This window comes from Alnus glutinosa, chromosome 5 (assembly GCF_958979055.1).
Source record: "Alnus glutinosa chromosome 5, dhAlnGlut1.1, whole genome shotgun sequence".
NCBI lineage: Eukaryota > Viridiplantae > Streptophyta > Magnoliopsida > Fagales > Betulaceae > Alnus > Alnus glutinosa.
In genome coordinates, this window is record NC_084890.1 from 7,885,932 (window position 1) to 7,955,778 (window position 69,847).

The 69,847-nt window shown below is 35.4% G+C and overlaps 8 protein-coding genes and 1 non-coding gene across 12 annotated transcripts; 6 read left to right on the forward strand and 3 right to left on the reverse strand.

Moving 5' to 3' along the window:
- Positions 1-2,149: 2,149 nt before the first annotated feature.
- LOC133868724 (allantoinase) lies at positions 2,150-10,916 on the forward strand. The gene is made up of 16 exons (XM_062305704.1): positions 2,150-2,554; positions 2,795-2,888; positions 3,324-3,444; positions 4,005-4,078; positions 4,341-4,417; positions 4,626-4,662; positions 4,736-4,821; positions 5,818-5,877; positions 6,237-6,385; positions 6,925-7,051; positions 7,441-7,596; positions 7,683-7,793; positions 8,594-8,704; positions 9,094-9,192; positions 9,978-10,102; positions 10,403-10,916. The coding sequence occupies exons 1-16, from the start codon at positions 2,465-2,467 to the stop codon at positions 10,404-10,406; spliced, it is 1,521 nt and encodes a 506-aa protein (XP_062161688.1). The 5' UTR covers positions 2,150-2,464; the 3' UTR covers positions 10,407-10,916.
- A 1,054-nt stretch (positions 10,917-11,970) lies between these two features.
- On the forward strand, positions 11,971-18,061 carry LOC133868760 (uncharacterized). The gene is made up of 5 exons (XM_062305756.1): positions 11,971-12,583; positions 14,799-15,759; positions 15,844-16,368; positions 17,093-17,551; positions 17,670-18,061. Exons 1-5 carry the CDS (start codon positions 12,102-12,104, stop codon positions 17,979-17,981), a joined length of 2,739 nt encoding a protein of 912 aa, XP_062161740.1. The 5' UTR covers positions 11,971-12,101; the 3' UTR covers positions 17,982-18,061.
- Positions 18,062-23,000: 4,939 nt separating this feature from the next.
- On the forward strand, positions 23,001-30,862 carry LOC133867657 (putative nuclear RNA export factor SDE5). Of its 2 annotated transcripts, none has more exons than XM_062304410.1 (12): positions 23,001-23,264; positions 24,242-25,150; positions 25,256-25,281; positions 26,118-26,195; positions 27,276-27,349; positions 27,430-27,662; positions 28,335-28,417; positions 28,501-28,557; positions 28,836-28,903; positions 29,076-29,182; positions 29,266-29,336; positions 30,327-30,862. In XM_062304410.1, the coding sequence occupies exons 2-12, from the start codon at positions 24,253-24,255 to the stop codon at positions 30,441-30,443; spliced, it is 1,812 nt and encodes a 603-aa protein (XP_062160394.1). In that variant the 5' UTR covers positions 23,001-23,264; positions 24,242-24,252; the 3' UTR covers positions 30,444-30,862. The 2 variants fall into 2 exon arrangements, with proteins under 2 accessions (XP_062160394.1, XP_062160395.1); XM_062304411.1 differs by lacking the exon at positions 23,001-23,264 and adding an exon at positions 23,409-23,427.
- A 1,783-nt stretch (positions 30,863-32,645) lies between these two features.
- LOC133868390 (monothiol glutaredoxin-S17) lies at positions 32,646-36,489 on the forward strand. Its single transcript, XM_062305277.1, has 3 exons — positions 32,646-32,955; positions 33,077-33,151; positions 35,038-36,489. Exons 1-3 carry the CDS (start codon positions 32,785-32,787, stop codon positions 36,268-36,270), a joined length of 1,479 nt encoding a protein of 492 aa, XP_062161261.1. The 5' UTR covers positions 32,646-32,784; the 3' UTR covers positions 36,271-36,489.
- Positions 36,490-37,808: 1,319 nt separating this feature from the next.
- On the reverse strand, positions 37,809-40,104 carry LOC133868562 (pentatricopeptide repeat-containing protein At4g21705, mitochondrial). The gene is made up of 2 exons (XM_062305491.1): positions 39,766-40,104; positions 37,809-39,284 (listed from the first exon to the last, which is right to left on the reverse strand). Exons 1-2 carry the CDS (start codon positions 40,006-40,008, stop codon positions 38,046-38,048), a joined length of 1,482 nt encoding a protein of 493 aa, XP_062161475.1. The 5' UTR covers positions 40,009-40,104; the 3' UTR covers positions 37,809-38,045.
- A 1,839-nt stretch (positions 40,105-41,943) lies between these two features.
- Positions 41,944-44,198, reverse strand: LOC133868563 (heat stress transcription factor B-1-like). The gene is made up of 2 exons (XM_062305492.1): positions 43,694-44,198; positions 41,944-42,641 (listed from the first exon to the last, which is right to left on the reverse strand). Exons 1-2 carry the CDS (start codon positions 44,000-44,002, stop codon positions 42,303-42,305), a joined length of 648 nt encoding a protein of 215 aa, XP_062161476.1. The 5' UTR covers positions 44,003-44,198; the 3' UTR covers positions 41,944-42,302.
- A 5,400-nt stretch (positions 44,199-49,598) lies between these two features.
- Positions 49,599-50,009, forward strand: LOC133868914 (egg cell-secreted protein 1.4-like). Its single transcript, XM_062305911.1, has one exon. It carries the CDS (start codon positions 49,599-49,601, stop codon positions 50,007-50,009), a length of 411 nt encoding a protein of 136 aa, XP_062161895.1.
- Positions 50,010-50,695: 686 nt separating this feature from the next.
- TRNAV-UAC (transfer RNA valine (anticodon UAC)) lies at positions 50,696-50,768 on the forward strand. Its single transcript has one exon. It is a non-coding gene; the product is annotated as a tRNA-Val (tRNA).
- Positions 50,769-63,601: 12,833 nt separating this feature from the next.
- Positions 63,602-67,940, reverse strand: LOC133868473 (E3 ubiquitin-protein ligase RMA1H1-like). Of its 3 annotated transcripts, none has more exons than XM_062305375.1 (3): positions 67,782-67,939; positions 64,375-65,149; positions 63,602-64,189 (listed from the first exon to the last, which is right to left on the reverse strand). In XM_062305375.1, exon 2 carries the CDS (start codon positions 65,102-65,104, stop codon positions 64,382-64,384), a length of 723 nt encoding a protein of 240 aa, XP_062161359.1. In that variant the 5' UTR covers positions 65,105-65,149; positions 67,782-67,939; the 3' UTR covers positions 63,602-64,189; positions 64,375-64,381. The 3 variants fall into 3 exon arrangements, with proteins under 3 accessions (XP_062161359.1, XP_062161360.1, XP_062161358.1); XM_062305376.1 differs by lacking the exon at positions 63,602-64,189 and adding an exon at positions 67,494-67,638 and having other exon boundaries at positions 64,258-65,149; positions 67,782-67,940; XM_062305374.1 differs by lacking the exon at positions 63,602-64,189 and having other exon boundaries at positions 64,258-65,149.
- Positions 67,941-69,847: the final 1,907 nt, after the last annotated feature.

Consider the following 69,847-nt stretch of genomic DNA (forward strand, 5'->3'; position numbering starts at 1 on the left):
TGACCACACTCTGCAGAACCGGGATGAGTTGCTTCGAGAGTTGAAGAACCATCTGGTTCACTCCAATAATCGCATGAAGCAATACGCGGATGCCAAGCGCCGGGAAATGGAATACACAGTGGGTGATTGGGTATATTTAAAACTACAACCTTACCGCCAGCAAAGTGTCTTCCGTCGAGCACATCAGAAGCTGGCAAACAAATATTTCGGGCCTTTTCAGGTTACTGCAGCTGTTGGTCCGGTTGCATATCGCCTGGCGCTACCAATGGAGTCAAAGGTTCATAATGTGTTCCATGTCTCGCTCCTAAAGAAAAAAATTGGGAATGACACCTCTATATCTCCTACACTGCCTCCATTCTCGGAAGACACTGGGCCAATCATTGAACCCCTCCAGATCCTCGACTACCGCTGGGTCAAACGAGGTACCAAGTTTGTCACTGAAGCGTTGGTCCAATGGAAACATTTGGCTCTCGAGGATGCCACTTGGGAAGACCCTGATCAGCTTCAACAACAGTTTTCGTCCATCCACCTTGCGGACAAGGCTGTTCTTCCAGGGAGGGCGAATGATAGCACTCCACGACGGACCACTCGTACACCTCACCCCAACCCACGTTATATGGCACTGCATGAGGAGCTGCCAGCATGTGCGGGAACACCATCAGAAAGTGGCTAGAAAGCAGGGGAGACAGGGAAGGCAGTTACATGCAATCTTAGTAGAAGATTGCATGATTGTTAGTAGTGGGCAGTTATCTAGTAGTGGGCATGATCGATAGTAGTGGGCAGTTATCTACGGGAAGTTATTTGGCAGCAAGTTAGTGGTAGCTCTAGTATTTAAGAAAGGCGTAGCATATAGTTTGAATTATTGAATATTGTATTGGCTTATGTCACCGAGAGTTCCTATCACAGGACTCCCGAATACCCTTCTTTGCAGACTCATATATGGCGGGCCCACGAGCCCATGTTTCCTCATGAGCCAACGTGGGCTCATAGGCCCGTAGCTCCTGAGGGAGAAGAAGAAGATTATTTCTTTTCAGAAGATTTATTTATGTCTATCATCTCGAAGATCAATTTCTTTTCTTTTTTTATCTGTCTTGTTCTCTCTGGATCTGGATTTTTGATGGCGCAAGTTCTTTAGTTCAAATAGGGAGAATCTTGCTCAATTATTTCTATGTAGGCTTCACAGATCGAGGAAGGGAGGGGATGGCCAGTACTATTGAATAATGAAATTATTCCCAACACACCGTATTAGAATATTCATGTAGATTTTTTTTTAATATTTTTTTTTGATTCAGATTCCAATCCTTACCAATCATATAGCAATAAATTACTTACCAAAAACATTAATCATTTAAATGGGTTTGTTTTTTACGTAAAGTCCATGATTTAATATAAAGCATTATAGGACTGAGAAGAGTGCTGTCCGACTGTATATTTTGTCTTTGTTGTGTGCTCCTTTTCAACTTGGGTGGGTTTCGCTGATTGGCCCCTCAACGAATCTGCAAGGAATCCATGCGATCAGGCCTTGTTCCAATTATTATTTCACTTGGAAAAGGATTCTATTTTCTCAATTTATCACACAATTTATAATGTCTTTCGAATTTCAATCTTTTAATTTAGTTAATGCATCTTCCTTATATTCCTTCAACGAGCAAAAATGATAAAAATACTTTTTAGTCTTTATAATTTAAAAATTAGAAGAAAAATAAAAATGTAAAAGTTCGTCATCAGATGACTCACGACCACTCAATACCCACGGTCAAGTTGTGGGTATTTTTTTTCTTACCTTTTTTTTCGGGATTTTTTTTTTAATTTTTTAAAGTAATAATATTTAAGAAGCTGCTATATGATTACTATGACAATACAAATTAATTTTTTTTTTTCTTACATTAAAATATGAGTAATATTAAGAATCTTTTTATTCTCTTAAATTAAGATAGCTCTTAAAATTATTCTTGAATTTGAGATAAATCACTATTAAATTTTAATAGAATGGTGTTTTAAAGTTAATGCATATAATAATGTATATGATTTTATATTATTTTAAATTTTAAAAAATGTATCCATATTAATTTCATATTCACCATATAGTTTTTTTTTTAAAAAAAAATATATGAATAAATGAATGGAGAGTATTCTATTCCCGTGCCTAACATTTGACTTAAAGGAAAAAAATTTGCACGGGTCGGCGAATCGGGTTCCAACTTCCGGTGGAGGCTGAAAAGAACCAGACGGGGTTCGGATAACACCAACAAGGGCCACAAGGCCGTGAGGAGCCGAAGCCAAAGACTCATGTATGCAAATACATCATGGCCAGTGCTGTAGCCATTTCATTGGCAAGCGATCGACGTTAAGCATGTCCGTCCCCAGCGGGTGACGTAAATATTTGACTTTTGGAAATTCACCAACCTCGTCGAGGTCTCCTGTGTAGCATCAAACTGAGACTGTGTGTGTGGGAGAGAGAAAAATGGCGTCTATTCTGCTATGGAGGGTGTTGCCTCTGCTGACACTGCTCGCGTCTTTTTTGCTCTTTTTCTACGTCCAGAACTCTTCCAAGGTCTGGTTATATTGCTTTGTGAGAAAATGGAGTTGATTTTTGTTTTGTTGGTGTTGGGATTTGTTAATCTCAAATAAGCAAACCCATTTCACCCCAGAAAAAAATTGAAAACCGAAAAAAGTTGTAAACTTGTAATCGGGGATTTTTCATTTACTATTTTCAAAAAACAGAGAAGCTTATTTGAGTACTTTCATTATTCACGTGAATGCTATGCTGATTGAATTTGATATTTCATGTCAGTTGTATCACAAGGAGTGCAGCCTTCTTCCTTACCAGAGTTATTGGATAACCAGCAAGCGCATTGTGACACCACAAGGTGTCATTTCTGGTGCAGGTTTGTTTAGTACTTAATTGATCCCCCAAGATCTAGAAAAACAGAGGATTGTGGATTATAGAATATAAGAACCTTGTTCTAATCTACTTGTGTCCTTTACAATTATATTGTTAGCATTTGGGATTGTGATTTCACAAGCCGAAAGTCTGATTTTAAACCAAATCCCAGAAAATGTTTTGTTCGGAAAAATCCGTATTTTCAAATCGCAGGTAAAGGGAGGTATGTTTATAAAAACGTACTATTTAAAGGCTAAACTGCGATTTTACCAAACGCTTAATTCGTTTTAAATCACTATTTTTAAATGTGAAATCGCAAATCCAAATGGACCCTAATTAATTATTGTTATTGTAATGCTAAATGTTGAATCATTCTACAGAGATTGTTATTTTACAGCTTAACTAATGCATTTTTGTAACTAAATGCATAAATGGGCAGTTGAAATAAGGGAAGGGAAGATTGCATCCATTGTTAAAGAAGAGGATGAGCATGGCAATTCCAAGGTGGGACATATAGTTGATTATGGAGAGGCTGTAGTCATGCCTGGCCTGATTGACGTGTAAGCTGTGTAAAACCTCTCTCTTCCTGTTGGTCTATTTCCACATGGTGTACATATAATGTAGCATAATAAAAGGTTGCATAAATCTGGTGCCAAATTTTGTCTAGCGTCCTGCAAAATACACAACATATTGATTTACAAATTTCTGTCTCATGATATATGCCGTTTTGGTATCTTGTTGTCATTAATCTTTTGGCTCACAGAATGTGAGTTCCTGTGATTTTGATTATCTCAAAAAGCAAAACAGAGTTTATGCAATTGTTCTCCACCAATAAGCTATTACCTGCAAGAATGACTTGAACTCCTATGCAGTCTTTTTGGGAGTTATTCATCAAATACTTTAGTTAGGCAGTAATTAGCAGTGCATAAGAGGTGAGTTGATTTGATAAACTTAAAACAGTGTTATTCAGAAATTTATTACTTTAAATGTAATTAGGATGCTTCCAAAGAAAATTCCAGCCTTCATTTGGGGTATTGAAAAGATAACTTTATTTTTAAGAAGGATATAAGATATTCTTTTTTTTTTTAACTTCAAACAATTTTGATTTTGTTCATGGCAGGCATGCACATCTTGATGATCCTGGAAGAGCTGAATGGGAAGGATTTCCTTCGGGGACTAAGGCAGCTGCTGCAGGTATGACAATCTCCCTCATTTAAATTTGTGTTTCAAAGGTCCTGTGGTCATAAATTTTTTTTATTAAACTTTCTAATTGATTATTTCTGCTGATTTTACTAGCTTTCTAAAATAGACCTTTGAACATCTAATATCAAAATTTGATTTTCCTTTGTCTATTAGATGTCAAATAATTCTCATGCAGTACCAGAAGTTCTGACTCTTGTGTGTTAATCTCTTCTGTTCCACACCCAAATCATTTGGCGTCACTGTGTTTTTACAGGTGGTATAACAACATTAGTTGACATGCCTCTAAATAATTTTCCTTCAACCGTGTCTCAAGAGACTTTGAAACTCAAGGTATGGACAGATGAGCAGCAGTGCATTCCTTTGTTTTGGCCCTTATTTTTTTTTAATCATTTCACAGAGCTTTCTATATTGCAATAATGCATCCATTTCTTTTCATTTAAAATGAACTTATGCATTTTAATGGGGGTTGTAACTAGTTGCAGATAATTTCAACTAGCTACTGTTTTTTAATTTTGTCTTTAACGCTTCTGCTTGACAGATTGAAGCTGCAGAGGGGAGAATTTATGTTGATGTTGGTATGCTCCTGGAACTATTCCTTAGCCTAATGATAATTCCAGGACTAGTTTCTATTAACTATACCACCAACAGGTTTCTGGGGAGGTTTAGTTCCTGAAAATGCATTCAACTCAAGTGCTCTTGAGGGTCTCCTAAATGCTGGTGTTCTTGGTTTGAAGGTAACTATTTCCCAGGTGTCGTCAGTTGTCACTGATCATTCTTACATAACCTACATAGAACAGGATCACTGTTAGTTTATTGATGCACTTCATTGATACATTAACAACCCACAAACTTTAAAACTGTTTAGCATACATAAAAGATCACTTTCAGTTGTTCTGAGCCACGAAAAACGTGCAAACTATTGTGCTCAGTCTTTATTTTCCTCTCTATTTCAAGACATGCAAAAGGTTGGATAATGCTTTCTTAGATCACGAACTAGAGGAGAAGAATTGAGTTCTATTTTAATGATGTGATCTGAGATTCAAACCTTGACAGCCATCTCTGCCACCATGACCACGCTCCACCACCATCTTGGCACTTATGTTGTACAACCAGTGCTCCTTTTCATGGAATTTCAGGCATAAATGTAATTGCTAGAGCTTTATATGTTTCTTCCATGGCAGTTAATAACATGGTAAGCATCTCCTTCGCATGCTTACACATGAGAACTGTGTAAACAACTAAGACTACTCTGGTGATAATATTTCCCTATTGGAACAACAGAACCTCCAATTCCTCATCTCTTATGATTCTTAATTTTCCAATGTCAATGTAATACCCTTACATAAAATGACTTTTGTATAATATGGCTAGTTTGGGTGCTCATGAGGGATTGTCATACCTAAAGTTTGATTGTATTACTTCTCCCTTTCTTTAATCAGTTTGCTGACTTCTATATGAACTATAGCTTTGTGGGCCCAATATCAAACATAAGAAACATTTATTGATCTTTGGAATTTTCTATTTGGCGAAATTGTGGTAATATCTATCATGTAGGTTTCTAATTCCATTATCATCATTCAATTTTGATAATAATACAACTACTTATTTTATGATGAATATGACAGCATTAGTATGCATGTAGTCTCTAGACCATCATGACTCAAACTTTTCTTTGTCTGATAGGTGTAGTATTGGGGATCACCTTATGAAGTTTTCTATGTTTTTTGTAGTCTTTTATGTGTCCTTCGGGGATCAATGATTTTCCTATGACAAATGGCAGTCATATTAAGGTATGTTTCCTGTTATTTAGTCCAAATGTTCATATTAATAATCTATCTGTCTGACATATTTATTTCCAGTTACAGTTAATGACTTATTGGTTCATTATAGTGCTGCATATCCAAAAAAAATTATTTGTACCTTTTTTTCCCCTTCTCTTCCATTTAAACAATTTCATTTATGTTGCATGAGTAATGGTCTAGGTTGCCTTTATTGCGATCGAATTCATGCTTGCATATAATTCCTTTTTGCAGAAATGATTTCAGGGGTTGGATGATGTGATTTCTTTTACTAAATTGAGTCTCTATCTCTTGCGATACTTATGTATTTTAGTATACTTGCATAAGATACGCAATTATTTGTTCCTCAGGAGGGACTGTCTGTACTTGCAAAATACAGAAGACCATTACTTGTACATGCAGAGATTCAAAAAGAATCTGAAAGCCACCTGGAACTTAAAGATGGCAGCTATGATGCTCGTTCTTACTCAACCTATCTTCAGACTAGGCCACCTTCATGGTAAGATATTGCTTATGACTTTGTGAACAAATAAGCAAGCTATTCAGCTATTGCCTGATTTATCCTTGATCCTCAAGACAAACAGTTTTATGAAATAAAATACTTTCTGATTAAAGTACATATTGGTTTGGCCAATCACCCATTCAGACTTACCCTGTGATTTAGTTTACATGCATTCAGCATCAACCTGGCAGATAAATCTCGAGTATTGGTTGATATTGTTTATTTATCATGGATCATGTTAGAATATCCCAGCACACACCATATATGTATTAGTCATGATGATTCACAAATATAAACAATAGATACATATTTTCACAGCGGAACTCTAGTTTTGACCACCTTTTGAAATAGGAGAAATACTTTCTAAAATTTTTCATGCCCTTAAAACTGTGAAAAGTTGGTAACTGTATTTCCCCCCCTAGAAGTTATCAGAAAGTGGTTCCTCTAGCAATTCAGGAGAAAGTCTTCTGTAGTTGGCTTGATTCTATCAATGTCATTTTACATGATTTGCGATATTATTTTTTATTTCAAATCAGGGAGGAGGCAGCTATTAGGGAGCTTGTAACTGTGGCAAAGGAAACAAGGACTGGCGGCCCTGCTGAAGGAGCTCATCTTCACATAGTTCACTTGTCTGATTCAAGTTCTTCCTTAGATCTTATTAAGGTACTCTTTTATATGCATGTAGCTCCAGTGGGGCATAATGCTTTATAATAATGAAGATGCAAATTCTCATTGACCTTTTGCATATGCTTACCACTCATTGATGACCTCTCAATATAAATGTTTTTGGTGTAAATACATAATCTAGGCAATTAATTGGTATACAGTTTTGATATAGTGAAGACCGTTTATTCTTCTTATTGCAATACATTGTATGTTCAAAGTCTTTGGGACTGCCGTTCTCTTCCTCACCTCAACTTACTTCAGGGAATCCTTAATTTTATCCAAGGTTGGGGACATGATTTTTCTTAAAGCCATTCACCCCTGTCAATCCTTAACAAACTTTACTTTTCCCCTGAGAATGCTAGTTTCGTTTCTATGTTTTGTTACAGGAAGCAAAAAGTAGTGGTGATAGCATAACTGTTGAAACGTGCCCCCATTATTTGGCTTTCTCAGCAGAAGAGATTCGGGATGGAGATACTCGATTTAAGTGTGCTCCACCAATTCGTGATGCAGCCAATAAAGAAAAACTGTGGAAAGCTTTGTTGGTATTTTCTATTCCATGATGGTCTTATAGTCCATAGTTTTGCTATACGCCATCAATTGGTTCTACTTAGTTTACATCTATTTTTAGGAAGGACATATTGACATGTTGAGCTCTGATCATTCTCCGACGGTGCCAGAACTCAAGCTGCTTGATGATGGTAACTTTTTGAAGGCCTGGGGTGGCATATCATCTTTGCAGGTTGGTGTATTTATGTTTAGGATCAATGATGATTCATTATATTCCTTGGTTTCTAGTACTTTGAAACTTGATTGAAGAATATGATTAGTTGCCGTTATATATAGAATATTCTTAAAGATGTACTTGTCTTAGATGTTCAACAAGTTCATCATGCAACTGATTCAGTCCAGTATCTAGCTTGATTTGTTGGCCAAGGTTTCATGTTAGTGAGAATTGGACCTCATTGTCCTGCTCAATGTGCTTGCCTGCTTTTTACTGGCAAAAGCTACTACTTATAATTGAGGAACCTTGTCATTATTGATTATAAATTACATGCAAAACTCTCTGTCTGTATCATGGAATAAAATTTACTGGATTGAAATAAAGAATAACAACAAAATAAAAGAGATATGAGAATTAACTACTTAGATATACGTATGTGTAAATGTGTGTATATATGATTGTGTCATTGTGTGTGTGTGTGTCTTTCCCAGTAGCCATAGTATAATGTTTCACCTCTGGCATAAAGAGGGATTAGAAAAGACAACCTCACCTCTGAGGTGGTTGATTGGCTATCTCAAGAACTATAAATGAAAGACTTGATTCTCATGAAATATATGTGTGTGTGTGTATTCTCAAGCCAAACCAAGCATTGCACAGACTAATTCATTAGAATTGTGATGGTGAATATATGCGAATTAGTATAATCAAAAATGTATGCACCACGTTCTTGGTTCAATTTATTTGATAGTCTGCTCACATGTAGCTTTTTGCAATTGATTTGGAGAACTAACTGGCATTTCTTTTGCGAGCATCTACAGTTTGTTCTTCCTGTGACATGGTTATACGGGCAGAAATATGGGGTAACTTTAGAACAATTAGCTTTATGGTGGAGTGAAAGGCCTGCCAAACTTGCCGGACAAAAACTAAAGGTGATTAGGTTATTTGTTTCCTATCATGCACTCTGCTCCAGATTCAAACATGTAATCTAAATATTTAGAAATATCTGAAGTAAAACTGCTTTGTTCTTAGCCTTTGTCATGCAACATGAAAGATAAAAAGAGCTACCATGGAGAAGTCATAAAATCTTAGTTACGATAGTGTTTTAGATATACAATTCTTTGTCACTATAAAGTGAAATTTATAGCTCAAAGCTGACATATACTATCTTACCATCTCCTGAAGTGGCATTGATAAGCTTGAAACAGTGGCCTGTTGAAATAAGTATGTGCATATGAGTTGGTGCCAGGGGTCAATTTTGTATGATTTCCTAACAATTACTTGCTGCATCATGTCATGAAAATTTGATTCTGTCATGCAGGGTGCAATTTCTGTTGGAAACCATGCAGATATTGTCATATGGGAACCAGATGTGAAGTTTGAACTCAATGATGACTATCCTGTATACCTTAAGCATCCTGTATGTCTTCCTTAGTCTAATTCCTCTTTTGTTATGCAGACTCAAAATCAATTGTTTTGAGTCGTGTCTTGCATTTTTACGAGTTTTGCCTTACCAAAAGTTTGACATCTAAACTTCCAGCCAAGTTATTTTTGTGAACTTGATCCATATTGTTGAAGTCTTCTCATCTAAACCATTATGGCAAGAAAAAGTTTAATTCAGACGGAGAAGAAGCGGCAAAAATTGGAACAAAATTATCATTTGATTCGTCGATCCCCCAAAAAAGAAACAAGAAAAGTTCCATTGTTGAGTGAAAAATGGGAAACTCATGGAAAGTTACAATCCCCACCGCGTACCTGTTGATATGGTGTTTTCAACCCATTAGCAGTACCTTCATGAATGAATGTCGGACAAATATTTGAATACTCGCTCGAGTTAGCGGGAGATCTGCTAGGTAGACATTATCGAATAGCACCTTTAGATGAGAGATATGACCAATACGCTTCAATAAAACTAGTGTTTTCTTAATTATATGAAACGAGTAAGCAAACAATGAATCCATGGGGTATTTGAACCCGAGTATATGGGAAAAAACAGATTATTTGATGGAAGAACGGGGAATCCTTTTGAACAACCTGTTATAGTAGGAAAGATTTATTTCTTGAAAGTAACTCATCAAGTTGATAAAATAGATGTTGTGAACTTGATCCATATTGTTGAAGTCTTCTCATTTTAATATTTAATTTTTGTTTATTAGGTGAGTATGTTGAAGTCACTAATAATGTGCTCCCGTCTCCTTTGTATAGAGTATTTCAGCCTACATGGGAACAAAACTATCTGGAAGGGTGTTGGCAACTTTTGTAAGGGGGAACCTTGTCTACAAAGAAGGGAAGCATGCTCCTGCCGCCTGTGGTGTTCCAATACTCGCAAGGTAAAGGGTCTGTTTGGGGAAGAAAAAAAAAACAGTTTTTTAATACCCTAAAGATTTTTAGATGCGGTCTCACCACTAACACGCTTTTCAAAACAAACCACAAAACTCTTTTAAAAAAACAAAACACTTCTCCAAAAAGAAAATACAAAAAAATAACTAAACACGTGTACATTTTTTATTAGTAACTATTATAACTGATTTTGACATTCCAATGGTTTGTTATTTTTCATTTCTTTTTTCAAGTATTTGATTTTTTGACAATCCCTTCAAACTCTTGTCCATTGACTACCATGGTTTCAGTTGAAGGCAAGGGCCAGTTATGGCTGGGGCAATGTCAGGAGATACAATTCACCACCAGCATTTGTTCCAGTCAGCAATTTTGGTCTAATGAACACCCGAGGTTTTACACTGTTCTTTTATAACATTGATGTCAGCTTCAGGCTTGGATGTGCATAGTTTGTTGGCTTACCAAGAAGGTTTCTGAAATTACATGCACACTATGGTTGGATGTAATGAACTAACTATTGCTGTAAAGTATATATATATTTTGTCAACTTTCAAAAGCACCAAATCCTTTGAGGCTTGTTTCTCGAAATTGGGATTGGCTGGAATTCGTTGACCGACCCCTGCATGAGATAGGGGGCATCGAGACCTGTTCGGGCAGGTGGATCTCATCGGGCCTTCTCTTAATTGCCTGTCTGGATTGACTGCAATTTGGGTAAACAATTACAAGGGATCCCACTCCTATTTCTCTATAGAAAGGTTGTTTGTCTAGCATAATTTCCTTATTGATGAATAGCAACAATTTAAGTTAGTCTTATATACTAACAAATGTGACTGGTGGGATGAAGTTGGATGCTGCTTGGTGATGCTTCAACCTATAGTTATGGTGGATGTACATGGGCCAGATTGAAATTTAAGCGACTTTCGTGTGTTATATCCTAAAGAATAATATTATATCCCACACCAATATTCTACTATGCTAACATGATACAGTCGTTCTTGAAATTGAAAAGCGTCATGCGTTACTAGATATTTGTCTTAGCAACTTATGTTGCCAGTATCATTTCCATTTTAAATGAAAATGGATCATCTTTATTTATAGTCAGGATTTAAAGTTGATGCATTTAATGGTGTACATAATTTCACATTATTTAATTTTTTAAAAGATGTGTTAACATTGACTTCATATACACTGTTAGATGTACCGACTTTAAATCTTGACTTTTTATTTGAAATTGATAGTATATATTTCATTAAAAGAAATGGAGAGAATCCTATTACATGTTGCCTTGACATGCTATATATTGCCGCTACAACTCTTCAAAATTGGAAAAATCATTAAATTGGTCCCTATGGTTTAGGCTTTATCAAATTAAGATTTGTAATACAAAAAAATTGTCTTATAACTCATTGAAATGTGATAAGATACATTTATTAAATTGATTTTTCCATTCAATCCCTTACAAATTTCATTTATTTTTCTGAGAAAATTCTTGTAAAAAATGGAAAAAAAAAACGAAACAATAAAATAAAATAAATTTTCAAAATGGAAAATAAAATAAAATTGAGGATAGATTTATTGTAATTTTATAAGAACTCCAACAAAAAAAGAGTGACCAAATTAAAGGAAAGTTAAATTTAATAAAACAAAAGGCTGATCACAAGGACTTTGAGATAATTTTATTTTATACCCAATAATCGATTTGATGCAAATAGAATCGCTATTCACATCAGCGTGTCTTTTGCCTCCACAATTCAAATGGATAAGATTCAAAAGCCCATGAAGAAAAAAAACGTTTTTTTTTTTTTTTTTATGTTACAAATAGAATCGCTATTCACGACAGCGTTTCTTTTGCCTCCACAATTCAAATGGATAAGATTCAAAAGCCCCTGCAAATTGCAAAACCAATGACCATCTCTGTCCGAGACGGAGATGACCCGAACTCAGCCCCAACTCACCGAGGACTCAACTCGTCCTCTCGCTTAAACCCCTCCAATGCAACTCACCAACCTCCTCAGCTCTCTTAGAAAACCCCCAGTTCTCTTCCCCAAAGCACTCCTGAAACCCAACTCGGCCGAGGCAAACTCACACCGACTCACCCTCTCGAGGACCCTCCAATCCGAGACCCTGAAAGCCCTAGAATGGCCCTTGGTCTGCAAGCAACTCTCCACCTTCACATCGACCGCCATGGGGTTCTCCGCCGTCCAAAAGGCCCAAATCCCCTTCGGCCGAACCCGGGAGGAGAGCCAGAAGCTTCTGGATCAGACTGCCGCGGCAGTGGAAGCATCGGCGATGGTGGATTCTCGGACGTTGGATTTTTCGGGGATCGAGGACGTCTCGGAGATTGTGGATTCGGCGGTTTCCGGTGAGTTGCTCACGATTTCGGAGCTCTGCGCGATGCAGCGCACGCTGCGAGCCGCCAAGGCATTGATCGAGAAGTTGGAGCACTTGGCTGCGAGCGTAGATTTCCCTGGAAGGTACTTCGTTGTTATTATTACAAGTATTATTGTTGCTGGTTAGTTTCATTGTTTGAATTGATCTTTTGCTTTGGTATTTAATAAGAGAAATGGAATGCATAAGCAATGGCCATTAGAGAAATTATCTTCGAATTGAAACTTAATGTGGTGAAAGTGAATTTATGAAAACTTGACGAAGAGAATTACAAATGTGAGGAGGCTAGACAAGTGATATGAGCTTGATGAGAAGTGGAGGAAGCGGTGAGGGAGGTGGCCTTTAAGTGGAGATTATTAGGGGAGGCATTGACGTTTGTTGTGCACAGGATTTTAAACAAACATTCAAAAAGGAAATAGAGAAAACAGAAAAAATGCAAGATGCCTATGGTTCATTTTAAAAGTGCATGTTTATAGACAAAAATAACAAGAAGAAATCCACTCAAAGGTGAGAAGCTTACACAGTTTTCACACTATCTCAAGAGCTGCCACTCAAATCCTCTCAGAATATAATGAGAATTATCTCAAAAAACCATAATAATACAATACTAGGACAGGTCGAAACATCCAAATTGGATAAAAAAATTTGGGTCATGAGCCCCGGGGTAGACCTCCATGGACTAATACTCAGAAAATCTCCCTATTCAGTCGATGGGATTCCATGTTGGCTCGAGTGTGGGTTGGAGCAGAATGCAAGACATACTCAACAGTGTTGATGCAATCTCATAACGAGTATTGCATTCATGACGTTTGTTTACTTTTTTCCTAATCAATTTTTTTCTGTAGACAAACACCAAGTTGAGTTATTTTGATTAACTGGGAGGTATTGGTTTTGTTTGTCTTCTTTAACTGGTTTTCAGGGTTGTTGATATGCGTCTATATTTGCTTTCTGGGTATTATAGTTTCCATAGGGGGAATTGAGATTCAGGGTGTGGAGTTTATGCTATATGACACCATATTATTTGATTTTATTAGATACAGAAATCTATAATGATTCATTTGGATGGAATCATATGAAGAGAAGGATTTGAATTTCAGTTTTTGTTTAAAGCTTTTTTCCTCTTCTAGCTAGGTGTTTCTCTTCTGTACTTCATGTGTACCGGGATTGCGCCTTTTTTTGTTTTTTAATAAAATTTCGATTACTTATAAAAAAAAAAAAGTTTCTGTTTAAATGGTTTGAGTAAATAATATGTGGATTTGAAATGATTAGGTCTAAGGTGTTATTTCAAGTTCATTACCCCAGTGCCAATCATGTGTTGTTAAAATTTATATGAAGCAATTTATACTAGCAATTTCTCTTCAAAGCCCTTAATTTTAAATCATCAAATTCAAATGCAACCTAATTGAACATTGATTTTAGAGGATTTTAACCTTTATAAAGTTATTTAAGCTAAAGACTGACGGAGACCTTTAAAGGACTCTTGAGGGCTGTTTAGCTTTTCCCATGTCACTGGCTGTATCTAAACTGGTACAACAAGTGCATGGAGCTATACATTTTAAATTTCTTGTTGCTTCTGATTTCATTATCAGTTGTTCAGGTAACTTCCTCAATTTTGTTACAGCTTTTGTATGTGGGTTCCGAATATGCAAGTTGGATTAGTTACATTCTGATTATAGTAGATGCATATCGAGAATCTCTTAGTAACTAAGTTGTTGTATGTGAAAGGTAAAAAAGTTTCTGGAAAGAGATATGGTAAAAACATAATTTGAGTTGGTTGTTAAGCCTTTTCTGCTAGATATAGTTGAGAAAGCGAAGAGATATGGTTATAGATGTTAGTAGGTTCTGACTTATCGGGAAAAAAAAGGGATTGATATGGTCGTGCATGAAACTGTAATTAGAGTTTGCTTTCTTTTTAGAAAAATGGCACATGATTTTGGATTTTCTTGGATCTGTTTTACTACATGGTTCAAGACAATAGAGATGGAATTATTTTTTTCAAAAATAGGTGTCTCAAAGCTTTGAAGGCTGCTTCTAAGTGCGATCAAGTTTCTCTAATACATTTCTGGATAGGTTATACTTATTGCTTGACACAGTCTGGAGAGAAGCATTTATCATATGGTAATGGATTCTCCTGTCATAGTAAGGGTCTCAGAATAAAAATTTATATCAAAGGTACTGTCACATATGGAGTGCTGTGCTCACATTTCCTACTCTTTTGCATAACTAAACGTAGAAGCTGCCTTCGTGAAATTTCAATGTTGTAAAGAAATGAAATTTATCTTTCTAACTGTATTTAAACAGGTACTTGCCCTTGCTTCAAATACTTAAGAACTGCAATTTCCAAGTGGAGTTAGAGCGTAAAATAGGATTTTGCATAGATTGCAATCTGTTAATAATCCTTGATAGGGCTAGTGAAGAATTGGAGATGATTAGGTTAGAAAGGAAGAGGAACATGGAAAGTTTGGATTCTCTGTTGAAGGGAGTCTCATCTCAGATTTATCAGGCTGGGGCAATCGACAGGCCTCTCATAACCAGGCGACGGTCTAGGATGTGTGTGGGTATTAGGGCTTCCCACCGATACTTACTCCCAGATGGTGTAATATTAAATGTCAGTAGTTCTGGTGCAACATACTTTATGGAACCGAAAGAGGCAGTGGAGTTGAATAACATGGAGGTATGGCTTGCAAACTCTGAGAAAGCTGAGGAGATAGCAATTTTGAGCTTGCTTGCATCTGAAATAGCGGAATCTGAAATAGAGATCAAGTATTTGTTGGATAGAATTTTAGAAGTTGATCTTGCTTTTGCAAGAGCTGCCTATGCTCGGTGGATGAATGGGGTCTGTCCAATTTTCACTTCAGGGGGTTGTGAGGCCTTAAATTCTAATGAAGCAGATTATGCGTTAGCAGTAGATATTGATGGTATACAACATCCTCTGCTCCTTGAGCCCTCTCTGAGAAGTTTTTCAGATGTCCTGTCATCCAGCTCTGGCAATGCAGTTCAGTTGGGTGATGGAGATGGTGCAATGACTTTTGAAAGCTTGTCAGAAGGTGTATCTAATTTTCCTGTGCCAATAGACATTAAAATTGAATGTGGAAAGAGAGTGGTTGTAATATCAGGACCAAATACAGGAGGGAAAACTGCTTCGATGAAAACATTGGGCCTGGCATCTCTTATGTCGAAGGCTGGCATGTTTTTGCCTGCTAAGAACCGCCCAAGCCTTCCATGGTTCAATCTTGTTCTAGCTGATATTGGAGATAACCAGGTAATTGTTACCTTGTTTGTGGGAGAAAAATTCTCAGTTCTTTTAGTTGTTCCTGTTTAGTCTGACTCTTGTTTTTTATTCTAGTCTCTGGAACAAAATCTCTCTACTTTTAGTGGCCACATAACGCGGATCTGTAACATGATGGAGGTGGCCTCAGAAGAATCACTTGTCCTCATTGATGAAATTGGTAGTGGAACTGATCCTTCCGAAGGTGTGGCCCTTTCCACTAGCATCTTGCAGTATCTCAAAAACCGTGTTAACTTGGCTGTTGTGACCACTCATTATGCGGATTTGAGTCTCCTGAAAGAAAAGGATAGTCAGTTCGAGAATGCAGCCATGGAATTTTCACTAGAAACCTTACAACCTACTTATCAGATCCTCTGGGGAAGTACTGGTGATTCAAATGCATTAAGTATTGCTAAATCAATTGGTTTTGATCTAAATATAATTGTACGCGCACAACAGTGGGTGGGGAGGTTAAAGCCTGAAAATCAGCAAGAGCGGAAAGGTTTCTTATATCAGTCACTAGTACAGGAAAGAAACAGATTGGAAACTCAGGCCAGAAAAGCTGCATCTCTTCATGTGGAAGTTATGGATCTGTATCATGAGGTATTTTTAGAAGTTCTAATCTGTCAGAAAGTGCTTAATTTCTCAATTGCCCTTTCTTTTCCATGTGCAACATAGGGTTGAGATTAATGTTTGGAAGTACAACCTAGTCCTAGCTGAGGATCTGTTCACTGAATATGGGAATCAAATCTTTATTGGGTGCACCTTTGTTGTACTGTAAATGTTTGTGGAGTTTTAACACATAATGTAGCTGTCCTATTGGTACTTGGCTTAGCCCTGATGGCTCATGCTTGTGACTTGGTAGGGCCAGCTGCTGTGTGTAACCCCATATCTGCATGCTGGGATTGAACCCGTGACCAAGTTTTCATTTAGGTATTTCTTATTGGTTGTCTAATATTCTGGAAGTTTCCGTTTGGTTGAGAGTTAATTAAAGTAGGGTGCCAAATTAAATTGAAGAGAAACTAGGACAACATAATTTGATTGTGAATACTGCCAAATTTCTTGAAATTTGTAGAACTGAGGCTATTTTATCCCTTTATTAATTTATTCAAAATTTGGAAAGCAGCAATCTAAACCTTGGATGGAAACTAAATGGCATTTGGGAAGGTTAGAGCACACATTAAAATTCAAACATAATTTTTTTATATGAAGCTAAAATCACAGCAACTTGGAATTGTAATGATTTGCCACTCTTGAATTAATTTTATGATAGTTGTTTGATTATCTTTTCCTTTGTTTTTTCTTTCCTTCCCGTTAATGAGTGAAGATCCAAGATGAGGCAGAAGATCTTGATATGCGCAAGACAGCTCTTAGGGCAAGGGAAACCCAACGAGTCCAACAAGAATTGAAGACTGCAAAATCTCAGCTGGAAACTGTGATACAGGAGTTTGAAAACCAACTTAGAACTGCCAATGCTGATCAATTTAATTTGCTGATTAGGAAATCGGAATCAGAGATTGCATCTGTTGTTAAAGCTCACTGTCCTAGTGATGCTTTCTCTGTCAGGGAAGCAGATGCCAAATCATATAAACCACAAATTGGAGAGCAAGTCCTTGTGAAGGGACTGGGAGGTAAGTTAGCTACTGTAGTTGAAGCACCTGAGGATGATGAAACTGTACTAGTACAACATGGTAAAATAAAGGTCCGTTTAAAGAAAAGCAACATCATATCTATTGCAAGTAGCAAAAGAAGTGCAACTAGTTCTGTCCCACGTCTGAAACGGCAGGTACGTTCTGCAGTGCTTTCCAGAGGTTGGCTATTCTAGTGTGTGTGACAGTTGTTTAGTGAATTAGTTATCTTAAATCCAACAATCATGAATATGATCCCATTGTACAATACTGTAGGGTCAGCAGAGAAAAGAGCTCCAGGATCGTCCAAAAGCCAAGAAAGATGAGGATGTTGCTTATGGTCCAGTGGTGCAGACATCAAAGAATACAGTGGATTTACGTGGTATGCGAATAGAAGAAGCTTCTCACCACCTCGACGTGGCCATCTCTGCAAGCGGGCCGTATTCAGTTCTCTTTGTGATACATGGGATGGGCACTGGGGCTGTTAAGGAGCGTGCAATTGAGATATTAAACAACCATCCACGAGTAGCCAAGATTGAGCAGGAAAGTCCATTGAATTATGGTTGTACAGTTGCTTATATAAAGTGAAACCCTAGTTGAGTGGTCCAATGATGTATGTCATACTCCAACCAGTTTTGATTTGTATATATATACATGGGTTAAACTAATTTACAATCAGCAATCTTATTTCATTAATTCTTTTGTGCCAACTTCTGATTCTCAACTTTTTGCCTCCACAACCTTCATGAACTCTTCCCTTCTTGCATTAATGCCAATAAGATCACCGCACCATGGTTTTAGTCGGCATTGATTGGAATTCCCTACCAATTACAATTGGGGTGTGCAATTCAGAAACTTCACAAAGAAGGGAATGCGAGGCTCACCTGCCCTAGACAGGTAATTCGGGCACCCTAATTGTGTAGGAGATTTTCATTCAATCATCATTCAAGTATATTTAACTCTCTTTCATAAAATTATACCTATCTCTTTATGTTTTCCTGAATTGTTCAATCATTTTACAATTTTTCAACAAGCGTGATTCGACTTTGTCTTTATTTTTTCTTTTGTAAATATTTGAATGTTGTCTTCAACGGAAACCTCAAGCAAAAAACCCACACTTTTGGCGCTATCCCTGCATGTTACACATTACACGTATCACCCAACCATACCTTTATAGCTGCCACATGCATACTCTCCAGAGTACATGTATTAGTTGTAGTCTGAGCAATAGCTGTGAATTCTTGCCTGAAAATGTTGGTTGTTTTTGAAAAAGCAATAGGAAAACTACCGGAGGAGCTGAAGCTTCCTTCAACGAGGTTAGAAAATATGAAATCCCGGCAAGAAATAGGGGAGATTATCCAGTCATTTTGGCCGGAGTCTATGGTGTACAACCTTCCAAATGGAAATTTTATGGCTTGGGCACATGAAAATGAAAGTCCATCACAACCTAGGTATTACACATTAAATCTTATTACTAGTGCCATAATTGCACCATAGATGAAGTGAATTTAGATTAATCATTCGTTGTTAGGTGCTCTGTTTTATTTTCCCATTGAGGCTGAACCAAAACCAGTGCTCGAGAGATAACTGTCCATGTACTGATAAGATGCCTTGGTGGTGAAATGGTAGACACGCGAGACCCAAAATCTCGTGCTAAAGAGTGTGGAGGTTCGAGTTCACCACGTCAAGTGACACTCTATTGCTGAGTTATATCCCTTGCCCCCCCTCAAGAAATAGAACTACTAATACTAAGTCAAAGGGTCGAGAAACTCAAAGCCACTAAGAGATCGAAAGCACCCTGCCCACCTGATCAAGTCATTAAAGATCTTCCAGGGAAATTCGCATTCATTCTCTTTGATGCTACATCTCAAACATTTTGTTTTTCTCTCAACATATAATGTCGGTTAAGTCATCACTTATCTCAAAATTTAAGTAGATAGAAAATGTTAAATTTGATTAGTGTCAATGTTTTGGACTTAGAGGGTGCGTATGTACATGGAAATGGAAATTGAATCACTCCATTGTACTTAACAATTGAAATGAAAAGTTTATCTTTGAGACAAACATACGATAGAAATTGTAGTCATCACCAAATTTTAAATGCAATGGACGAAACAATATTGAGAATTCGTTTGGCTCTGCGATTTTGCAAACCTAGAAAAAGTTTTTGGGAGTGCATTTTTAAAAAATTACGATATAAAAATGTAAAAAAAATCTGTGTGTTTTTAAATCGTAGGCAGGAGAATGCATTTTTTTAAAACGCGCGATTTTAAGGGCCGTCTGTTATTTTTTAAAGGCCAAACTGCAATTTTATCTAACACTATGCTTTTAAAATTCACTTTTTAAAATCGTTGTTTTGAATCGCACGTTTTAAAATCACAAACTCAGACGGAGCTTGTTATAGCATTTCTCATTGAATGACCCTTAAAATCACTTTTTTCGGTGCTAGAATGTATAATCATGTACGCCATTTGTTATCAACAATTCTAACCCTAAAAGATAAAATATTATTTAGCCCATTCAACTAATTATTATTTTTTATAAAACACCACAAACTGATAAGTGTCATGCTTTGGCCATTCAATTGCCAATTTGTTACAATTTAGCTACATCCGTCAATCTTGACCGTTATATTGGATTAAAAATTAAATTAGACCAAAATGTTTCGAAAATACTATTATTTTGACCATTAAAAAATCAAAATCAAAATTATCATTTATATTTATTAATTAGTAAAAAAAATGGTAATTTTTGGTCAAATTTTCACATTTATGTCATATCATATTTATTAAAAAAAAAAAAAAAACCAAAAGAAAAGAAGTCACCCTCAAAACATAGCAACAAACAAAACCTATAATTTTTTTTTTCAAATTAACTAGATGAATCTTGTTATATCAGAATTTATCATTTCTACTAATACTCCGTTTGATTCGACGTAAAATGGTTTCCGTCGTAAAATATTTTCGACGAAATCAATTTCAAAAGAAATTATTTTCTCGAAAATATTTTTCGGCGTTTGGTTCGCACGAAAAAATTACGAAAAGTGAAAATGCAACTGTCGCCGGAATCCGGCGACGACCGGTCGCCGTCGCCGGAATCCGGCGAACGTGTTTGGCCGAATTCCGGCAGGACACCTCCTGGCCCGGTCAGATCCGGCCTGATCCGGTCAGATCCCGCCGGATTCCGGCCATTTGGGCCAGATCCGGCCGGATCAGTAGCCGGATCCGGTCAGATCCCGCCGGATTCCGGCTATTTGGGCCAGATCCGGCCGGATCAGTAGCCGGATCCGGCGGGGTCAGTGGCCGGATCCCGGCCATTTTGGCCAGATCCGGCCGGATCAGTGGCCGGATCCGGTCAGATCAGGCCGGGTTTCGGCGGCCGGCGGTGTTCCGGCAACCGGATTCCGGCGGCTGGCGGAATTCCGGCGGCCGAATTCCGGTGGTCGGATTCCGACGCCGGCATTATTCCAGTGACTTGATGATGCCGGATTTCGGTGCTGCCTATTTTCGAATGACCGACTATTGTAGGATTTGGACAGTCAGATATCAAACGTGCGTGTAAGGACGAAGAATATAATTTTAGAAAACGATTTACGGTTTTAAAAACCGTAAATCGTTTTCCAAAAATTAAAGAAGGTTTTACGGTCAAACCGAAAATGATTTTCGTTGACCATTATTTTCGCCCCTACCAAACACCGTAAAATACCGAAATCATTTTCCAGAAATCATTTTACGCCGAAACAAACGGAGCATAACTCAACATTTATTTTGTATGCATTCATCCTATATACCTAATAGGAATTCTTAAAGATTTTGGATTCTATATAGTTTCACTCCCCAAGCTACCATGTAGCTCTACCGCTGCCTATGCCCAAGCAAAAGGCATGAGTAATGAGCCTCCTACTCGAGCTCCCTACCCAATTTGAGGGGGGCCATCAGGAATCAGGATCCCTTCAAATTTCCTTTAGCAATTTGAGATCTCAAATTGTTAAATCTCAGCCCTTCTTTGAATCTACCAACCCATATTGTGCCAGCTGTCAACATGAAATAAATGCTAAAAGAATTCAAAAAAACTCATGAAAATAGAGACGAAAATGCCCTCTTCAGGGCCACCTGCTGCGACGTCAATGGTGATTGCTATGGCGACCACGTCACCTCGGCGACCCCTTCCCCGGCTAGCCGGCCGGAATTTAGCCTTTTTGGCCGGGGAAAGGACAGGCCGGGATCCGGCCGATCTAGCCTGGGAATGACCAAATCCCGGCCAGCCTGTCGAAATCATGTCATTCTGGCTGTCATTTTGGCTGGGGAAAGGCCAGATCCTAGCCAGCCGGTCGGAATCTGGCCATTCTGGCCGGTGAATGGCCAGATCCCGGCATGCCGGCCGGAATCCCGTCGTTTGGTCGGGGAACAGCCAAATCCCGGCTAGCCGGCCAGAATCCAGCTGTTTTTGGAATTTTTATGGTGAAGGACATTTTCGTCTCTATATTCATGAGTTTTTTTGAATTCCTTTAAAATTTATTTTGCATTTATTTCATGTTGATAGCTGGCACAATATGAGCAGTTAAATCCAAAGAAGGGCTGAGATTTCACAATTTGAGATCTCAAATTGTCAAAGGAAATTTGAGAGATTCCGATCTGGCTATCAGACCCCTATCATCTCCTTGCCTAATTTTAGAGGGTGAGAAAAAAAAGTTGAGATCCCCTACGAGTCCAAGGCGACCACATCCAAAGAGGTGGCCACCATCGCCTCATCCTTGGAATTGCACCCCAATCTCACCCAAATTAATATCTTATTAAAATTGAGGTAATGCTATAAATTACATTTTTATTACATTATTATTTTATTATGCTAACGTGATAGTGTTAATTTGTCATTTGATTTGATTTGATTTTTTTTTTTTAATTTTATTTTAATAAGAACTTATTCAAAGGTTGGTTAACACTTCAATGTAACTTAATAAAATGACGATAAAATAAAAATGTAGTATGCGGCATTACTCTTTAAAATTAGGCCTTTTAACTGTGATCACCCTTTTTCCCTCACAGTTCACGCAAAGAAACTTATTACATTGTGGAGAGTAATATTAAAAGAAAGACTCATGTCTTCTTTAAGTCTTCTCAAAATTGCTGTGGTTCAAGAACTCCCTGTTTGGCCGGATTTGTGTTGGTTTTTTCTACCGTGTGTTTATTCTTCTCTTGTATTTCTTAGTTTTCTTCAAAGTCTGCCTATGATTTTTGCAGATATTATGGGTCTGTTTTTTAGGGCTTGTATACTCGAATCAACCCTCTCTTTTTAGTAGTGGAGCGTTTATTGTGAGAGGGTGGCTCAATTGCCAGTTCTTGTAATATTTGTGTAGTTGTAGGCTGCACTCAAGTCAGTTTTTTCTGACTTAATGTGTAGGATGGTTGTATTTCTACTCACTGTGATTTGGCTTTTACTAAGAATGAATATTTGGAGTTCCGTTCTCCGTGAAAAAAAAAAAAAAATTGCTGTAAATTTTAAAATAACCATTAAATATGCGATAAATTATGATATTTTAAAATCTACCTCAATTTTAAAACGACTTTGAGGGGCAAAATTATTCTATCCCTCAGTTAGTTCCCTCCTGTTCATTTAGCATTAGTCGACTTGGAGAAGAAGTAGAAAGCAAGACTTAGAGAAGAAGTAGCGTGCGAGAGAAGAGTCGTCAAAATCTGACTGTGCCAGCTAGAGGCGCCAAAAGCATCTCCCTCTGATTTTTTTGTTTGTTTGTTTGTGTATTTTATTATTTTCCCTGTTTCGTTCCAGACGAAAAAACCCACTCATTTTCCCCCTTTAAATATCGCAAACTTTAATGCCCCCTTCACATTTCTTCAAACGCTCTCAGTTCCAGTAAGTGCCTTCAACTCTCTCTCATTTCGCTGAGCTCTGATTGTGAGTTTTGAATTTTGATTATATAAGAAACACTTGCGGGTTTTAGTATTAAAAGCAAAAAGAATTTTGAAATTCATTAAGGAAGCTCCGATTGCAATACATTGTTGTGCAACCAAACGCGGTAAGCGTTTATCATTTGGATCGTAATTTGATTCGATTCCGATAAGAATGTCGATCGATAGGTTGATTGATTCGCTCTTACGTTGATCTTATTGCTGGTTTTAGCTGCATTCTAATTCTGATTGTACCGTGGCTATTGGTGAGGTGGTTTGGTTTTGAATCGGTTTGGTTTCTATTTTGTTTGTTTGATTCGTTTGGTGAAACTCTGTCATATATGAAGAAATATATTTGATATTCAATTTTTTTTTTTTTAATTGTTGTTCTCTTTCTCTTCAGTTGTTCTTGCTGAACAATTTGATTGTTTGCTGGTAAAATTTATTTGCTCGATGCTTGATTATTCAAATGAGGCGCGATAAGCGATGATATGTGATTTTGAAAGCTTTCCTTCTCGGTGTTTTTAATTCTGATTAGTTACATTGTTGTTATGCTTTTGCTGTTTTGCACAATTTTGATGGCTTTTGTTCTGTTTATTACCTAGAATTCTTTCTTTTTGATAATATTCCATTATTTGAAAAAAAAAAAAAGAGATTATTGTTTTTGTGAAAATTTTGGTGTTGAAGATTATATAAAACTTTCTTAAGGTGCCTCTCATATTATCCCTGTTTATTTCTCACTTGTTTACAATGAAAGGTGTATTTGTATATCAAAGTTAGAGGTCAACATCTTGTCTTTATTTTTAGGTAGTTAGCTTTGCGTTAAGTTAATTTTCTAGTAAGAGCTACTTTTTTTTTTTTCAAACCTCTCAACAATTTTTATCGGCTTTGAATTGTATAATGTTGATTAAATTGTTTCTGTGCATCTTTTTGTGCTGTGAGGTTTACCTGGAATGGAAGCATCTGGCTCGAATGTACCAAAGTGTGACGATGAAGAGAAAGCATTGAAGGGTTTGCTCGATGCATTTAGTTCTACATTTTCTCTTGATGAAATAGCTTCTGCTTATTGCAAGGCAGGCCGTAATGCAGATTTGGCTGCTGAGGTTCTGTTTGACATACAGGGTAGTACCTCTACATCTGCTACTTATGCCTCTAATGGTGAGGCAAAGGGTGAAGAATCTTTGGAATTTTCCTCTGGTAACTTTTCTGAGAAGTTGGGTCAAGCAAGTGGAAATTCTAGAGCTTCAAAGCCGAAAAGCCGATCAGTTTCCGGAGGAACTGTTTCAAGCATTATCGGTAAAGATTATATCAGGTCCACCCCATCAGCAAATGGGTCTTATAAGGTGAGCAAACCAATCAAAAAGGTCTGGAGATTGGTACAGATGTCTGAGCTTTCAGAAGTTGAAGCTAAGTCAGGATCTCCGAAGGATGATCCAAGGCACCAGGACATTGAAGATTTGTCTGCTGAGGTTCTGTTTGACATGCAGGGTAGTACCTCTACATCTGTTACTTATGCATCGAATGGTGAGGCAAAGGGTGAAGAATCTTCGGAATCTTCCTTCGGTAACTTTTCTGAGAAGTTGGTTCAAGCAAGTGGAAATTCTAGAGCTTCAAAGCCAAAAAGTTCTTCAGCCATTCTCGGTAAAGATTATATGGACCCATCAACACAAGGGTCTTGCAAGGTAAGCAAACCAATCTTGAGAGTGGTACCAATGTCTAAGCCTTCGGAAGTTGAAGCTCAGTCCAGTTCTCCGAAGAATGGTCCAATGCGCAAGGAAATGGTAGATTTTCTTTTCAGAATGCTTGGAGATGAGTTCAAGCTGGATAGGGATGTGATTCAACAAGTTCTTGGTAAACCATTACTTACATAAAATTATACTGATGTTAATTTGATAGATTGATGTTCATACTGTGTCCTTGTGTGGCCACTAATCAGGCTTCATATTCAATATGCAGATTATTGTGAATATGATATGCAAAAGGTATGCATTAAGAAATGTCCTGTTTCATATCCTGTTTATATTGTTTTCACTTAATAAATGTCCTTTTCTTTAGTAATAATTCCGATTCTATGATGCGATATCTCAAATGTTAGTTATTAGAGTGAACTTTATCTTGCTTCTGGAGGTCTTTATAAAGTTGGTTGACATTAATTTGCTGAGTCCATTTTCAATGAAAAATTGATGTTAAAATATGTCTTGTTTGACCTTTTACTTCTGTTGATACTATTCGCAATTTACAGATAGTTGAACTGAACAGACTAGTTAAACCAGATGATCTCTATGGTAACCCATTCAGCCAGAGGCCTGAAAAACCTATGCTCCAAAAGCCATAAAGTTTATACCTTTCAATGAGGAATTTTTTATAATATACTTGTAAGCCTTCTATACAGACAGAGACCCAGGCCATAGATGATCTTTATGGATTCTCTGGCATGAATAAACAAGAGAGACTAGTAATTTAATGACACAAAAGACGGGGCTTGTTAAGAATGGGACAGGTATCCCTTTAAGAAGAGCTATTACTTGTGACTCAATGTCAAATGAAAAGAGTGCTTTAAGAAAATCTCTCTGCACTACTTATCAAAAAAAAGAAGAAAATCTCTCTGCACTAAAAGCAATATGTTATATATCCTTGACAGACATCTATTTACCTTTTGAAGTGAATATAGGTAGTCAGTATATTTTTAGAGGAAAATAAACATAGTTTCTTTAATACTGTATATGTCATTTTCTTATCTGCATGTCTTTGTTATTGTATTTTTAAGATAAAAAAACATCTCAAAGCTACAATTTCTTTTTTCCCTCCAACCATTCAGAGCATGGACAAACTACTCGATCTAGCAGGGATGACTTTAGACAAAGGGAACAATTTTGTTGGTGAATCTACCGAAAAGGTTAGTATGATTACCAATTATTTTAGATCCCAGAGGCCATTAAGTGTATATATGCTTCCTTTTTTCATTTAGAAAGTGCTAGAATGCTTTAATGATCAAATATAATCTTTTATACTGTTATGTAACTAAGCTTATGAATTCAGAGGCATGAGATGTTTATATGAGGTGATCTGACATTTCATGAAAACGAAACAGTCTTAAATCAACTTGATTTTGCACTTTCTGTAATTTGCCAGTGGAACATTATTTTCAGCGTGATTAATATTTAGCATTTTATTTTTGATTTATGCATTCACTGTGATTATTTACTTGGCACAGATTGGAAATTCTTCATATTTTCTCATTGCATTGATCCTGTATTGTAAATGGTTCTTTCCTCTCCATATCATCCCGGACAACGAGAGAAAAGATGATAATTATTATATTTATATCAAATAATGGATTTCTGCATGTGAATAGGAAGAACCAATAACTACTTTCCAATATAAATTGGAAGTTTTCCTTAAGTGAAATTTGTCTTCTGTAAACCTTTGGTCGGACATCAAGTAGCTATGACTTTGGTTGGAATATATAGCTTTATAATTTGGCTAGATGAGATATCGGTTGGGTTATGCGGTGGAGGCTATTTATCTCCTTCATTGTTTGAGGATCAGTGGAAAGAGACATTCAGTCCTTCTTTGGGGAGCATGTGTTCATTTTCTGATATTCTATGTAATTGTAAAGATGGCAACATCTACATTCATTGAGCATGAGTTTGTAAGAAAAATTGTGGTGTCATCAACTGCCAGGTTGCTTTTTATTTTTTTTTGAATTGTTGGTGTCATTAGGTGAACATTTTGTCTGCCCTAGTTGTTGCAAGGACTGTTTTGATGATTTATCCTGTAAAAGATGCATTTCCTTCTTTTTCTTTGTATACAATTAGTCTACCCTTACCCATGGGTTTTCTCCCAGGTGGAGTGTGGGTCGATAGGTCTTAAATTCAGATGTTTGCCTTCATGTAAAATTATGTTTTGCATTTGCTATTTTGTCTTGGAAATGTTTGATAAATATATCTATTTCTTGTTTGAGTTCATCTTACAGTTTACAGATACGAGTCCAAAAGCTGAAGTACCTTCACATGAAAGAAAGATGCAATACATAAATCATCCTGGAAGGTTTTAGTGTTTCCTTTACATCAGCTAATTTGCACACTCTCTTTCTAGGTCTTTCTTAATCTCTATTTGCATTCATGCAGCAATGGAAATGGGGTAGAGCCATTTGTACAACTCAAAGAGAAAAATGATCTCCAGAAAGAAGTTTTGGTTGCCTTATTTAATGCTCCTGAGAGTCGTGATGAGTTTCCTAGAAGAAGAACAAAGGCAGTGAAGAGATCTGCAGCAGTTGAGCAAGTGGTGGATGGACTTCCAGTGGACTTTAACATAGATGAAAAGAAAACAGTGATGTACTTGCAGAAAGATAACGAGGATGGTATGTACTCCTCTATGTTTAGTTGTTGCTTCCTGTAGATTTTTATTTTGCATGAGCTCCGATTGGAAGATCCTTGCGGATTTATGGGATCTCTTGACTAATGCAAAAAAAATTATACGCTGGCTGATCCTTCTATATTAACAGAGGTGTCACTGACTAAAAAAAATGAAGGTTACACTAGGGTGTCATAGCTGGGGTTGCACAGCTTTTCCATGGTCTAGAATCACTACCTTGGAGATGAGGTGATTCATAAACTGACCTCCACTGTGGCCTTAGAGATTTAAATTTTTTTTTTAGCCTTTGTTGCTTCAGTTAGATCATATATCATATATACATTTGGTAAAGCAAGGTGCTCTTGTGCTAAATCATTTGTCATGTTGCTTCAAGAGTAATAGTCTAATTACTAGTTTTTATGTTTTTACTTGGGGAAAGTGGTGGCATCAATTTGTTAGGAGAAGTTGTGTATTGCTCTCAAGGTTTTGTTTACTGGCCCTTAAAACAGGTCTATTCCTGTCATATGTGTAGATAATTAATTTTGAGTAAATCTATATGTGGACACCTGTTATTATTTGTTTAGATGTTCCATGGTGTAGTTGGTCCTGCACTTTATGTTTATTTTGTCTTCTCCAATTCAATTTTCATTAGTTTTTTTAAGTTTGAAATGAATTGCAGATGAGGATGAAGGGGATGGCTATCAGGTTCTTCGTAGAGCTGTGAAGCAGTATTGGGGCACCATGAAAGAATATTATCAAGCGGTAGGTCACCCCTTATAATTTCCTTTTTTTGTGCTGTCAATCTATTTTTAGACACTATGAAGGATATTTTATTTCCTTGTCAGGCCGTTGATGCATTTGCTAAGAGGGATCACGTACGAGCAGCAAAACTTCTAGAACAGGTATGGTTCCCATCTTAACTATAGAGTATTGGTGGTTGGATGAGACTTGAAGCACTAGTGTTTGATTTGTCTTGGTTCATTGAGTCTCTTTTTGACTTAAAACAGTTGCAAATTGATCTAATTGCACACTGCTCTTCGTTGTGGCTCCTATTTAACCATTCTGTTACATGAAGATGTTTTTAGATTTCTGTCATGTATCTGAAATAAAAAATAAGAGTTCTAAACAGGTTCTCTTGTGGTTTAATGAATTTTTATTGTGAATGTTATGCAAATGACAGGCATATTTTTTTCACAAAAAGGCTCGTGAAGCAGATGAAGAATCTAATAGAATAATTTTAGAATCTGGGTGATTTCCTTTTCCTATTATCTTCTTCTTCTTCTTTTAATTTTTTTTTTTTTGATAAGTAAAATACAACTTTAAATGTAGGTAAAATTTAAATTATATATATAATTGTTCGGATGTTGGTTGTATAAAGGATTCATATGTTTGTGATTTTCTTTTGTTTGTTCATTTTCAGAAATGTAGAGGAACAAGATGAAATGTTGCTCGACTTGCATGACACTGGTGCCAAGGAGGCGGTACGTCTTCTGAAATGTCATCTATCTTCACTCTCGGGCATCCCATGTAAGTCATTGTTCTTGCATTCATAATTTGCTATTCAATTATTAGACAGTGAGTGAAATAATTTGCATCATCTTTCCCTTCAGCAATCAAGCACCTTAAGGTCATCATTGAGGCAAATGATCAAGATATTACCAAACGATCTTGTAGACAACTGGTAAGATTGGTAGATTGTTTTAATCTTAGTTGATCATAGTGAGATGGTGCTTCTCCAATTAATAACCTTAGGAGGCTAGTCTAATGATGTGTAGTTTTTAATCTAAGAAATTCAAGCGGCTGTTCAGAAATTATATCTGAATGGTTTTTATAGAATGGAATAGAATTGACATTTGAGAATGATGATTGATCTGTCTGGGCTAGAGTTTCCCTTTTTGTAATGATCCAAAGAAGCAATAGTCATATCTGCGCCATTAGTCCAAAAAGACTACTTAATTATAGAATCACTTATAATATCAACTCTCAACTAGTAAAGAATCAATGTGAGCCTTAACGCTCATGAATGCCTTTATAATCTATCTACTCCATGTTCTATGTGGGTTACTTATCTTCCCAATGTGAGATCGAAGTAGTACAATCTCTCCCCCTTAAATTCCCAACGTCTTCGTTAAGGCCACATTATGTAGTTTTCCAATACAACACTGCATACTAGGCTGTTTTGATACTATTTGTAATGATTCAGGAAAAACTCTACCCACATTTGCGCTATCACTCTAAAAAGACTAGTCAAGTTGGAATATTTCTAGAATCAATTATAAAGCATAGTCTCACATAATAAGAAACCAACGTGGGATTTAACATTCATGAGTGCCTTTATAATCTATCCACTCTATGTGGGTTATTACCTTTGGACAGGAGTGTTACACTCTACCTATAAAGCCCTTTCTTTCTTTTGTGTTTGATGCTAGGCTAGTCATAGTAAGTCCTCTTTCAAGCTAACTAAAATAAACATAAGCCTATCTTTTAATACAAGTCATATGATTTGTCTTGCATTTTTTCTTTTTTTGCAAAATAGTCATTCGAATTTTGTAAGCACTTTGAATTTTCCTTTTAGAAGAACTGTTGCTTATTGTTTGTTTATTTCATTTTTCTTATTCATGGCCTTGGTTCCTTCATTTTAAGATTTGCTAACTACATTCGGTTTGTCTAGGTTATGAAGCTATTGGAGAAGGAATCCATTAAGTGGACTGAAGAAGGAAATGCTGGAACAATCCTAATCCGCTTGGATAGTATCAACAGAAAACATTTGAGTTTTGTCAAAAAATAATGTGGATCATAGAGTCAAGTTGATATCTCTAAAACCCATCCACTGACACAAGGTAAAATTATCAATTATCGAATGGAGAACCACCATAAGCAATATAAAGGTCAAATAAATAAATAAAAATGGTACGGTTTGAAGGCTTTAGAAGTTTGTTGCTGTCTAGTTCTTTGTAGGTCATAATTTGTATCAAAACTTTGCATATTTTTTGGCTTCCTATTGTATTTAAACTGAATGAGTTGAATTTGAAGAAGCAAAGGAATTGAACAACCGATGCATAACTGAGTGCATACATTCTTTAGAAAACTTATGAAGGGTCAAGCATGAAAGTGGAAGGGAAGTAAACAATGTGGAGTAGAAGTTTTGAAATGTGATGACTTTGTTTCATTGTGGTTTATAGCCTATTTTTCTTTGGATTTTTAGTATATCATTTCGTTTTTCTGCTTTTCTTTATATTTTTACATTACTAATTTTTAATTATCATATTATAAATCAAGGGAATAGTGAAGTTGCAAATATATATTTAGGGTGAAATCAGAATTCTTCTCTATTTTTTTCAAAAACAAATTATATTTTATTCGATTTTTTTAAATTTTATCTCACAAAGTCAAACCTCGAAATTCGCACAATGAATTAAAATTAAATTCGGGTTTCAAAAAATTCAATTCCCAAAACAGTTTAATGTTTTATGTATTCATACACTGTAGCAGTTGAATTTGTTTGAATGAGGAATCTAATGCTTGTTGAATGCAATAAATAGTGTTATAATCTGTGGTGCAGCCGGCTTACAACATGATCTCTAGTTGATAATTCGACGGTTTTTCTCCAAACTGGATCGGAAAAAAATTCTTTCAACCCAGTCTATTAAATTGATAATGTCCGTAACAATTAAAAATGCATGTGAAAATTATATGCGGATTGAAAGAATTTCCTTCCGTCCAATTTGGATGAAAACTTGATCCTTTATAATTCTTCGTTGACGACCATTTGGCGTGTGAATTTGTCGCAAGTTAATACCCTTTCTTCTTCGTGAACAAACTTCGACTTTTTCAAGTCCTTCCAAGTTTCAGCTATTATTGAGCGAGTACTTTTGACCTTTTGGATTAAGGAATCCTTCTCCTTTCACGTTCAACATGAGCTCTACAAGGCAGTCGGCAAAACAAACTCTTCAGTCTTCACCATGTACGAAACAATTCGTATGAAACATAGACATGTAGGCGACGTGAGGCATCCAGGTTTCGTGTTTGTCTGTTTGACATCATAAACGGTAGTAATATTTATGAACAAATCAAACGGTAGTAAAGGCAAGCAATCCGCCGTTTTTCCAGCCAAGATGTGGAAATGTCGTTTAGCCGTTTTATGGAAAACGTTTCCGACCGGAAAATTCATATTGCCAGCTCTAAAATTTTGAGAAATGCTACTTCCACCCCCACGAAAGCCGTTTTATGTTAGAGAGAGTGAGAGTGAAATTATGTGCATCATTTACTCCTAAATTTTATGCAACTAATGTAAATAGAGTCAGATAAATGCTAAAAGTTATATTTTTTTATTTCAAAATTATCTTATAATGTGAGAATTACATGTGGCTGTGTCAATCGAGCGTTGGTCCAAGAACTGGCTCTTACATTGAGCAATGCTATATACTACATAAACATCTCATAAATATTACATAATATTGATGTGGTAAGGTCTAGTGGTCATTGATTTATTTATTTATTTTTATTTTTTATTTTTTAACAAGGGCCGACTCAAATATTATTTGACCTTGCTACATTAGCTTTCTTTGTAAAATATTTGACATATTATTTAGCGTACTTCTCTTATATTATATCACCAACACAGCTCTATATAGATATTCTTAAATTTCAACAATTATTTTTAAATTAAATAATTAAGATTTTATTGTATCAGTGTTTATTATATTTTTAAAATATGATACAATGAAATAAATAATTCCCAAATGATAAACGTTATGTTATAGCAGAAGAGATAAACCGATAAAATATAACAAAATTCTCAATCATTTAACTTAAAAATGATGATTTCAAAAAAAAAAAAAAAAAAAAAAAAAACTGAAAAATGATAATAATACTTAAAAAGATCTGCATAGCCAGCACGTATGAAATGTTAGACACGTGTATGCGGGACCCAGAAGAAGAGGCATGAATATATGGTAACCGATGCTTATAACTAGTGTCACAAGGCCTCCATAATTTCTCTTCTTTAGATAAAAAGTGGAACATACGCTAGCGCTGTATCTTGTTGCTAGGGTTTTGGCCTTTTGGGACAGCTAAAGTCTCTCTCTCTCTCTCTCTCTCTCGGCTTAATTTCGGGATATTTGGGACGAATGGGTGGGTCAGTGAAGGACGTGCAGTCAAAGGCGGAGCTGGATAGCTTGCTGGGGGGTGGCGCACCGGTGGTCCTACACTTCTGGGCGTCGTGGTGCGAAGCTTCAAAGCACATGGACCAGGTCTTCTCCCACCTCTCCACCGATTTTCCTCACGCCCACTTCCTCCGGGTCCGCTTCTTTCTTTCACTTGGCTTTCAATATGTTTCTCTGTGATATTTCTAGTCGTTCATTCGTTTCCTATTGTTCTCTTTTTTCTTCTGGTCTGAGTTTTTGGGCAAAAATGTTATAGGTTGAAGCTGAAGAGCAACCTGAGATATCCGAGGCTTATTCGATTTCTGCGGTGCCTTACTTCGTTCTCTTCAAGGTCTGTTTAATGGGTTCTTCCATTTTTTTTTGTATAGGTATGCGTTGTGGTCATCTCTCCTGAATCTTTGCAACTACCGTTTGTGAGAGAGCTCTTTTCTGTGATAGTTATTGGTTGGTACTTGGTACTACTGTATTGGTGTATATTCATAAGTTGGTTGGCATTTGTCGATATATAGTGTTTGTATTCCAATAGCAGGAACAAATTTTTAAGGGAAAAGTACCCCCGTCTCCCTTAAACTACCACCCCGATTGGGGATTTCCCAAAACGAGGAAAAACCTATGAATGGCTGGCAACTCAAGGATGTCAAAATTATTGGCTCGGATAAAGGTATGCTGGCTGGAATGCTGCTATTACTCTTCCATCCCTCCCCCTCTTAGTTTTGAGTAGGTGTATTGTAGGTGCTAGGCATTGATAAATCGATGGAAGGGACAAATTGCCATGGTCAGCTTAATGGTTTGTACACGGATGAAGCAGTGAGTTGCCATAAATGTGTGACAATTCCCTCTCTCTCTCTCTCTCTCTCTGTGTATTACATCAATGCGTGAGCAGAAAGAAAAAGTTAATAATGGGTGTGGTTTTCAAACTACCTTTTTTTTCAAATTTATAGGGTATTTTTTTCTTACTGAAAAATTGTTATGGTCATTTTTGTCTTTTGGCTGACATTGGGGGACACTAACAATTTTTGGTTGTTTAGGGAGGACATTGTCAATAGGGTGATAGTTTGAAGGGGTTTGTGTACTTTTTTCAATTGTTAAATTTAATGATAAATGCGGAAAAGTAAGCACATCTGCATAATTTGAGTGCGATACAACTTTTAGCTTGTTAACATCGTCCAAAAGGGGAGAGAGGAGGGAGGGAGAGTATATGATGCTACTAGCAGTTTTATAGGTTTTAGATGAGTTGGAAAAGAGATGATTTCCAAAGGCGATATTGGATACTTGAAGTTTTGTGTCACCTCACAGTTGGTTTGAGTGAATACCCACAACAGCATCATCCGAGGAAGAGGAAATTTAGGGTTATGACATGAGCTTGGCTGTAATATTGGATATTATAGAAGTTTAATGTCATTATACATTCAAAGTTTTATGTTACCTCATTGTTAATTTGAGTGAATACCCATGATAAGATGTCATCATCTGACGAAGAGGTAATTTCGATTATGACATGACCTTGGCATTTATATTAGATATTATAGAAGTTTCATGTCATTCCTTTTGTTGATTGACTCCTGTTACAAATGGAGTTTTATGAGATTTGGGAGGAGATTTTAGAAAGTGAGATGTTGCGATACAATGCAGAACTGATGTTCTAAAGGAGTTTTATGAGAGGTTTGGGTACTACTACTCAGTTGCTTACGGCAGCTGATTTGCAATTCTCAGGGAATGCTGGAACTGACCATGAAAACTAAATGTTTCTGCTGTAACGTAAGTGGCATGCTATTGTAAAATTTCATAACTATTCCATGTCATTTAAATAATGGCCAGATTTTTCTGATGAAGGTTCTCCTCGTCTTGCAATTAAAGTACAATTGAACTTTTCAAATTTATAGCACGTCCAAAAATGCCCCCCACCGCTCTTTGATTTGTATTGAACTCTTTCATATTGCCTTTCCTGTTTAGTTTTTTTTCTATTGTTTCTTGTTCTTTTTATTTTTGGGAAGGGGTGTTATGTGAAGGATCTGCTCTTAATTTGTACTAGATACTCAAACTTGGAAATGATTTAGGAATCTAAGGTTTGATACTCCACTGTTTGTAACAACCCCATTTTTTTAAAGTATTATTAGAAATCACTGCATCTAAATCCTGGGCCAATCTTTCCCTCCGTCGAATACTATTCTCAGGGGTTAATCTCTGTTAATTATTGAAAATCACTTTCTTTTTCAGGATGGTAAGACTGTTGATACATTGGAGGGTGCAGATCCATCTAGTTTGGCCAATAAAGTTGCTAAAGTTGCTGGTTCAGTTAACCCAGGAGAACCTGCTGCTCCTGCCAGCCTTGGGATGGCTGCAGGATCTACCATTCTTGAAACAGTCAAAGAGCTTGCTAAAGAAAATGGCTCTTCCAAAGTGGAAAACCAAGTGAAACCTGGCCTTAGTGATGCATTGAAAAAGCGACTGCAGCAGCTGATTGAGTCTCACCCAATTATGCTATTCATGAAAGGAAACCCTGGAGAGCCAAAGTGTGGGTTTAGCCAAAAAGTTGTTGACATTTTGAACAAGGAAAAAGTTAAATTTGGAAGCTTTGATATCCTAGCTGACAACGAGGTTCGTGAAGGGTTGAAAAAAATTTCTAACTGGCCAACATATCCACAGGTCTATTGCAAAGGAGATCTTCTTGGTGGGTGTGATATAGTTATTGCAATGCACGAGAGTGGTGAATTACAAGAAATTTTCAGGGATCACGGGATTGACACAAATGGTTCTAATGAGAAAAAAGTGGGCGAACCTGGAACTGGAAAGGGTGGCATCGTTGAATCCTCTGGTCTAAGTTCTACCTTATCCTCTAAAATTGAAAGCCTTATCAATTCAAGCCCAGTTATGCTGTTTATGAAGGGAAACCCAGATGAACCCAAGTGTGGTTTCAGCCGTAAGGTAGTTGAAATCCTTGGAACGGAAAAGGTGGATTTTGAGAGTTTTGACATTCTTTCTGATGAAGAAGTCCGTCAAGGGCTCAAAGTTTATTCGAACTGGTCTAGTTACCCTCAACTATATATTAAGGGTGAACTTGTTGGCGGATCAGACATTGTGCTGGAAATGCAGAAAAGTGGGGAACTGAAGAAGGTTTTAGCTGAGAAAGGTGTGGTTCAGAAGGAGACTCTTGAAGATCGGTTGCAGAAGTTGATCAGTTCTTCATCAGTGATGCTCTTCATAAAGGGTACCCCAGATGCTCCCAGATGTGGTTTCAGCTCCAAAGTTGTAAATGCCCTGCGCGAGGAGGGTGTAAGTTTTGGGTCCTTTGATATATTAGCTGATGAGGAAGTGAGGCAGGGGCTGAAGGCCTTCTCAAACTGGCCGACTTTTCCTCAGCTTTATTATAAAGGTGAGCTAATAGGAGGCTGTGACATAGTACTGGAGCTGCGAAACAACGGAGAGCTGAAATCTACCCTATCTGAGTAGGATTTGGTGCGATTTTATCAAATAATGCGTGATATCCAATTGACCCCAATTTCCACCAACGTCAGAAGCGTGTCTGTTGACACACCATACTTGTTTTGAAAGTTTGCTTTTTATATACGTTCTGATACTCGTGAAATGGGTTTTGGGTATAATACTTGATGTCTGCAAAACTCAGCATTATTTGTTACATATTATGAAGATTTAGAGTTGTCTGCTTTCTTTCCTACCTTCAGAGGGGAACCACCAAGTATTCACGTAAATGTTATATCTTGTAATTAGCCTGGCAGGATTTACATGCGTTAATTTACTTGCTTGATTAATTTACAATCGAGGATTGAATGCATAAATTGCATGTTCATTAAGGTATTAAAAAGAGAGAATTCTTGGATTGGAAATTTTCTTCTTGCTTTTCCTGCTCGTTCAGGCTCCAAAGTCTTGATGGGCCAGTTTCTGAGCCTCGTGAGAAAACGATTCATGGGACACAATTTTTCCTATAAACCCCAACGCAATACAATCTTTCAGAAGTAATACTCAAGATGTCCCACAACGGACAGAAAAAACTTTCCTCTAAAATGAAGGAATAAGATCCTCTTCATTTCATGGTCCAGATTAAATTTTACAGTAGGTTCATAATCCTAAAATAAGAGGCCATCCACTGATTTAAATCCTCCCAGTTCTTGCAGACCTAAGGAATATGGCATCTATTACACAAACTGCGCCATAAACTCTCAGAGAATGAGCAACAAAGAAAAAGCTGATCAATATTCTCCTCAGTGTCCTCACCAATCCCACAGAAAACATATTTCCTCTCTCTATGAAAACCAAAGCCAACCAGTATATCCTAGGTATTCAACCTCCCTCTCACAGCAAAAGCCATAAGAAGAAATAGTGGCGAGGAATAATTTTATCATGTCACTCACACCAATCTGTACCAAAATATCTCAGAACCGCGGTCCTGCAAACTCTCCCAAGCCCACTTAACTGAAAAATCGCTACTAGGGCCAATAACCAAAAAACCTTATCTCGGATGGTACCTCTCTAGTCCAAGATCTTCTTCCAAGACTAAAAGCAAACCAATAGAGGACATAGTGAAAGAAACCTCTCCTATAGATACCATTAGCTTGAGCATACAAGAGGCTGATAAAGCCTGGCAGCCTGCAAAAAAAGCAGGGGCTTAGGACATAGTGTTAAGGGCCGATGCATATGGACTAGCAGCCTGAAACTTGGTGTAACTGTATAGAGCTACCCTCCTCCAGCTTCTTTTATAAAGATAAGTATTTGGTGTCATTCTCTTACACATCTCTTTTGTAAATATATCATTGAACCTATGAGACCACATGTCTCATAGATTCAATAGTGAATTTGCACATCTCTTGTACGGAGATGAACAGGAGATGTACAAAAGAATAAAACCAAACATTTCTCTTTTATAAACGGTTTTAACTAAGCATAATTATTTTTCCTTTTTTCTTTTTTGTGGGAAAAAAGGTGAGTTGGAGAGGTAAAGAAAAGTTGAAATCAAAACGGGACTTACTTGATTTACGTACATCAAAGACTGCAGGGTTGAATTTGAATATGAAACTTTCTACAGAGCAGAAAATCATGCGCATAAAAATCTTAACTTAAAAGACTGTTTCAGATTCCTTCAATTTGCAGCAATGCAGTTTACAATTTGATACTTCGACGCTTTTCGAAGATTCTGACCTCATTTGAGCAATAAACGACCTTCCAAAAGCAAAATTAGCCATTATGTTCCACCAGAAGAAGTAATAAATTCAGGTCTCCCTCATGCCAAGAATTTTCTTTGTTTCTTTGTCTTCATCTATTTCATCAATTTTCATGCGATGCAAAAGTTCATGCACTTCTTTACCACCTCTTATATGTGCCTTAATCAAAGCATGATACATCTGCCTATTCACTGGGATGACAGTCCTCAGCGAGCTCACAAAAGCTTCTACATCTCCAATACTGCCTTTATCACCAAGCCAAGACAGTATGCGTGTAAACACCTTAGGGTTGGGCTTCCATCCTTTATTCTCAACATGTAGAGAGAAGGCTGCTTTCAAGCATTCTAGAGCTTTCTCCATCTCACCCTTATGCAGGTAACCAGCTGCCACTAGGCTCCAACTGTTAGGAGTGGTATCCTTTCCTTTCTCCATCAAGTCTCGAAGCATTGCTTCTGCTTTCTCATATAAACCCTTTTCGGAATACCCAACAATGACTGTATTTGGGACTCGAAAATCATAACAGTTCCCAGATGATTCCCACTCCTCCATTACTTTCTCAGCTTCTTCAAGCTCACCAAGCCTCACCAGAGACTCCAGCATTTTGACAAAATCCCTGTTTATGCATCTTTTACAAGCACTCTTCTCCAGACCCCATAATCTCAAGACCTCGTCCTTCTTCCCTAGCTTTGCATAAAGTGAAATGAGATGGTTGTAGCCAAGTCCATCTTTATCATCTAGCTTCTCTTCTGATTTCTTCAGGGCGTCAATCGCCTTATGGGGTATGCCAGCTTTTATGTATAAATTGGCGACAACTGAATATGTGTTCCAATCCATGACAATATGAGGTTGGCAATCCATCTCTTTTAAAACTTTTTCCATTCCCTCAAAATCAGATCTCACACCATATGAATTGATACATATTCTGTAGCTAAAGTTGTCAGGGGAAACATTGTTCTCCTTCATCTCAGTTAGTACATCAGGAACCAGAACATGCTGGCCAACGTTTGTGTAGAGACACATCACGTCATTGTAATTGAGAGCTGATGAAGCAAAACCCATCTCCTTCATTTTCTTCAAATGTGAGAAGAACTTCTCAGTTTGGAGCTGTCGAGCATAGCAATTCAGGAGAGCACCATACGTCTTATCAGTCTTATCTTGGTCCTTCAAGTTATTGAAATAACTCTCTGCAGAAAGAAATCCATGAACCCTGCCAATGAGATCCAACTGCACCGCATGTTCAATCGGTGAAAATATACATATACCCTTTTTATTCATCCACTCAGAAACCTGCACCACAAAGTAGGCGTAGATTACAGACAAATTCGTTAATGACCAAATTTTTTCTTGATTAATGCTACAAGCACATAAAGGAAAAGAACCCTAGCAAAATCAATCAGAATACACAAAGCTCTTCACGAATCACGATCTTCATGCTTTGGTGTTAAACAAAAATCACTAAACGCCATTAAACTTGAAATCTATATCTTACAGTAAATTATTAAGTTTCTTGGTCCCTTATACAAGCTTATCCTCCACTTGTTTGAAAAAAAAAAAGAAAGAAGGAAATTTAGTTCTTATTTCCATTGCCATATACACTTGCATCCGCCTCAGAGGGGGTAAAGGGTTTTATTTTCTCGACCATTAACTAAAATTTCTAACACCAAAAAATTCACTTTATTTTCCCACAAGTTCTGAGCAACCAAACAGAGACAAAACCAGAATCATTCACCCAATTAAATATATTAACCAAAAAGAAGCAATTGCAAACCTCTAGGGCCTGAGTGAACCTCTTGCGCTTGCGAAGATCTTTAACAATGCGACGAAGCTCGGCGACCCCAACCTTGTTTCCGTCATGGACCCAATCATCGAGCTCCGGTACCACGCTTGTGCCAGGGTCTCCCAGAGGACTGATTCGCGAGTACAGGCTCGGCCTTTTGGTCCTACTCGTGTAGTACGATCTGCTCGCAATCGCATTTCGGATTAGGGTTTTCGTGAAGAGCTTTCGATCCATTTGGCTTTAGGGTTTTAGGCACAGAGAGTAGAGTGGTGTTTTGGGTAGGGTTTAAGGTTTTGAATATGGGTTTGCAGGTTGGGCTAGTTGACTACTGTAACGTTATATCTACTAAAGTACCATTTTTCTTTTTTCTTTTTTTTTTTCTTTTTTTTTTTTTCTTTTTTTTTTTTTTTGAGTTTACAGTACCATCGTGTTAATATTTAACATGAGCCTCGGATATTATATATCATTTGGTATTAGAATCGGCCCTCATATTAAATATGTGATCGAATAAGTTACAGTTTTGTAATCGAGCTACGAATTGGGTGATTTATTAACTAGATTAAAATGTCTTAGTATTATACATGAACATAGTATTAAGTTATTGAGTGCTGATAAATAAATAGTGCTGCCAAAAGAAAAAAAAGTTACAATCTAAAACGTGATGGTATATTACGCTTCTAAGTGTCATACATACCTTAAGAACAATCTTAACCATATGTATATAGATCCTCCACAATTTCTTTGTAGATTCTCTAATTATGGAATTTAAGCCGTTTTTAGGCATCAAAACGCTTGAAAAATGCCACATATTTAAAATGTGGCATGTTAAAACTTGTAATTGAGAACTGAGTATATTTTCATTAGGTTTTTGCTTTCTATGTTGTAAAAAAAACTATCATTTAATTTTCTAAAAATTAAGCTTCTCAACAAAAAATGAAAAAGAAGTCTTTTGAAAGAAAAATTCTTTCTGATAGTCTCCATAATATGCCACATTTTTAGTATATGTCGTTTTTCAAATGTGTCGATGCTTAAAAACAGCCTTAATTCTGTAATTTGAGAATCTATAATTTCACAGAAATTACAAGGGATCCTGATCTATATATTAATGTATATAAGTTCTTGGACACCCTTTCTGCAAACTAATTTTTAATGGTGAGTTTTACTCATCGAGTCCAAAATAAACTTTGGGCTTTGAGGTTTGGGCTCAAAGATGGGCTTGTGTGGACCATGGTGCGTGAGATGGTTCTCATAACCTGCAAAGAAGAAGTCCATTTCGATTTGTTAATTTGATCGATTGAAGTATTTTGGTTTCCTCACATCTAAATATTCCTTAATCCGATGTGTGTTTATATTTGGAATTTTTGGTTTGTCCACAACCTGACTGTTAAGTGTTAACTGAAATAATGGATTTTATTATTATTATTATTATTTTTAACGAAAAATCTAAATATTTTATTAATAAAAAATCACGAACATAAAGCTCTTACATCAAAAAGCATAAAATTTTACAAAATCATAGCCATAAGCTATGAGATTACAAAATCATAAATACAAACAAAATTATCGCAATAAAATGTTATATATGACTTTCATATTCCGTTAACCTATGTACAAAAATAGTTAAAGAGTATATGTACTCCGAGTAGACTAGATCTAAGCCAGTGGTATCCAAATATCTTAAAAATTTATTTAAATCGACCTTGAGAGATAACTTCTCACACCGAACTATCTAAGCCGTGAGAGATAACTCTCACACCTCACTAATTTTCATCTCATAGATCGTCCATGAGAGCAGATCTAAAAAGAAAAAAAATCTTATTCAAAGCAAAAACACAACCAGCAAACAGTAGCAGCGGCCAGGGATGAAATGAACGGCACAACACGAAGATAAAATAATGGATGCATAGCAGAGATGCCAAAATTGCTGATCTAGAGAACACCTACAAATAAAAGAAAAAACCAAAATGGGAGGGAGATGATAGGAGCGGGGAGTAGAAACTATACAATAAAATGACCTATTTATAATTTAATGAAGCTATGAATACTATAATTACATAATCAATATATAATTTACGAGAATTAGGAGAGTTACGCACGTAATTCAATATATATATATATATAACATATGACTATATGAGAATTATAAGAGTAATACATGAGAGTTACAAATAGAATTCAAAACACCCTTCTATTCAGATTTTCTGTTAAATCGTAACCAATAATGCTAAAATACAAAAATACCCATGCTTTAAAAAAAAAAATGACGAATACGGCTGACCCAGCTTGGTCGTGGGTGACGTGATAACGTGACCCATGTCAAGCCTTTTTTTTTTTATATATATTTTTAGTTAGGCTAATTTTGTAATTTTAAAGAGAAAGATGGGCTAGATTATATTTGATACTCTGACTGCATTTTCATTTTCTAACAGAGAAGAGAGTGAAAAATAATTTTCACGACCAGGGCTCCAACTAATACAAAATTAATATTTGATTTTCAGAAGCTGCGCATGCATAATTAGCATAGTCTCCTAATTATAATTAGTCCTAACTTTGTTGTGGTCATGATCTCCCTCTCCCATGTACTGAGTAAGGCAATCTAACAACTTCATCTCTAGTGCCTTGAACTTCGCTATTTGCATCTCCAATTCCACCTTCTCTCTCCTTAGATTCTTGTTCTCCATTTGGAGCATCAGGCGATTACTCTCCTCCATGCCACTCACGCTGCTCTCTTCAGATGCCTTCAGGTATGCCGGAAACACACTCGGCTCGCACTTCTTCCGCCTGATCTCCGCAAGCATATCCCTATACCCCTTCTGGAACTTCTCGTGCTTGAATTCCCATATTTTCGACGATGTTTTCTTGAATCCCTGCAGGTATGAACAACAGATGTGATGTTAAAAACTTTATTAATTACAAACAATGGCGGGACCGGCCTCTTGCATGTTGTTGTACACGATCCGTCGATGACTTTAGTGAAAACTCTCCCTTTCTTATCTTTTCCAGGCCGGCCAGCGTAATTATTTTGACTGGTTCTCTCACATTATTTTGACTCCAATATTTCTTAATTTCCGGCCCTACTTTATTAACTATGACCAACTTGGTGGAATTGTGTGATTCAATACATCACCGGCCTGAATCCAAGATATCTTTGAAAAATGGTGTTTGAACAGTTCAAAAGTGCACGCATATCACATCTTTTTATCTTTCTGCCCGTATAATTTGATAAATTCTCATTCAAATACTATGAATAAACTAGGATACGTACTACGACCATCCTACTTTGATATTGAAAGATATTCTCCGCTAAAGCTATCTAACATATTGCCCAGTCCAGGATATATATACCTCTTCAATTCTAAGAAAGCAAATAAACTGTATATACATCAAAATTAGCACATATACCATAACAATAACGATGGCTGATTTACCCTGATATCCAAGAGGATTTGGTTTATTGTTCTTAAATTTCAACATAGTTGGCTCGAGTATAAGTCACTCGGATGACCAGTATTAGGATTTAGGATGGATCTCCTTTGAATGTAAACAAATTCTTAGATGACGCCGGTGGCAGAAGCTCGAGTTTTACTCTATCCTTGTGGAGGTAACACTTTGCATGGTGTTTCGGAGATCTTCGTTCCGGATACTCCGGTTCTAAAAAGAAAAAAGAAAAAAAAAATGCTTAAATTTAAACACAGTTGGCTCGAATGTAAGTCACTCAGAGTATCATGTCTAAGGTTCGACTTTCTTTGAATGTAAACAATTTTTTAGAGCATGCCGGCAGGTAGAAGCTCGAGTTTTACTCTAATTAACCGTGTGGAGGAAACACCTTACACGGTGTTCCGGAGATCTTCGCCCGGATACTCCGGTTAAAAAAAAATAAAAATCAATCTTAATCTAGAGAGAGGGAGAGAATGCTCACATAGGTATTCAGCTGGCGAATGAAGCTAGAGAAGTTGTTGTGCTTGAAATATTTAGGCAAGAGGAGCTCCGAGAACTCGGCAGGAGACCATACAACAAACCCAGTTCCCTCAGCATTCCAGGACACAATTCTCTTGCCACCATCATCTCCATCTCCATCTCCATCTTCAAGTAGTACTGAAGCTCCTTCTTCTAGCAAATCATAAGTCTTGGATAAAAATGGAGCCGGGCAGCGTGCCCCCGGAGACTGGCTTGAGCTCTTGCTTGTGCTGTTGCTGCCCTGGTTCAGCTCCAACCCATTTCTAGCCATATATGCTTGAGTCTACTTACGGTGCCCAAACATTTCTTCGTTCCTGATCACCCTCTTACTTATACCGCTCTCCAGGAAAGAGCTAGCGCCGTGGAAGGTGGACATATATACATTGAATATAATTGTTTCTTCTTTTGTCTTTCCCTTTTTCTTTAAGCTTCTTTCGTGCGTGCAACTTTTCTTTGTCTAAGGGCAAAAAAAAAGGTTGTGTACATTTCATTTCAGCGACATTATTAATATTTGAAATCTTACCAAAAGATTGACATGCGACGGTTGTCGTTTCTTGGCCAGACCCAGGAATGGAACTACAGAAGTTTCGTGATATTAGGCGTCAGGCAGTGACAGGTGGCACCTAAGTCAAATCTTTTCTTTCAATCTAATTTATAATTTTAATTTGTCCACTTGTTTTTTAATATGGGAGAAGTAATCAGCATGCAAAAAATATATAATTTTTTAATAATTAAAAAACATTTGTCAATTTAGAAGAATGAAGGACAATTAAACCATTTTATTGACATTTCTCTTTCAAATAAATTTTTTTTTTTTAATATATATTATCAAAATTGTATTATATGTCTTTATTGGCCAATATTGTCTTAGTAGTCAGATGACTGGGTATATCCGTATATTGGATGGGACTTGGGAGTATGGGACGGGATGGGGGTAGGTTTAGGTTTGAAATCTTAATTACTATAAGCAACTAAAGAAAAAATTATTATTAAAATTTAAAAAAGAAAAATGCAACGGGGTTTGGGTGCATCGAATTATGATACACTCCTCTGTCATCCAATCTCTCTCCCCGACAAGTGCAACAAAAGAATAGAAAACACCCAAGAATGAAGGGCCGCGTACTCTGACCCAGTTTTGGAAGAGTCTCGTGACTCAATTATATGGGCATCCCTATCAAGAAAAAATTATATGGGCACCAATATCATATCCATTTCTTGCTAATTAGGGTAATGTTATTTACAAAACTGATATAAGTTTTATATATAATTAAAAATTAATTTGTATGAAATTTTATACAATTTATATATATACAATTTATATTAATTTGAATAAATTAATGAAATTGTTATTTAGGAAATTGTTATAAGTTTTATACAATTTATATTAATTTATATAAGAGTGATGTGTGTTTCTTGGCATGTGAGAAACATATGTTATTTTAATAGCATGAGCTTCTCACATGCTTTTTTAATAGCATTAATAAGAAAATATGTGTTTATCACATGTTTAAATGACACATGTCACTTTTGTATGTGGGTTGTAAAAAATTTCCTACAAATTGGTTTTGTAAAAAATTTCTGTCCGAATTAGAATTACTGAAAAATTATTTTTTATACTAATAAGAGTTTTAAAGAAAAAAAAAAGAAAAATTAATAGTTAAGTTTTATTGTTACGTTATTTTAGTTTTATAACAGTCGTTTAACATTTTACTAAATAGTATTATTCGCTGTGAAGGTGACGGTGATGCTCATCCCATGCCATAATGGATTAAGAAGCTAACGAACATAATTCATTTTATTGTTAAGATAAATTTTATAAATTTAATTGTATATCCCATGCCATAATGGATTAAGAAGCTAACGAACATAATTCATTTTATTGTTAAGATAATTGTATATATATATATGATTTAGAGTAATGATATTTAGTGGACTATTTTATAACTATCGTATAATTAAAATGATGCGGCAGTAAAAATCAATTATTGATTTCTTTTAAGAAAAGTTCACAACTTCACATACACGTCTTAAATTACTACCTAAATTGACAATGTCTTCTCAAACTATTAAAAATTGTCAATGTCCCCGATAACGAGAATAATTTTTAATAAGAAAAATAGAAAATTCTATAAAACCAAAAACTAAAACTAATTTTTTTTAAAAAAAAAAAAAAAGAAAAAACCTAGGATGGAAATTTTAATTTTTTAATTTTTTTAAAGAAAAAAATATATTTTATTTTCTAATTTATTTATTGAGGTATTTTTGTCTTGTTGAAAAAAAGTTATGATCTTTTTTGTATTTTTTACACTTTCTTTTGGTAGGTTGAGAGATATTTGTCCCAAATGAAAGTTTAGAGAGACATTATCAATTAAGTGAGAGTTTGATAAGTATATGGACCTTTTTTTTTTCTTTTTTCTTTTTGCAAATAATGATCCAATGACTAATATTCATTATCGCATCGTGCATTTTTACGTATAATTTATATTTTATGACATTATATATATATATATATATATATATATATATATATATATATATATATATATATATATATATATATATATATATATTAAAAGTAAAATGAATTCTTATCATTTTCAATAAAGATGATATTTTTAAAGTATCTTTTGACCAATAATATTCAAGGTAGCTTAAGGATTAATGCAACCATAAAAAAAATAAAAAAAAAATAAAAAAAAAATAAAAAATAAAAAAGAAAAAAGAAAAAAGAAAAAAAAAAAAGAGTAGACGGTGGGCTATGATTTGTTAATTGGTCACTCATATTAACAACCAATAAGTACACGTGAAGAAGAAGAGTAGTGGAGAATTAATTCTCCAGGAGTTGTCACCAAACCTTCATTTGACTGCTCAAAGTGGGTTAGGTGTTTACCAATAGCATAAAGACAAATGTGCAATTGTCCATAACAAGCCACGTCTCTTTCTTATTGCTTTTTTTTCCACATAAGTTACATAACATTAAGCTATAGCCTATCATTTGGTACATGGAAATTATTGAATATTTGTTTTATTATGAAAATAATTTGTTTTTATTGAAAACGGAAGAATGTACGATAAAATTGCTTTAAAATAATCATTCTCTCATTAATAATGAAAATGACTATTTCAAATATTAAATTTTTATAATATACTCTAACACCGAGTCTCACCTTCTTACATTTTCAGTAGAAGTTATGATTAATTTTTTTTGAAAAAGTAAGTATAATTCCCTCAAACTATCACTTATTATCAATGTTTCTCTCAAATTATCAATTTTGTCAATGTCCTCTCATAAACTACTAAAAAATGTCCATGTCCTCCCTTAATAACAAAAATACTCTTCATAAAATTATTAAAATTAAAATTAAAAAATTATTATAAAATTGAAAATAATAAAACTTAAAAAAAAAAAAAAGTATTAAAAACTTTAGAAAAAAGGAAAAAGAAAAGAAAAAGAAAAAGAAAGAAAAGGTCACTTCATTTTACTCTTTGGTGGTGGTGGCCGAACGGCGGAAAGAGTCTCTTTATTTATTTTTTTTTTATTTTTTGATCTTTTGATCTTTTTCTAAACTATCTTTCTTCAATGCAAATAGAATACAGCTGGAAGGGTCTGTTTTTCCAAAGCAGTAAATAGTTAAAACTTCATAAAATTAATTATTTTTATTAAATACTTAAATACTCAGCATCATTAGACGTGGACTAATCAAAGGTGCATAATTATGAATCTCAATTAATTTTTTTTTTCTCCTAGTCCTAATGTTAACATTTGGTTTGAGTTGGAGGGAGAATGCCTCTTTTCCTTCCCTATTTTTTTCTTCTTCCTCTTTTTTCCTATTTTCTTTTTATTTCTTTTTAAAAAAAAAAAAAAAAAAAAAAAAAAAAAAAAAAAAACTTTAATAAGAAGATGGAAGCTAGATTTACCGTCGTTCTTTCACATATTAATTAAGGATATAGAAATTAAAAATCAAAGAGAAAGTTACAAAGTCACATGGATCGGAGGCCCACAATAATGCATGAAGTTCGACGAAAATGTGAAGTTTTGATAAACTAGAAACAAAGCACTCTTAATATTTTTTAACGGGCAATTAGATCAGCAGAAAAGGAGACAAGTTATATTTAAATGTTTTAAATAATAATGGAAAAAATACACATATTTCCGTCAAACTACTATTTCATTGTCAATGTGTTTTTCAAACTATTAATTGTGTGAATATCCCCCTAAACTATCAAAAAATTTCAATGTCATCTTAAAGCTAATAAAAAGACAAAAATAACCCTTAAAAGTTTCAATAAGATAAATATATCCTTATAAATTCGGGAAAAAAAATTAAAATTAAAAAAAAAAGTATTTTTTAAAAAAATAAAAAATAAAAAAAATGAAAAATGAAAATCCGAGGGGGTGGCCCAAACTGAAAAATTATATAAAAAAGGAAATCTGAAGAAAAAAATACAAATTTTCAAAAAAAAAAAAAAATTGAAAAACCTTGGTTTTTATTTTTCCTTTTTTAAAATATATATATATATATATATAATTTTAAGAATTTTTATAATTTTATGAAATGTATTTTTGTCATTGTGAGACACATTGATATTATTTGTTAGTTTGGGAGAAACATTGACATAATTGGTAGTTTGAGGAGTACATTGACAATTTAATGGTAATTTGAGGGGAGTATGTGTACTTTTCCCAACGATAATTACATTTTGTTGAATTGTTATTTTATTTTTTATTTTTTTTCATATTTTTAATCATTTCTCATTCAACTCTATGATTTAATCTTGCCCCCCCTATGAATCCAAATCCTAGCTCCGTCACTGCAAGGAATAATCTAAGGGTTGGTTGAGACTAACACATTAGCATTGTAAAATAATTATGAGATAAAAATTAAAAATGTAGTTTCTACCATGACCCATATTAATAGGGGTGTACAAGCAGGTATTGCATCTAACCGCAACCGCTCCGTTGTAGGTAGTTAACGGTTATTTCAAGCTCAAACCGTATCGCATAACCGCTTTTTAGGTATGATCTTTTTTGTTCTATTTTGATGTTTTATGCCTTTTTTTAACCTCTTTTTATGGCCTATTTTAAATGATTTTGAGCATATTTTTAGTGGGTTTTTATTTTTTAATTTTTAGGGCAATAGACAACATGAAATATATCTCCAGCAGGCAACGTTTTGTAGGGCTCCTTGCCAAGAGCACTGAATGTGTTTCTTTAGGAACCAATTAATCTTATATATTATATATAAGGGTAGGCAATTAGCCGATTAACAATTATTAAACCCCTCTACTTATTCTTAAAACCGTCTACAAAAATAGTTATGCAGTACTTAGCGGTTATTAGACGATTAATAACTGTCCGCTTGTACAATCCTAATTACCCATACTTTCATAGCTAGTTTCATATAGTAAATTTGGCTTCGAGATTTTCAAACTATATTGTCTTCTTGGGATATTTTATTTCCAATTTTACTTTGATACAAGATGGTTCAACGTGGTGATTTTAATTTCTTAAACAAAATAAAATGCAGTTTATACTACAAGAATTGGCACAATTGGCTAGTTTCATTTCTAAGGCGTCACCAGAGCCAAACCCCATGCATATTTCACATTTTTTGTGTCAAAAATGACATGCATGTTTGATAAGTGACATCACAAGAAACTCTTTTGCCTAATGATGTAATTATAATAACAATTAATTACATCTTAATCACTTTTTAACTAATTAAAAGTTCTCTGACGTACATAATTGCATTAATATATTCCCTTTAAAGCAACTCCCGGCTCTCCAAATTGTCTTCATTCCATTTCCATTTCCCTCTCACTTTCACAAGCACACAAATATATACACACACATATCTACACAAACCATGGCGACAAAGAATGCGTTTATCTTACTGGTGGCGCTGATCGCATGCCTCTCGGCAAATGCAACGGCAACGAGGGACCTCGCCGTCAAATCGGGATTCACCGCTCCGGCGAGGGTCGAAACTGGCAGAGGTCTAATGAATTGCTTGGTTGCCCTGATGGGGTTTCAATTCTGCTCAAATGAGATTTTTCTTATTCCACTCAGAGGCCATGCGAATCTCAGCCCCGTCTGCTGTCATGCCATCACCACCATCGCAAACAAGTGTTGGCCTTCCATGCTGGCTTCCCTTGGCTTTGAAGCTAAGAAGGGCAACAACGTCCTCCTGCATGGTTACTGTGAAGCAGTGAGTAGGCATGTTAAGGCTTCGGTCGCAGCTGATTCACTGCCAAAACAACTACCTCGGACTTTTTAGACGATGAAGTATGGATCGAGCATGCACTTAGTTTAATTTATATAAAGTGATGTTACTCACACTTTTTTTATATAGATCAGCGTGACATGTTTTAATTTTTTTTTTTATATATACGCCAAGTCAATTAATGTAAAATAAATATAATAAATAGATATGAAGAGTTACATTACTCGTTTATATATATATATATATATATATATATATATATATATATATATAATTAATTCAAATAAAGCACTTCGGTTGGAAAGCTTTTAGTCTTCTTTTTCATGCCATATTGCCATGTCCTCGATGTTTCTAGTCCTTTGGATCAGTGGCGGAGCCACACTTTGGATTGGGGGGCCTGTCCCTCCCAAAAAAAAAAAAAAATCTAAAATATATATATATATATTTAATTTTTACCCCTATTTTTTAAAAAATTTATAATTTTGGCCCCCTCAAATTATTTATTTTCATTTTAACCCTCCCAAAACCTTAAAGCTGGCTCCGCCCCTGCCTCGGATAATCATCCTTGGAAATAAAAGCATTTACGTAATTAATAATTTAACTCCTGAAAAGAAAGGAAACGTCTCTACCTTATTGCATTAGACTAATTCTATGAATCATGCAAATTTGATACCCATGTCTTGTACTAGAATTAAGATAATATGTTTACATTCATTTTGGTCCAAGATGCTACCAACAAGGTTGCTGTGGTGTAGTGGTTATCACGTCAGTCTTACACACTGAAGGTCCCCAGTTCGATCCTGGGCAGTAACATTTTTTCTTTTTCTCTCTACCTTCTGAGTTCTGACCGTAAACATTGAAGGAGTTTAACTACCCTTTTTGTTTGCGCTGCGTTGTTGCCTGGAAATCATCAACTCCGTGAAAAGATTGAATTTTTCATTTGATTTTTATTGAATTTTGTTGATTAAAGCAAATGGGTCAATGAAAATGATAAAATTAAGTCAGAATATAAGGGGTGATGATGACTCCCTTGAATTATTGTTTCTTTAGTTATAATTGTTTCCATTTCATTGGTTTCTATCATATAAAATTAGCCAATGTTTGAAGCCCATGGGTTTGCGAAATTAAAATAAGAAAAGAAATCAATATTGGGTAGTATATAAAATCGCTGAACCATTTAGTCTATGAATAATCATTTTTATTGAGCAAGACTACAGAAATTTATACTTCTGTTCTACTGTTGGATTTTATCATAAGGATTTGTGGGATTTCTCTTTTGCTGCTGAAGTTATGCTTGGGGCGGTAAGAAGTAATAATAATTTAAAGAAAGATAAAGGAAATACATATTTTAGGTGATTCGGCTTATGGCCTATATTCACATGTCAAAGCTTTTTCTTTGGCTACATCTTTCCTTGATTCATTTGATTGTAGACAAGACTCTCTTTATAAAAAAATAGTCTAAACGTTACAAGGGGTTTCTAATTCTATATTAACAACAATAAATCTAATTTATCAATTTGTAACTCTTGTCTTTTAAGTACTTCTAACGCTTGTCTTTTGAGTGTTTGCAATTCTTGTAATTCTTGTCCCAATAGAGTCATCTTCAACATTCTAAGGAATTTTTTTCAACTTTTGAAACAAGTTGATGATCTATTTGGTTACCAAGAAGATGGAGATGGAGAAAAGGGAAAGGAAATTGATTCATTAATATCAACATGTGCAATGTTATCTTATCTTTTCAGAATTCATATCACTGATTTTATTTTATTTTCCTCTTGCTCGTTTTCTAGATATCTCTATGGATGAGTGACAGAAGGTACATTCCTCTTTCATCTGGTGATGATCGCCAACCGGATGAACTTGGAAAATTGAAATTTTTGGTGGTTTATGCTGCTCTTCTCGATCAACTGCTATGCCCATGAAAAGTTTGTGGAGAAAGCAGAGATTGTCATGCAGAAGATAAGGGATATGGGGTTTGCTAAGAAACCTTTATGAGTTTATGTTATAACATTCTGATGAAACTCTACTAAAAAATGGGGAAATATGAAAAACTAGATGCCATAATGCTCGAAATGGAGGGAAAGGGCATTTATTTTGACGAATACACTCTCAGCATCCGACTGACTGCATATGCAGCCATCTCTGATATTGATTATTGAGGGAAAATAAGACCATTGAAAAGATGGAATCTGATCAACAGGTGGTTCTGGACTGGAATTCTTATGCCAAACTCAGGAGCCTGCCTATAAATCTTCAGCAAACTGCTTGAAGTGTTGTTTGTTAAATTGTTTTTTTGATGATGTAACAGTGTCAGGAGACTAAATCTTCAGCAATCTTGGTTGCAATTATGCATATATACTCTAGTACTGGCCGACACTGCAGTGTTCTTGAGCATGAATCTTCTCGTCACTAATATCTAATCAATTTTATCATTATTTTCCATCAAATTTAACACTTGCTTAAGCCCCAAAGCATTGATGCGCCGAAGGAAGAGCTCCTATTGTCGCTTTTCTCTTTTCCTGGGGAGACTTTCTGGCTCCTTGTGAGAGGCTTTTCTCTCTCTGGTGAATGAATGCAGACAAGGGAGAAGGGAAGAGCTCTGCTTTCTCCTTCATGATCTTTTTTCTCAGTACTTTTATCGATGTCTTGGAAGCCAAATTTACTACACATCCGTCCCTCCTCCACTTATGAGCCTCCATCATCTTTGTTGGCCTCTTCTCCATCCACCACACGTGCAAGCCATGCGCGGCCCTTGCGCGGGTGGGCTACACGTGTTAATGCCATTTTTTATTTCATGTGGCAGATCCTTGGCTCCCATCTACCTTCTCCTTTAGATGTCCATAACCAGTCCTCTCTTTTGCCTTTGGAGACTTCTAGATATGGTATAGATTCAGATGCGAAGTCCACGAGCACTCGGAGATTGCAGTGATGCTCCTCTACGACGGCTCGAGTCCAATCACTATGAGTGTTATCCTTTTTACTGTGGCTATCAAGTTCTCTTGCAGTCGCAATATACATTTTTCCAGGCAGCCCATCAATTAGACTACCTAAAAACCCATTATTTCTAGCAATCCCTTTCTTGAACTGTGTGCTAAGAAATTATTGGGTGAGACCATTTATCTGGCCCATCTCTAGATGCTGTTAGGTTCTATCTCTAGATGTAATGCAATCTTACTTGGTCCATGATTGTTCCCTTAAAACATCGAATTTTCAGATGGCCCCTTTTCATGGGGAGTTTGGGCTTCATCCAAAGCTGAGTATGGCCTATAAAATCTTAGTTGCTTTATATGGACCTGGCTCAAATAAGGCTTCGCATAAATTGGGTTGAGAAAAGAAGCTTAATCCTATTTAATGGACTTAATGATTAAAGAGAATGGGCGTAATAAGTTTTGGAATTCTTGTGAGGAGTATGAATTGGTGGCGCTCTCATCACTACCCAAATTATTAATGTGGATCCTACTATGGCAGAAGGATGGGCAGCTTCGCATGTTGTGGTGTTCAATAAGGAATCTGTGTTTTTTTTTATGCTATAGTGGAAGAAGATGTACTACAGATGGTCAATGAGATTAGTTCAGGCAACCCTTCATGGAGCAGATTCGGACACTTCACTGATGGTATCAAAAAACCGAACTGAATTTCTTTTGCTCTACTAGTGTAGCTCATGTGGGCGGGGAGGCAAATTCAGCAGCACAGGTATTAGCCAAAGCGGTAGTAGTTCATGTCATAAATTCTATTTGATTAGAAGAAATTTCACCGAACATCTATGATATTGTAAGTAGGGAACGGTTTGTCTTATTCTTTGATTTTAGGTCTATTATTAATGATATCAATGAGAACTATTTTTTTAAAAAAAAAATAATAATAATAAAATAAAATAGGAATGGAAAGGTTGTTAAGTGGAATTCGATTGTCTTTGTTTTACTTTAAGAGGAGATAAATTTATTTTATGGTTTAAATTTTATTTTGTTGTATTTAATGACATGCATTTATCTACTTATCTTGTATGCACATGTTATGTTACTGTTTCATTTTTTTTTTAATAAATTTATTTATTTGTCTCCTTTTTACTTTCGAATATTTCTAGGTTTGACTCATTTCGTTGGCCCTCATACAAAGCCCTTCCAAATTTCCAACGGACTTTGTTTCCCACTTTTTTTTTTCAAAATAAAAAATCCTTTCCTTTCATCTTGGGGCTTGAGCTCACCCACTCGGCCTCTTTGTGATGGGCCTTATGCCCACTGTTTTTTTGGCCCCCTTTTCTTTCTTTCTCCCCCAAAAAATAAAAAAGGAACTTCTTTTAAATGGGGAAGAATAATTAATTTAGAAAAAAGAAAAAGGTAAAACTCCCCAAATAAAGAGCTTGTGTGGTGCGTACATAAGTGGGTCGGTTTGAATCTCAAAGAATCCAAAAGGGAGTTTCAAGCTTCCAATCATTAATTCTACCGTAGGATTTTTTTTTTTTTTTTTTTTTTTTTTTTTTTTTTTCCTATACTGATTTACCACAAAAGAAAAGAAGAATCGAGAAAAAATCGGTTACAAACTGTTATTTTTTATTATTATTAAAAAAATGTATCAAGTTAGTACATAAGGACCCAAGAACCCAAGAAAAACCATTGTAAATACTCCAAGATTTATCAATTATATATAACATGCAAATAATTAATACGATTCTCTCAATTTTAAGTGAAGTTAAGAGAAATATTTTATAGTTTAAATTTTGTTTTATTATATTTTATGGTGAATATAATGTCACATTATTTAAAAGTTTGAAACGAATTCTTAACATATTTACCAACAATGTATACACCATTAAATATATAAAACCTAGTTTAGTTCATAAAATAATTCATCTCTAATTTACTTGAAATTGAGAGAAAATAATCAAGATCCTTAAATAGCACTCAAGTTCACATTCTTCTCGGCTTGCTTTTTGGCCAGTACAAATAATGGCTTCGTTTGTTAATTTTTTGTTTTAAAAAAAATGTTTTGACGTAATATAAAAATAAAATAATTTTGAATGTTTTATTTTGAAAAAAAAATAAATTTGTTGATGTAACGTAAAGATGATTTGTAAATGGAGGATAAGTGGAGCTAAAGACATGGCAAGTGGCATATACTCTGAGTAGAATCCAAATGAGTAATGCTACCTCTATCTTATTTGTGACATGATTTTTAAAATTATCATTATATTAAAATTTAGTAATAATTCATTTCAAATTTAATGATAATTTTAAAAGTCATGTTGAAAAAAAAATAATATAAAAAAAATTAAAGCAGAATAATAAAATTGAGGCAATAAATTTTACATTGTTCGGTTTATAACCTATGTCTACAAGATAAAGCTCAAAGAGTTACATTATGCTCTTATTTCTTTTGATGAGATTTACAATACCTAATTCTATTATTTATTGGAGAATTGGTGTAGATTACATGAAAAGTCTCCTATACAAATTTAATTACTTTTGAGTTTATTGCTACTAATTAAGAGTAATGTTTCAAACCGTTTTGATGTCTTTTATTTTTTTATTTTTTTAACGGATCAGCATGTGCTAACCATTGATACTAGAAAGTCCGAAGGCATACAAGATGAGAAATGAGGGACAGACCCCTCACACTCTAAGTCAGAAGGATTTAACTTAAAAATAGCTACCTAAGCAGAATCCCAAATCTCACTAGAATTACAATTAAGCCCCCTTACAATAAAAATTCCAATAAAATTTGAGCCACACATAGGCAAACTGTACATAGTAAAGTGGGAAATACACAACACAAAGGCAGAAAACCCTAAAAAGTTGTCGGCAGTGGAGTAGGGAGGCAGCTTCACCGGAGTAACGGCGCGTGTAGAACACGCGCCGCAACCGGAAGCACCCAGCAAGGCAGCAATAGATCCGTCACCGTAGACCTCAGGTGCCGCCAAGCACGCCCTGAAAATGCGGAGTGTGGCCTATACGCGCAATCAGAAAGCAAAGGCGCCTTGGCGCGTGAGGACCACGCGCCGAGCTCCGAAGACCGACACGACCGAAGTTTCCGGCATCAAGGGTGGAAGACGACAGGGAACGCGGTTGGGTGGCGCATGTCTAGCAGAAGTCAACGGACGTGCGTAGATCTGGCTTCAAAAATCCGAGGAAAAACTGTGAAGGTCCGGCCAAAACACACCGTCGATGACACTAAAGCCGGCCTCACCCCACCTTAGACTTTTTAAGAAGAGTCTTCCTGCCAAAACGGAAAGAAAAACAAGAAAAAACAAGACAACAAAGCCACCATAGCCCAAAGGGCTAGGGGAAGAACAGCCACCACCTGTTCAATCAGAGGGAACAAAACTCTACAGTCCTAAAGACTGAGAGGACAAAAAACACAGTTGGGAAGAGGGAGGCCTCGCCTCCCTCCCTAGCAAACCAGTCTTTGTAAAGGGGAGGCGTTTTGGTTTTTTCTCTCAACAAGGAAGACAAACGACTAAAAGACAGTTCACATGTGGGGATAAGAGGGGATAGGAGTAATGGTTATCATGTCATGAGTTCAGAGAACCCAAATGAGAAATGATATTTTGCCGCCCCATAAAATAATTATTGACTTTTTTTATTTAAAAAAAAAAACCACAAAACTAAACCCCAACCTATTTACATAGTTTTGTGGTTTTTTTTTTTTAATTAAAAGAAAAACTAAAAATAGTTAATACTTATGTTATGGGATGACAAAATATCGAGTAATTCTACGTGTACATTAAGTGTCCATCAAAAAATGATGTGACTTTTAAAATTACTATTAAGTGTGTGATTGATCAAATGATGATTTTGATCTAATGGTAATTTTAAAAAATCTCATTTTTTTTATAGATATTTAATGTACACGTAAAATTACTCAAATAAATAGGAAAGCAACCGGTGAAAGTTATTATAAAGAAAATTCTTTGAGAGTTAAACCTATGTTTTATGACAAAAATTCAAGCAATGTGGGACTCTAATGACATGTTTGGGGGTCGAATGAAAAGCAGACAGCAAAGTAGCAAACATTTGGTGGCAGCAAATTGGAAGAACGCGTGATAATAATAAGATTCGGCGAAGGTGAAGGTGATGGGAGCAGGTAGAGTGAGTGAATGGGGTGTCGATTATCTTATCTTACCATTTTGTTGTCGTTTCCATCGCTGTTTTGTGAAAGACAAAAGACATCCAGCGACGTTACTTGAGCTTTGCAAGTTGTTTGACTATCCTCTGCTTTCTTTATCTCTTAATCATATAAAGTGCAACGAGGCAATTATTTTGCTCCAACTCTGGGCCACCCCACAAGGAGAAAAAAATGATGAATCAAATGGTATAAGCCAACGAGTAGCGATTCACAGGGGACGGGAACTCATCTCCTGTCTAACCAATTTTATTAAAAAAAATAAATTTTTAATAAAAAAGTGACCTCCGATATCATATTAGAGGTCACTTTTTTCTAAGCCAACAATCTGATATAGCTATCTAAGTAGGTCTTTTGACAATTTGGTCAAATTGATCGATTCGGCATAAAGCTTTTCATGATTGTGATTTGAATAATTTGATGGAGATCTTAATTTGGCAAGGGTTTCGTCGGATTATAATCGTTTATAATTATTTGTCTGAATTTTGAATAGGTAATTGTAAGCGACCACTTATGAGACTCATTAGACCAAATAAACTAATTAAGAAGTGATTGACGAGATTATGGGAATTATAATCAATCCGTTGGCCCATTGATCACGGTTATTCGTTAGAGAACTTTCAATAATGTTTGAACTGGTATGCCTCTAAGAAACGATTTAGATTTGGACATTACTTGTCGAGAGAGAGAGAGGAGGAGGGTTTAGATGATGATTCCGTCGTTTGGTGAAGAGTTTTGTTGTGAAGTTTTTGTTTGAATATATAATAATAAAAAGTGATTTGTGTGATATAAAGGTAAAACAATATTTGAATTTTTTGTAAGAAAAAAGTGGGAAAAAAAAAAAAAGAAAAAAAAGAAAGAAAGTTTGGTAATAAGATTTTATTTTATTTTATTTTATTTTGAGAAAATGGGAGTATTACTCCTTTTTTGTTAGTTGAAGCCATCATAGTATTTACTGAAGTGGATGCAAAAGCTTCTAAGCCATCATAGAGTTTAGATATTGCATATTGAAATATCTCAATCATGATAACATGCAATGCTGCAAAGCTTGACTAGCAACTTGTATTTATGGCAGCTCCATAGATCCATTTTGAGGTTTGAAGTGACAAGTTTAGGTGAAAGCATTTATATATATATATATATATATTAAATAATATTTATTTGTATTTTTATTTAAATAATTATCTTTTTCAATTTTTGAGATGTAAAATTACTAATTAAGTTTTTATATTCAAGACTTCCGTATTCTTCTTAGCATTCAATACAGATCGATGTTGGAACGCATCGGAGATAAACACTTTTTATATTCTACTGACAATTAAAATGAAATTGATGTTGCCTCCTTGGTGAAAGTTATGCAGGTTGGACTTTCAAGAATGAGAAAGAAAACAAGTGAACATTCCAAGAATTTATATAGGTTGAAAAATTTATGACGTTGATGGCCTTAATTATTAACTTTCATGGAGATTTCATTCTTTATGAACATGAATTGTACATATCAGAATAAATGGAATGACTACATGTCTAGAGTCAATAAATTTTCATTTTCATGTCTAGATATGTTTTTAGGGCCAGCCCCAATATTGTATTTTTTATTTTTTTTTATCATAAGCGAGTGCCCTTAGAGAATATTTATTAACTTTTTACCATATTAGAGTTTTAAAACTTATTTTAGAAAAAAAAACATTTATGATACAATTATTAATTGGAGACCTCAATTAGAGACTATTTATTAATTTTTTACCATATTAGAGCGCCTTCAATTATTATTTGCTAGAAGAAAAAAAATGATCGTACAATTATTAATTAGGGGTCATAGCCAACCACCTAAGTTGCCCAAGAATTGAGCCAATATTGCTTGTATTGGCCCTTTATATAAGTGATAAACTTTTCTCTAAATTAGGTTAAATAAAATTGTTTTATTTCAGTCTTTTAAATTGACATATATATTTAAAATTGGGATAATTGCACCGTTGGTCCTTGTGGTATGCCATAATTATTTTTCACTTCCTATGGTTTAAAAAGTTCATGAGAGGTCCTTGTGGTTAGCAATAATTACAAATCGATCACTGCCATCAAATTCCATTATAATTTTTAACAGATTCCGTCAAATGCCACGTCAGCGCCACGTGTCGCCAATGTCCATCTTAATAAAAAAAAATATAAATTTATTAAAAAAAATATATTTTTTTTTTAAAAAAAAAAAAAAACAAAAAAAAGAAAAGAAAAGAGGAGGCAAGGGGTGGCCGCCGAGGTTGGCCATCAGGCCACCCCTTTTTTGTTTTTTTTTTTTTTTAAAAATAAGTATATTTATTTATCTTTTAATAAATTTATATTTTTTATTAAGATGGACACATGTCGCCATCTTATTGGCGACACGTGGCGCTGACGTGGCATTTGACGGAATCTGTTAAAAATTATAATGGAATTTGATGGCAGAGATCGATTTGTAATTATTGCTAATCACAAGGACCTCCCATGAACTTTTTAAACCATAGGAAGTGAAAAATAATTATGGTATACCACAGGAACCAACGGTGTAATTATCCCTTTAAAATATGTTATTTTGACGTGCAATTTTTTAAATATATAAATCCGTAAGCCATGGCCCATGGCCCATAATGGAGTGACATTTTGTGCACATGCATGTGGTACGATGTGCCCGTGAAACGGTTAAGTGAAGGTCGATAAAAAATAAATAAAAAAATTGATGTTATAATACATCCGACTTAACTTTGTCATACCCTAGCTTCCGGCATGTGACCAGGACTTGAGATTTTTCCAAGCCCCACACATCACCAATCACAAATTTAATATAATATCATATATAACATATTGGCCATGATTTGAGATGATATAATATATAATCCTTAAAACCATCACAACAATTATGTGTACTGTATAAAGCATGAAGGCTCTGGATCCGGGTAACTGGCGGATGGGTATTGGCATCGTAGTAAGGATTTTGAGGGGTACATTATTGCCTCTAGAAGTTTGACTCAAATGGGAAGGTTTGAACCAATAGCAGCATACCAAGCCACTGTTTTCAGCAAAGAATTTGGGTTTCACAGTATTATTTTGGAAGTAGTAACAACAGTGAACTCTAAAAGTTTTAATTTGAGTCGTTTTGAACAACTTGTGAATGATATTCGAATGATTTTATAGTCGTTTTCGAGTTAGTAGGTTAGACATATTAGAAGAGTCGCAAATACAACAGTACATGATTTAGCTAAGACTGCCGTTAAACAAGTCATATATTATGTTTGAATGGAAAAAATTTCTATTTGTATATGTGACACTGCCAACGTTTGGCTAGTGTTTGAACATGACAGAGTAGTGCATGTGCCAGGAAATGTATTTTTTTTATTTTATTTTTGCATTTTTCAATAACAATCAAACATAAAAACATATCAATTTTTTTTACTTTTTATATCACATCCATAATTTTTTTATTACTATTCAAATAAAAATATCTACTACAACACAAAACTTTTTCATTTTTTATACAAACTCTTTTTACTTATATCACATCTATCATTTTTACTAATTTTAAAATTAACAACTCACTATTATGTTCTGCACAAATAATTGCCAAATGAGCCCATTGTTTGTTAGAGTAATCAACTCTATTTTCATGATTAATCGAGGAAAGTTATTAATTATTTATAAAAACAAAAAGACAAAGACAAAGACAAAAAAAAAAAAAAAAAAAGTCTATGCTACAGTAGTAGTAGGCCATGGCCCATGTGGGAGTCACATTTTGTGTCCTTGAATGTGGTGACACTAAGGCCTCGAAGTCAAGGTAGAGCCAAAAATTGGAGTTAATATGAATTGTGAAGCATTTCATTTTGGTACTTTATATATATATATATATATATATATTTATTTATTTATTTTCAGATGTCCATAATTGGCAAAGAGACTTTTTGGGTTAAAGGCTTAAAGCTCATTCAGTCCTACAGGGATAGGATGTAATGATGTGCAATGAATAGCCTCGCGTGAGAGAGAGAAATCAGTCCCCTCTTGTTGGGGGCAGCTATTTGGCTAATGATGGTTGCACTAAAGTCTTTTGTACATCAAGTGTACTTACGTGCAAATAATGAGTAATCTTTCTTGCTCTTGCTCGAGAAATATATATGCTTTGTATTGATGTGGAAGTGATTTTTATCTTTATTTTTACTTTTTCAAGAAACATTACATTTTTTTTTATTGTGAAAATCATTTATACGTCAACATTATTATACAAAATGTGTAAATTTGTTATGTAAGAAACATTACTCTTTAGATATTCAAGCTCCTGCCCGAACAAGATGGGACTTTAGTATCCTCTAACGTGAGACTACCCATTACACATGCAATGAACAATCTCATTTAATAGATATAAGAAAAAAAAAAAAAAAAAAAAAAAAAAAAAAAAGGTTAAATACCCCAGAGGTACCTGAGTTTTACGTGTTTTTAAATTTAGTACCTCAGTTTCATTTCGTATCACAGGTAGTACCTGAATTTGGAAGAAAAAAGCACTAGATAGTACCTGTCAGATTTCTCGTGGGAATTTCAACTTCTCGCCACGTGTCAACCAATGAGGTTGACACGTGGCACCACATAAAAAAAAATTAAAAATTAAAAATTAAAAAATTAAAAAAATGTTTAAAATTAAAAAAAAAAAAAAAAAAAAAAAAAAAAAAAAAAGGGGTGGCTGAGCCACCCCCTAGGGCCAAAACCCTTCAATTTTTTTTTTTTTTTTTCAACTATGGGGTGGTTCGGCCACCCCAGACCGGCCAAGGGGGTGGCTGGGCCACCTCCTTGGCCAAAATGGGGGTGGCCGGCCCCCCGTGGTGGCCAAGGAGCCACCCCTCTTTTTTTTTTTTTTAGTTATTTTATTTTAATTTTTTTAATTTTAATCATTTTTTTAATTTTTTTTTTTGGGTGCCACGTGTCAACCTCAGCGATTGACACGTGGCAAGAAGTTGAAATTCCAACAAGAAATCTGACAATGATTTTTTCTTCCAAATTCAGGTACTACCTGTGATACGAAATGAAACTGAAGTACTAAATTTAAAAACACGTAAAACTCAGGTACCTCTGGGGTATTTAACCCAAAAAAAAAAAAGAAAAAAAAAAGGGATGAACTCTGAAGTGTGACTCGGGAATCAAGATCGTCTACAATTATTTCAAATAATTTGGGTAGGTGATTGTGAGATACCAGTTATGAGATCCACCTGACCAAATAAGTGGTTGGACAGTCCAATTTTTATTTTGTTAAGTAAATCTTATAAGTGGTCTTTCATAATCACTTGTCTGAATTTGAGAAAATTCAGACAAATAATTATAGACGATCCTAACCCGTGACTTGGCTATAATTTTTTTGTCATTCGTGGATTTCCTTCCCTTTTGGTGTCCTTTCCTGTATCTATTGGGGATTGAGTAATTTGGACAGCAAATTTTTGGAGATGCCAATCGACCGCAAACCCTGTCTAAGAGAAAGCAATGCTGAACTATATAGAAAAGGCATAATATGACATAAATGTGAACAAATTTTTGAGTGTTTTGTAAATATTTTGTATTTTAGATTATTTGTTAATATTTTTATTTTTTGAAAAAAAAAAATAAAATGAGAAAGAGAATGATTTAACAAACAAACCAATAATTATTTGTGGCCGTTCAAATTTAGAAGTCAAACAATCAATGATGTCTACACTACTATTATATTTGCTTTTCTTGAATGACACGGTTTAAATATTAGTTAAATAAGTTTTTTTTTTTTTATTATTATTATTATTATTTTTATCAATAAGAGAACTCATAATTTAACACAATCTCATAATAAATATTTTGATTGTACACCTTAACTCCCAAAGACTATCTAAGGGATGTGCGAGAGAGGCCATGGCCCCCACCCCCCTCCCAAAAATCTGTTTAAAAAAAATAATTAAGAGTTTATTTGTTACTTTTATTAATGGTTGTCCTCTCAAAACAATTTCAATACAGTCTGCTCTTTTGCTTAAATTTGTTACATCTTAATAGTTGAACATTACTTATTATTAAGGATGTTAGGCTCTGTTTGGTATGAGAAGTGCTTTTTATTTTTATTTTTTTGAAAATGTGTTATGACGTAAGCATAAAGGTGAAAATAGTTTAAAGTATTTTGTGGGTATTTTATATTTTAAATTATTTGTTAATATTTTTGTTTTAAGAATAAAATGCCTGATGAAACACTTTTAAGAAAAACATAATAGGTTAAAATAATATTAACAATTTGGTATGTGTATATAAAAGAGGTCAATGTTGTGCATAGTACTAATAAGGCTACTCATTTTGTCTATTGGAATAATCATTTCACGCGTACCAAACATATTCTAAGAAATATACGGTGAGAGGAGTGTAAATTATAATTTCTTATATTCATTTTCGCTTGTCATTTTTTATAGCTAAAAGGCTTGTAAAGTGTATAAGAATACAAATTATCGTGCACATCTTTTTTTAATTAGATGGGCTGTTTTCAACCTCGTGCTCGAAAGCATTTGCAATTGGTCATCCATTCTCTCTTTCATTAATAGAATTAAAATACCGTCATCCGTAACCCTTTTCTCATTGACTTTCTTTTTTTAGAAAGAAAAAAAAAAATGGAGACGGTGAACACAAAACGAGATTGTAGAGTAAATTAAGGAATTTTAGCAAATGCTTTGTACTCGGACCACATGGGTGGTCTATAATTTATTTGAAGGGAAGTAGAGGGATTTATTTTATGTCCGCGGGAGTCGCAGAAGATGACATATGACACCTCCTCCATCAAACATTTGGGGGAGCGAGTTTGGTGGCAGTCGTGATCCGATTAGTGAACCACAAAAAGAGTTGCATGCCATGCATCATTGACCACATTAGGTGTTGTCGTGTTGAAATTGATGCCTTCGCCTTTACAGCTGCACCACTACTCCATCCCCACTAATCTTTTGAAGCCTCCACTCACCTATTTTTGTATTCAATAAACTCCTATACATCATCCTCCGATGCTATCCTCGACCATCCTTTCGTCGACTCGAACCTGTGATGTGATGTGATGTCTTAACCGTTGATCCAAAAACCGAAAACGACTTGGATCAATGGAGAGCACGGGTCTTCAAATTAGACCAGAGTTTAGTATTTCATCTCAAATGTTCAACAGATAAAAGATGAAAACGTGAAGTTGCTCAAAGCAAATCTCAAATATTACTAATATGTATTAGTATTCTATCCATATTCATAAAGCTTTAAGTGCACACTCTTTACAAGGTATAAAAAACGGCGGGGGAGAGTAACCTACACTGCGTTCAGAAGACCATAAGGCAGAGAAGAAAGCAACAGAAAAGAAATATTGAAATTCTGTTCAGCGACTTGTCTGCTTGCATCTCCTGCCTTCTCAACCTAGGGTTACTACTCCCCACTAGGTGATATGAGTTTGGATATGTATACAAGCTCGCCGAGTTCCCAAACACCCTCGCATAAACCATCTCCCCAAACATGCCAACCACCGGATGGTGGAAACCCGGCATAGTCCCTTCAAGATTAAGCCATGGAGATGTCGAATCCTCTTCATGACTGCCATATGGGTGAGGGTTGTAATGTTGATCCTGATAAGGATTACGATATGGAAGCTGTTGACCAGTGTTAGATGTAGTAGATAACAGAGTTTGGGCACCACATGCAGCTGGTCTAGGAGGTATGGCCATATCCCAATGGGATGCCTTGCCTGCAACTTCAGCTTCGTTTAGGGCTTGGCCCCGGCCATAGAGCGGGACCATGGTGGTGTGAGATATGTCAGCCTTACAAACTGGGCACTGCGGATGCTCATCGGAGGCAAGGGAATCGCTCTGTACGTGAAGCCATTTGTAGATGCAAGGCCAGCAGTAGAGGTGGCCGCAGAGGGTGACCACTGGCTCATGTGCAAAGTCTAAGCAGATGTTGCAGTCAAAGCAACCATTGGAATTTTCTGACTCTGTTGCTACACCTTGGATAGATTTCCACTCCCGAGCAAAGTAGTGCTCAAAAGCCATGGATATGTTCTCACGACCTTTCTTGCCACCAATAATCCTTCGACTCTGTGACAGACAAGAGGAATGGAACCAGTTTAGTGCTCAGAATTCCCAGTATCTGGCTACGTTTGGAATTTAAACATCAACCTCGAGACCAAACAGAATAAGAAACAAACTAATTGGATGAAGACGATAAGTAATAAGAATAGTCTACTAGAATATTATCACTTGTACTCGAGAGCATCTCCTGATGATAACAATGGCCCCATCATGGGACTTTATCTAGCTGGAACTTGGGAAAAAACAAATGCGCAAACAGAAAAGGCCGGCAACATGGGACCTTCACTATGCTAAAGGAACAAAAACTTATCCTATAAATTGAAAAAATAAAGCAAGAAACTTCAAAGGAACCAAAAATCTAATCAGATAAAACAATAGGGATGAAATTACAATAATTAAAATCTATGCAATTGCAGCAGATGATACATGTGACTGTTTAATAAATTTCTTTATTTTTTGCTTTGCTTAGTCATTGAAGATGCCATTTCTCACTAATCCTCTTTAACAAGAACTCCCGTTCCTTTTTTTTCTCTATTTTAGGCCCACTGGGAAGTGAAAACAAATGGTTGAGCAACCAACACATTGATAAAATATGCAATATGAGAACATATGAAAACTAATCTAAATGCAGCCCCTTAAAAGTATTAGCAAGCCTTTCAGATCGTATTTGCGTAAGTCATAGAGATAAACCATATCAAATTACTGCACTAGATATATAATATGCAAATCTTCCAAGCAAAGTCCAACTGTCCAACTAGCAAGCGCTCCAAACATAATTCAACAAATGGACCCTTCAGATGTTCAACAAGCAGAGCTCATAACATAGGAGAATATAAGATATCTTCAAGAACATTGATACATGCATTTAGAAATTTAAATTTTGGCTTATAATGGATCTAATTCCTGGACCACTAATTATAGACGAATTCTGTGCTTAGGGTTAAGATCGTCTGGATAGAACTCTGCTTTATGATAAAACAAACAAAAATGGTATAACTATTTCATCAAAAGTTAAAAGAACAAGCCACCATTGGGTAACACCCAAAGGTTTTGCAAACTAAATAATGCAACTGTTAAAGACTAAAAAGAAAATGGAATAGTAACAATGACAAAACTTTGAAATCTTAGTTAGATATGCATGGGAGAACTTGTGCCCCTCCAATAACCACAAAAATGCTCATCAAAAGAGGCATCTACTATAATTTATGCAATTGATAAAACAAAATAAAATAATTAAATGTTATTTGTAAAGTCCATGTATAACTCAAGAGGTTTATTCCAAAAGGTGAACTCGCAATGACACTAGAATAATGAAGAAAAATTGGAGAAGCACAGAGTTAAAAGTGAGCTAACAAAGCACCAATCCACCCAACCCCCCATTAGTGCAAGCTGACAGGTAGCTATGGCATGCCCAAGTCCTACCTATTTCACATACTCATGGCATCAATTGAAGATCCACAAGTGCATGCGAGACCACAAAGGAAACGAACCTAGTGAGGTGGAAAGCCTACTTTTCCTTCCCAATCTTTTAGCAATATTGATAATCAATTTAGTTATATCCCAGCTAAAGCAAAGAAACTGAAATCATCCTGATCCTGATCGCTAACTCTATGTTTGGCCTGAGAACTCTGTATTGCACTATCATTTATCAAAATGGATAAGAATAAAGGGGAAATGGTCATGGTATTGGAAGCACTAGAAAGCAGGTAGTATATGATTAGTATGAACTACAAGAAACAACCTACAGAAACAGATCAAGCCCATCCAAGGAAGCAAAATTTTATTTGACAACAGAAAAAAAGAAAAAAAAAAAGGTCTTCCACTTCAAAATAAAGCATCAGGCATATTCAAGACCCTTCTGGCTATGGACTTGAAAATAACAAATTTAGGGCTCAACCAGATGTTTATGGAACAAAGAATAGCTAAATCCCAGGGCCCATATAACTCCCAACACAGCTTAAATGCAAATCAATTCAAAGCCAACGAGCGTTTTTAAGCAATTTCTTGCAAATACATCATGAATCAAGGTTCATTTTAATAACCCAAATAGAATCAAGGTCGATTTCAATTAAATCTTGAAAAAAAAAAGAAAGAAGAAGAAGAAGAAGAAGAAGAGAGAGAAAAGGAAAAGGCCACCCTCTCTAGCTGAAAACCAATCCACAGTTTGGTGTAATTCTTTCACAAAACTGAAGTCATTTGGTTCTCGGCGTTAACGATCCCAAACTCATATGCATATCTGATTCTCACATTTTTACAAAAATAAAAATAAAAATAAGACATACAAAGAAATGATAAATGCCTGTAATCACTAGCCCTATTAAAAAACAAAAACAAAACTCGTAACCGTTACCGCTCCGTTTGGTTCTCGAGAAAACAAAAACTGAGGGAAAAGTTGACGGAAATCGCAGATATTCCTTAAGCAAAGAAGCGACTTCCAAGAAACTTTCCTCCGTTTTCCCCGATTCTTTCCAAGAAACCAAACAAACCCTACATTCCTATGAAAATAGAACCCCAGACAAGGGTAAAAAATCGCAAACAAAAACACAAGATCCAAAAGACAACCAAAAACATAAATTTCTTTTCCCAAAAGACAAAAACGACGCGAAATGAATGAAAGGAAGGGATTAGAGACACGTACCGAAAAAGAAGCCGTAAAGAATTAGAGATCTACCACAGAGAGAGACACAGAGCTTCCGAGAAGCTTCAATGGGACTCAGATTTCAAAGAGAGAGAGAGACAGAGAGAGACAGAGACAGAGACAGAGAGATAGCGTTTCGATAGAATGGCTGAGCTCCTCTTTCGTTTGCATTTTATAGACGAACCTTAGCCTCTTAAACGTGATTTAACATAAAGCCATAAAGGTGCAATCCTCGCCGTTTTTCGTGGCTCTGTCCACTGCCGACGTGGCCCTTCCCATACAAAGTTGGACAAAGATTTTTTGCACACAACAAAATTGCATAAAATAAAACAAAGATAAATGGATGGAACATATCTCAATTATATGTATTTTGTGTTGTGTATATATTATGCAACATTGTTGTGCACTAATCACAACTCTACAAAGTTACAAATCATCGTACCCCATCTAATTTGGCTTCTATTTGGTTTAATGGTTACAAAAGTTATTTTAAAAAAATAATAATAATAATTTTAAATGACAGTAAATAAAAATGTAATTTTTAAAAATACACTTAAATGTTTAATAAAATTTTGATTTCATTTTTAAAAATTGTGTTTTTATAAAAACACACTATTTACATATAATTTGAAAATTTAATTTTTTTTCTTCTCATTTTTCAAATTACCATTCTTTCAAACACACTCTACTTCCAAACAAGATATTTTTATGGATTTTTTTTTTTAAAAAAAAAAAAAACGCACTTTTAACCTGCAAAATTTTTTAAGACCATATATATTTTCAGTTTAAACTTTTACAATAAGTAATTATTTGACACTATATTAAAATAAAAATCATGAGCTCAAACCTCTAGCACTCACAGTTTATTCTCATTTCAATTAAAATATTTCATGTTATACGTGAGGTAACACAACACTTTGGTGGACTCGGAATAGCTATAAGAATTACTCAATTATAAATAGTCTAGAAGCATTTGATTACGTATCTCTAGTGCGGTGCCATTAGTAATTGGCATGTTAGTTTTTGAGATATAAATCGATGGGTAATTATAGACGTTATACACATGTTTCATTTGAATTTCTCTAATAATGAAGTGTTTTTTAAAATCACAATTTAATGAAAATTCAATAATGAACAATCCTAAGTCCAATAATAATTTAGATGAGTTGTGATCGTACGATAGTCTTGAAAGCTCAAGGGAGCTTGGGGTTTAGAGATTTAGTGTGTTTTAACAAATCTCTTATAGCTAAACAATGCTGACGACTAATGCAAAATCCTGACTCGATGGCTGCACGAATCATTGGGGCCAAATACTATCAACAGTCCACTTTTTTGGAGGCAACTTTGGAGAAACGTCCATCTTTTACTTGTAGAAGCCTAATGCCTACATGTGATGTTCTTAAAAATGGGCTTATATGGCGAGTTGGGGATGGTAGTGACATAAGAATTTGAGGGGATAAATGGCTGCCTAGTCCAACTTCGTTTTCAATCCAATCTCTACATAGAATCCCGGCGGTAAATACAAGGTTAAAAGAGCATATAAATCAAGATACAAAGTGGTGGAATTACTGTCTCATAAAAGAAATCTTTAGTGCCAAGGAAGCTCATATTGTTTGCCAAATTCCTTTAAGCCTTGTGAAAGTAAATGATACTCTCATTTGGCGAGACACAACGAATGAGGTTTTTTCAGTCCGAAGCACATATCATATAGATAAGGAATTACAAGCCCTTCGACGCAATGGGAGCTCTAGACAAGGTGTTGGGATTTTAGTATGGAAGATTGATTTGGATTCTTAAAATTTCAAACGCAGTTAAAATGTTCATATGGAGAGCGTGCGATGATTTTCTCCCTACCAAACAAAATCTGCTTCAGCGTGGTGTAGTCTCTGATGATTTATGTCCTTTTTGTTTGCAAGAAACAGAACACATGTTAGTTTTTAAAATTATGCGTTTAAAAAAAAAAAATCTTTACCTGCGCTTCCAAATGATTTATTTTCTATGCTTTATTTTATTTTATTTTATTTTTTACGAAATTACAGTGTGAAACGCATCCTAACTCTCACGCA

Coding starts and splice junctions, on each gene's coding strand:
- LOC133868390 (XM_062305277.1), top strand. CDS start 32,785: ATGGGTGGGTCAGTGAAGGACGTGCAGTCAAAGGCGGAGCTGGATAGC. Junction 32,956..33,076: donor CTCACGCCCACTTCCTCCGG/GTCCGCTTCTTT, acceptor AAAATGTTATAG/GTTGAAGCTGAAGAGCAACC. Junction 33,152..35,037: donor CTTACTTCGTTCTCTTCAAG/GTCTGTTTAATG, acceptor TTTCTTTTTCAG/GATGGTAAGACTGTTGATAC.
- LOC133868562 (XM_062305491.1), bottom strand. CDS start 40,008: ATGGATCGAAAGCTCTTCACGAAAACCCTAATCCGAAATGCGATTGCG. Junction 39,285..39,765: donor GGTTCACTCAGGCCCTAGAG/GTTTGCAATTGC, acceptor TTTGTGGTGCAG/GTTTCTGAGTGGATGAATAA.
- LOC133868914 (XM_062305911.1), top strand. CDS start 49,599: ATGGCGACAAAGAATGCGTTTATCTTACTGGTGGCGCTGATCGCATGC.
- LOC133867657 (XM_062304410.1), top strand. CDS start 24,253: ATGGAAGCATCTGGCTCGAATGTACCAAAGTGTGACGATGAAGAGAAA. Junction 26,196..27,275: donor TTGGTGAATCTACCGAAAAG/GTTAGTATGATT, acceptor TTCATCTTACAG/TTTACAGATACGAGTCCAAA. Junction 28,904..29,075: donor AGAATAATTTTAGAATCTGG/GTGATTTCCTTT, acceptor GTTCATTTTCAG/AAATGTAGAGGAACAAGATG.
- LOC133868724 (XM_062305704.1), top strand. CDS start 2,465: ATGGCGTCTATTCTGCTATGGAGGGTGTTGCCTCTGCTGACACTGCTC. Junction 2,555..2,794: donor ACGTCCAGAACTCTTCCAAG/GTCTGGTTATAT, acceptor ATTTCATGTCAG/TTGTATCACAAGGAGTGCAG. Junction 9,193..9,977: donor CTGTATACCTTAAGCATCCT/GTATGTCTTCCT, acceptor TCCTTTGTATAG/AGTATTTCAGCCTACATGGG.
- LOC133868563 (XM_062305492.1), bottom strand. CDS start 44,002: ATGGCTAGAAATGGGTTGGAGCTGAACCAGGGCAGCAACAGCACAAGC. Junction 42,642..43,693: donor TTCGCCAGCTGAATACCTAT/GTGAGCATTCTC, acceptor TCATACCTGCAG/GGATTCAAGAAAACATCGTC.
- LOC133868760 (XM_062305756.1), top strand. CDS start 12,102: ATGCAACTCACCAACCTCCTCAGCTCTCTTAGAAAACCCCCAGTTCTC. Junction 12,584..14,798: donor AGCGTAGATTTCCCTGGAAG/GTACTTCGTTGT, acceptor GTATTTAAACAG/GTACTTGCCCTTGCTTCAAA. Junction 15,760..15,843: donor CTGATATTGGAGATAACCAG/GTAATTGTTACC, acceptor TTTTTATTCTAG/TCTCTGGAACAAAATCTCTC.
- LOC133868473 (XM_062305375.1), bottom strand. CDS start 65,104: ATGGCTTTTGAGCACTACTTTGCTCGGGAGTGGAAATCTATCCAAGGT.